The sequence below is a fragment of the Giraffa tippelskirchi genome, chromosome X (assembly GCF_054371585.1).
Source record: "Giraffa tippelskirchi isolate mGirTip1 chromosome X, T2T-mGirTip1v1.2.pri, whole genome shotgun sequence".
NCBI lineage: Eukaryota > Metazoa > Chordata > Mammalia > Artiodactyla > Giraffidae > Giraffa > Giraffa tippelskirchi.
In genome coordinates this window covers 33,129,750-33,201,838 of record NC_137289.1, presented here as the reverse complement: position 1 = coordinate 33,201,838, position 72,089 = coordinate 33,129,750, and the positions used below count along the sequence as shown (strand labels likewise).

General features: G+C 44.2%; 2 protein-coding genes and 1 pseudogene across 3 annotated transcripts; all 3 read right to left on the bottom strand.

Annotated features, from left to right (window-relative positions):
- Positions 1-10,476: 10,476 nt before the first annotated feature.
- Positions 10,477-11,543, bottom strand: LOC145536092 (heterogeneous nuclear ribonucleoprotein A/B-like). 2 transcript variants are annotated; one of them, XM_081564661.1, is made up of 2 exons: positions 11,282-11,543; positions 10,477-11,233 (listed from the first exon to the last, which is right to left on the bottom strand). In XM_081564661.1, the coding sequence occupies exons 1-2, from the start codon at positions 11,355-11,357 to the stop codon at positions 10,500-10,502; spliced, it is 810 nt and encodes a 269-aa protein (XP_081420787.1). In that variant the 5' UTR covers positions 11,358-11,543; the 3' UTR covers positions 10,477-10,499. The 2 variants fall into 2 exon arrangements, with proteins under 2 accessions (XP_081420787.1, XP_081420786.1); XM_081564660.1 differs by having other exon boundaries at positions 10,477-11,543.
- A 28,277-nt stretch (positions 11,544-39,820) lies between these two features.
- On the bottom strand, positions 39,821-60,192 carry LOC145535509 (uncharacterized). Its single transcript, XM_081563957.1, has 4 exons — positions 59,856-60,192; positions 59,187-59,691; positions 43,592-43,637; positions 39,821-40,370 (listed from the first exon to the last, which is right to left on the bottom strand). The coding sequence occupies exons 1-4, from the start codon at positions 59,959-59,961 to the stop codon at positions 39,987-39,989; spliced, it is 1,041 nt and encodes a 346-aa protein (XP_081420083.1). The 5' UTR covers positions 59,962-60,192; the 3' UTR covers positions 39,821-39,986.
- Positions 60,193-69,826: 9,634 nt separating this feature from the next.
- On the bottom strand, positions 69,827-70,158 carry LOC145535511 (guanine nucleotide-binding protein G(I)/G(S)/G(O) subunit gamma-5 pseudogene; annotated as a pseudogene).
- Between the last annotated feature and the right edge of the window lie 1,931 nt (positions 70,159-72,089).

Sequence of the window (72,089 nt, the reverse complement as noted above, 5' to 3'; positions counted from 1 at the left end):
TAGGCCGTTTCGGGGGGTATTTTCAGAAAACATGTGAATTCTCTTGTTTACCTGTTTGTATTTGCCAAATGGGGCTAGTACTGTATGGATAAGAATTGCTGAGGGCTTCCCTGGTGGCCCAGTGGTTAAGAATTGGCCTGCCAATGCAGTGTACATGGGTTCGATCCCTTGTCTGGGAAGATCCCACGTGCCACAGAGTAACAAGTCCCATGTGCTGCAACGACTGAGCCTGAGGGCTGCAACTACTGCAGCCTGCATGCTCTAGAGCCCATGCTCCACAATTAGAAGCCACCATATGAGAAGCCTCCACACCACAACTAGAGAGTAGCCCCTGCTTGCTGCATCTAGAGAAAGCCCATGAGAACTAATGAAGACCAAGCCCAGCCAAAAGTAAATAAATAAAACTGTTGTCAAAAAGAAAAAAAGAATTGGTAAGGAATGTCAACCTGGTCCCTTTTCATGAGGTGACATCCCTGAGTCACTATCACTAGGCCGTCACTTCTCAGACACATGTAGGTGAAAGATGGGGTGGGGAAAGTCTCGAGTGAGAGAACGCTGTGCTGCAAAACGGGGCCGAGCTCCATTCCTGATGAAGAGTTCAGGCACGAGCCTGGACTCTAAAGGAATCTTCCTAGGAAACTACTGTTCATAGGATTTTCTGGGAAGGCAGCATCCTAACATTCCCCTACTTTTGTTCTAGATGCTCCAAATTCTGTTCACTGCTCTTCCTCTATGTGGAGGATAGAGGGGAACAAACCATTCTGGCCCAAAGGAACTGCTGCTTCAAAGGAAACACAGGAGACTCCATCAAGCCCAGAAAGGCTCTTCTCCCTTTTCTCCCCTGCCCCCACCACAGGAGCCATATTATTGTGTCATCTCCGGCTCAGGAGTGACATTCATGCCTTCAAAGGTATTCTGTCTCATTCAGAATCACTGAGAGGACCCCAGTGCCTGACGATTAAACGCTGAAAGGGAACCTTTCCATTCAGTGCTGCGGGAAGCAAGAGGGCGGCCCTGCTTAACAGTCCAGATGAATGGATCATTGAAAAGAAGCAGCGAGACCTCGGCTTTCTTCATGCCGTCTTCCTCATGTGACACTGCCAGGCTACAAACAAAAAGAAAAATGAACTGAGGAGTTACCGTCAAATTTTGGGGCACAGTAATGGTAATAAGTTTATGTTGAAAAAAGAAATGTCTATCTTTTAGAGAAACATAGTGAGTTGTTTATACATGAAATGATACGTGGGTTTTGTTTCACAATAAATGGGGAATGCTGACAACTTCCCGTAAATTGATAATTGTTCAAGTTGGTGATATGTACATGGTAGATCATTACACTATTCTCCATACTTGTATATATATTTGACCTTTTCCATAATAAAACTTAAAGAAAAAAACCTGGTCATCGTGTTTCCTTTTCTTTTGTTGGGCTTTTTTTTTTTTTGCCTTCCTTTTGTATCTTGATCTGAAAATTTAAACACATTACAATTCATAAAACGTTTAGCTCTAAAACGTTAATATCTTTGACCTGATAGATATGCTTTTGCTGCCCAATTTGCTATATCACAGAGATTCTTTCATTCAAACATTTACGTCATGAAACGTGCTAGGCAGTGGAAGCATAGAAATTAAAGTTACACTGGGTATTAGATGATATAAGGGATTATTAACTTATTGGCTGAGTTAATGCTATTGTAGTTATGAAAATGTCATTTTTTAATGAGTTGCATACTGAAATACTTAGTGTATTTTACCTGGAATATCTCAAGGACAAGAAAAAAATCCCTATCTGAAGCAAATGTCAAAATGCTAACAGATGTTATACCTGAGTGAGTGACAAGCACTGTAGATGGCATTAATGACACTACTCCCTTCGCTTTTAGGGATGTTTGAGTATCTTCATGCTGTGTGTGATTGGGGGGATGCTTTCCAGGAGCTCAGTCTAGTGGAGGAGGCAGAGGGAAGGGGGTCAGCAGAATCTGAGTGACAGGGAAGTAGGGAGGGGGGGGGTGCTCCGGGTACAAGAGGAGTCTCACCATCAGGCTGATTTGGGGAGGGTGGGTGAGGAATGGTTGACCATGAAAAGGTGACTCTTAAGCCAGTTCTTTCTAAAGTCAGTTTTATTACAAAAGTAATGCGTGTCCATCCATGCAGTGAGTAGCCAAGCCTTGTGCAAGCAGAGACCGGCACTGTAGGCAGCCGGACTCTGTACCACATGGCAGATAATGTACCGCGTGGCAGATAATGTACCACATGGCAGATAATGCTTTTCTCACAATATATGCTTTTATATATGAATATGCTCACCAAAACGTATCTCTTTCACTTACTAGTAACTTCATTCATTCATCTGTGCCTCAGTTTCCACATCTATAAAATGGGAATGTTGATAACACGTTCTTCATAGTTTTACTTGTTTAACTAAATTAAGCAGAGCATGGAAAACACCCAGGACATTGCTTCATAAATCTAAGTAACATACTTAATTCTGTTTTTTATTTTACACGACACATTGGATATAGACTTTTTTTCCCCCTAGACAATCTAGATAGGCTCTGCCCTTTCCACAAGCTTTACCGATGAAGTGTTCTTGATGAGGTGCTATGAAAAATTTGAATCTGGCAGAAAAACTCATTACTCACTTGTACCAGTGCTGAAATGTTGACAAAATCATTCATTTTACCTCAGAGATTATGCTTGGTTTTGAATATTTGAAATAGTACAGTTGAACCCTCTTATAACCCACCTCCTCATTGCATTAGATATTTTCAGGTCACACTGAGTCCCAATAAGAACTACTCAGAAGATAGAAGTATTGCTTTTAGGAGGCCTAACAACCTCTCTGAAGGATATTTGTGTTAGGAGGACCTGAACTTTACTGGAAGAGACTGTATCTATATATATTCAGATAGATAGATGATAGATAGGTAGGTACCACAGGTATAGGAGAAGTAGCTCTGCTTTTTTTGTTTTTTGTTTTCCTTTGGGAAGTATGTTCTCACTGGTAATGGGCAATTTCTGTAAGCTGGAATTTACTGATCCCATTTACTACCCCCTTAGAGCCCCTATGGGCTTCCCTGGTGGCTCAGCTGATAAAGAAACTGCCTGCAATGCAGGAGACCTGGGTTTGATCCCTGGGTTGGAAAGATCCCCTGTGGAAGGGAATGGCTATCCAGTGTAGCATTCTAGCCTGGAGAATTCCATGGACTCTATAGTCCATGGGGTCGAAGAGAGTGTGACATGACTGAGGGACTTTCACTTTCAGTTTCAGAGCCCCTAAAGTTCCAAATTTATTTTGCAATCATGGAAAAGGCCATAAGAACAAATCAAAGTGAGAGTGTCCAGGACAAAAGTGTCCAAGACGGAAGCAGGTTTTAGGATGGCTGATCTGCTAATTTTTTTTTTTTTCAGGTTTACTCACCTGCACCCTGGCTACAGTCTCATCCATGTGCCTTGCAAGCTCCTTCCTGAGAGAATGAAATTACAAATGTTCATTATTTGGAGATGTCGATGAAGTTAAATATATGGATGTTATTTCATGCTTGTTTTTAAAATTTCTATCCGCTTCATGCCCCCTACCCCAGTACACGTTTCTTTAATACTCAGCTCCAGGCTCGCTTTACAGGCTGGTTTTTCCTCCTGTGCAGAATTTTATTGTGGCATCAAAAAAAAAAAAATCAGTAATCAAGACAAAAATATTTTAATGCAGTATTTAACAAATATCAAAATTAGTGCAAAAATATCCCATGATGAAAATATTACCAAAATTTAAACATAGGTAGAATCTGATCCTGTACTTGCTCCACTGTACCTCATGCACAGTTCCAACAAAACGATATTTACAAACAAGGTCAGTGGCCAAAGTTTCCCAATTCAATGGATTTAAATACTGCACAATGCCCAAGGGTACTGCCTCCACCCCAGAGTCCTGAGGGGAGGGGTCCCTGGTGGCCTCGGCCCGTCAAGCTGGCTTTTTGGTTCTGAAAAGGAGAGAAGGGACTGCGGAAGAGAACCAGAGGCGCCCAGAGAGAACCGAGCTAGGAGAACTAGGCACCTCCAGGGTTAGCAGTGTACATGGGAACCAGGCGATGTATCCAGTGCAGTGTAAAAGGCTCTCCACCCATAGCCTCAAAGGGGTGTGAATATGACGAGATGGAGGCGCCTCTGCAGATCCCATGTTTCCCCCTCGCCTCAGCCCGATTACCTCCAGGACCCAGAGCAGTCAGCTACCTCTGCTACTTCCTCCTGAGCTCCTGGCCGCCTCCTCATCCTCCCCCTGCACCAGTTCCGACCTCACTTCCTCCTCTTCTCCTCCCACTACCATCACTGAAACCACGGGAGGCTTCATATCTGGAAAAGGAGAAAGGCCAAGAGAGAGCCTAGAGGGAGACTGTGCAGCAGCGTCGTCCCGTACACTCGTCTCTCCCAGGGAAAGGGCGTTCCTGGGCTTCACCAAAGCACCTGACCCGGCCCGGGCGCTGATCACGCGGTTCTTACCGGTCCTCCAGGCTGTGGTAGCATCAACCAGGCTGCAACCCCCGCCGCACCCGGCCCCAGTTGAGACTCCAGTCTTGAGCGCTGTGGATGAGTCAGACTCTGCGCCGGGAACTGCGCGGATGCCCTCGTCGGGGATAGACCTGGGGCTAATGGTCGGGGCTGGAGAAGGCAATGGCACCCCACTCCAGTACTCTTGCCTGGAAAATCCCATGGACGGCGGAGCCTGGTAGGCTGCAGTCCATGGGGTCGCTGAGAGTCAGACACGACTGAGCGACTTCACTTTCACTTTTCCCTTTCATGCATTGGAGAAAGAAATGGCAACCCACTCCAGTGTTCTTGCCTGGAGAATCCCAGGGACAGCGGAGCCTGGTGGGCTGCCGTCTGTGGGGTCGCACAGAGTCGGCCACGACTGAAGCGACTTAGCAGCAGCAGCAGCAGCAGCAATGGTCGGGGCAGGTCCTCTTTGGGGGCGCTAGTTCCAGTTATAGCCTGTGTGTCACCTAGCTAACGTGCTGCTGGTTAGGCACCCTCCCTCCCTCGCCCCCCTCTCCGTCCAGCCCTGCCCCTTGACCGAGGTAGGTGGGACCCTCTGGGGGCACTTGAGGCCAGGGCGTGGCCATCAAGTGGATGCCTGCCAACTTGGGGTGGGGAGGGGCAGGGAAATGAGACCTCACTCTCTCCTGGAGCCCAAGCCCAGGAGAAATGTTAGGAGAAAATCCCTCCAGGGGCGCAGGCTCCTAGCCCACAGTTCCCCCCGGATCGAGAGATGCAAATATGGGGCTGGAGAAAGCGGAAGCCCAGCGGTCTCCGTTGTCCTGTTGCCCTGTGGGCTGTGAGCAGCTCTCAACCTCCACCCCCCACACCACACTCCAAGTCGGTATCTAATGGATTGTGCTCTGGTTCTGTTTCATTCACCCCCAAAATCCAAGAATGGGGCTAGTGATTGAGATGAAATGATTGGCTAGGGGGCTGCTTGCTCTGGCTCCTCAGGGTGGTATTTGCAGTGTGCAAATACAGTGTGCTCAGAAGCTGGCTGTAAGAAACCCAACCTGCCCCTTGGAAAGCAACAAGTACTCCAGATTTGTGCTAACCCATGTCAGAGTGCACGTGTAGACCCCGGCCAGTGCTTACTGCTCCCCAGAACGCTGACAGTGCAAGGGGCCCTTCCTTCAACTTTGTACATAAATGTGGAGCTCTGCATACAGGGCTGGACTCAGCTCCCCACCTCTGGCTGCAGGCATCCTACAATGGGGCATATTTGTCCTTAACCTGTGCCAGTGTTGTAGATCAGGAAGAGTTTCCATCTTCCCCACAGCTGCCCTTCTCTCCTGCACCTCATCTCCCCTTCCCTCCCACCTCCTCCCCTCGCCACCCCTCCCCCTCTGTCTCTCCTCTGTCCTCTGACTTCCAGAATTCTGTGTCCCCACTGAGGAGGGACAAATGAAAGCCAGGCCAGCCTGAGGGTTTTGTGGTTGTTCAAGAGGTATTTACAGGCGTCTTGGGGCATGTGAATATCCTGAATATTAAAAATAGCTTCTAACTATGACTCTTGTGTTTGACGTTCTGCTTGATTTATCCTGCTTCTACCTGCTCCTTCGTCATTATCATCATCCCCCTTTTAAAAGAAATCAAACCAAAGTGGAATGGCTCAGTGTCACTAACCGGCAAGCTCTGTGCTGCCCTGATGGTGAAGTGGTTCCACTCACTGCGCTTTCACATGTGGCCCCTCTTCTACCACTGGGTTGGAATAGAGAAGGAGGAGCAGGTAGGCAGAGCCCGGGCTGCTGTATCAGCCAGCCTGCCTTTGAGGGGGACGGGGATTTGGTCAGACAGCCTCTTAGGTACCTCAATCCTGGAGGTCATTAATCATTTTTGTCATTAATTAATTCTGTTGATAAATTCTTTAAACGTCTTTTTTTTTTTTTCCATGCTGCATGGCATGTGGGATCTTAGTTTCCCCCACCAGGGATTGAACCGGTGTTCCCTGCAGTGGAAGCACAGAGCTTAACCACTGGATGCCAAGAAGTCCCTCAACTATTTCATTCTTAATGACACTTTAGTGCAGGTATGGAGGAAAGGAGGTGACATTTGTGTGCGCATCACCAATGCGCTCTTTGGAAGCTTGTCTTTGAGAGAAGTGGTTGCTTACATTGTGGGCAGTAACACTTTGGCAATGAAGATTTCCAATAAAACTTTATTTGTATTTTATGCAGAAGAAAAGAGAAAAAAAAGTAGTCACTCAGAAGAAAGATCCAAAAGGAGTAACAAACAATCAGCTAAAAGAAAACACAAGAAGCATTGTGACGATAGTGACAGCGACTCGGATTCTGACAGACTCCAGTGGTAAGAAAGCCAGTAGCATTCTGCCCGCCTTGCTTTCAAGTTTTACTTCTTGAAAGCTGATATTAGAAGAAGGTTCTTAATAATAGCCAAGAGTTTTTTTTTTAATAGCCAAGGGTTTTGAACACGCACTGACTTTCTGTCAGGGACCCTGCTAGGTGCCTGATATCACCATTGCTGTGTGCTCCACACAGTCACTGTAGGACGCATCTTAGAGTTGGGGAGACAGAGGGCCCGAGCAGGTTATAAGTACCGCCCGAACCCAAGGTCACACAGGTGGGATTCAGAGCTAAGCGGTGTGACTCCAGAGTGGTGGTGTGTAGCTGCACAAGGCCTGTGGCACCCAACCAAGTTGGGGTCAGTCCGTGAGACGTGTGGTGCCAAACCAGGCCATAGGGGGCTGCATCAGCCCAGTGGAGCGGCTCTTTTGAGAGATTCTCACATTCAGTGGGCAGCTTTGTGCGATTTTCAAAGAGGCACAACATAGGGGACCCTTCAGGCCAGCAGCTGATTTCTGGAAGACACTTCCTATGGGGCTGCATCACAACAAAGCCCCCTTTTTGTGCCCTCCCCTGGCTGGCGATCGACAGAGATTGCCTCCTCTGGGGACACATTACAGACAGACCCCCTTCCCCTGATGTTACCTTTCTTCCTTCCTGCTGGAAGACTGAGTTTTCCTGAAGCACAGATCTCAGCATGGCAGTCCCTGCTTAAAATCCTCCCATAGCTCTCCGTGGCCTCAGGGTCAAGTCAGACCCCTGTTGATCGGTGGATCTCTCATCACACGTACACTGTCGCTCTCCTGCATTGTCCAGTGTGGCCTGAGAGTGACTTTCGTCTCCTCATCTTGCACGTCCTTTCTCCTGACTCTGCCATGTGGTACAGAGTCCGGCTGCCTACAGTGCCGGTCTCTGCTTGCACAAGGCTTGGCTACTCACTGCATGGATGGACACGCATTACTTTTGTAATAAAACTGACTTTAGAAAGAACTGGCTTAAGAGTCACCTTTTCATGGTCAACCATTCCTCACCCACCCTCCCCAAATCAGCCTGATGGTGAGACTCCTCTTGTACCCGGAGCACCCCCCCCCTCCCTACTTCCCTGTCACTCAGATTCTGCTGACCCCCTTCCCTCTGCCTCCTCCACTAGACTGAGCTCCTGGAAAGCATCCCCCCAATCACACACAGCATGAAGATACTCAAACATCCCTAAAAGCGAAGGGAGTAGTGTCATTAATGCCATCTACAGTGCTTGTCACTCACTCAGGTATAACATCTGTTAGCATTTTGACATTTGCTTCAGATAGGGATTTTTTTCTTGTCCTTGAGATATTCCAGGTAAAATACACTAAGTATTTCAGTATGCAACTCATTAAAAAATGACATTTTCATAACTACAATAGCATTAACTCAGCCAATAAGTTAATAATCCCTTATATCATCTAATACCCAGTGTAACTTTAATTTCTATGCTTCCACTGCCTAGCACGTTTCATGACGTAAATGTTTGAATGAAAGAATCTCTGTGATATAGCAAATTGGGCAGCAAAAGCATATCTATCAGGTCAAAGATATTAACGTTTTAGAGCTAAACGTTTTATGAATTGTAATGTGTTTAAATTTTCAGATCAAGATACAAAAGGAAGGCAAAAAAAAAAAAAGCCCAACAAAAGAAAAGGAAACACGATGACCAGGTTTTTTTCTTTAAGTTTTATTATGGAAAAGGTCAAATATATATACAAGTATGGAGAATAGTGTAATGATCTACCATGTACATATCACCAACTTGAACAATTATCAATTTACGGGAAGTTGTCAGCATTCCCCATTTATTGTGAAACAAAACCCACGTATCATTTCATGTATAAACAACTCACTATGTTTCTCTAAAAGATAGACATTTCTTTTTTCAACATAAACTTATTACCATTACTGTGCCCCAAAATTTGACGGTAACTCCTCAGTTCATTTTTCTTTTTGTTTGTAGCCTGGCAGTGTCACATGAGGAAGACGGCATGAAGAAAGCCGAGGTCTCGCTGCTTCTTTTCAATGATCCATTCATCTGGACTGTTAAGCAGGGCCGCCCTCTTGCTTCCCGCAGCACTGAATGGAAAGGTTCCCTTTCAGCGTTTAATCGTCAGGCACTGGGGTCCTCTCAGTGATTCTGAATGAGACAGAATACCTTTGAAGGCATGAATGTCACTCCTGAGCCGGAGATGACACAATAATATGGCTCCTGTGGTGGGGGCAGGGGAGAAAAGGGAGAAGAGCCTTTCTGGGCTTGATGGAGTCTCCTGTGTTTCCTTTGAAGCAGCAGTTCCTTTGGGCCAGAATGGTTTGTTCCCCTCTATCCTCCACATAGAGGAAGAGCAGTGAACAGAATTTGGAGCATCTAGAACAAAAGTAGGGGAATGTTAGGATGCTGCCTTCCCAGAAAATCCTATGAACAGTAGTTTCCTAGGAAGATTCCTTTAGAGTCCAGGCTCGTGCCTGAACTCTTCATCAGGAATGGAGCTCGGCCCCGTTTTGCAGCACAGCGTTCTCTCACTCGAGACTTTCCCCACCCCATCTTTCACCTACATGTGTCTGAGAAGTGACGGCCTAGTGATAGTGACTCAGGGATGTCACCTCATGAAAAGGGACCAGGTTGACATTCCTTACCAATTCTTTTTTTCTTTTTGACAACAGTTTTATTTATTTACTTTTGGCTGGGCTTGGTCTTCATTAGTTCTCATGGGCTTTCTCTAGATGCAGCAAGCAGGGGCTACTCTCTAGTTGTGGTGTGGAGGCTTCTCATATGGTGGCTTCTAATTGTGGAGCATGGGCTCTAGAGCATGCAGGCTGCAGTAGTTGCAGCCCTCAGGCTCAGTCGTTGCAGCACATGGGACTTGTTACTCTGTGGCACGTGGGATCTTCCCAGACAAGGGATCGAACCCATGTACACTGCATTGGCAGGCCAATTCTTAACCACTGGGCCACCAGGGAAGCCCTCAGCAATTCTTATCCATACAGTACTAGCCCCATTTGGCAAATACAAACAGGTAAACAAGAGAATTCACATGTTTTCTGAAAATACCCCCCGAAACGGCCTATAAAAACACAGTGTTCTTTTTTTGTTTGGTTTTTTTTTTTTTTGGTTTCTAAATTTTTATTTCAAAAGCTTGGATAGCTTCAATATCCAGGTCGTGGCAAAATCAGGACACGTGTAAAATACCTTACAATACATTAGATTCCCGAAAGGTACCAAAAAGTACAGTAAAATTAACACTTCCATTATAGGAAATGTATGACACAAATAATATAATACTAAAAGGTGAAAAAAAGGTGACACTGGTTTTCTAAGGTACAATTTACTCTCTACAACCAGGGTCCACAGGTCCAGGCTGCAGAGCGGCAGAAGGAAGCAGACCCTCCAATCTGGTTCTGGGTAACCCGGTAATAAAAATCAGCCCATAATGCCGCTCTGGCCTCTTGAGAAACCACACGCTGCCTAAACAACTAGAGCTCTGGAAATATTAAACAGGAGAGTGATTTCCAGGGGGGAAATTTTAAATAAGATGCACATGGGATAGAAAGTTTGCCAAGTTAAATTTGGTGTATAATTGTGTTCACTCGCTACCGCAACAAAGCATGTGTGGTCAGTCAGGCACTCCTGCTGAAGCCTCAGTATGGCTTGTAGTTATTCTGATGGCCACCGCGTCGCTGGCTCTTCCCGTAATTTGTACTACCCTGACCTCCACTTCCGCCGTCGCCACCACTGCCTCGGTTCCCTCGATTGCGATTCCCACGACCCCCAGAGCCATACTGCTGCTGTTGATAAACCTCTTTGGGCTGAGCCACCTTGATTTCACACTTACTTCCACTGATGGTGTGCAACTTTTTCTCCAGAACTTTCTTCACAGGTTCTTCTTCTTTAAAGGTGATGAAAACAAAGTCTCGTCTTTTGTTCGACTTTGGATCCATTGGAAGCTCAATGGCTTCAATCTCCCCAAACTCGCCGAAGTACTCCCTTATCTTCTCCTCAGTGGCTTCAGGATTCAGACCCCCTACAACAATTTTCTTTACTGGGTCTTTCTTGATGGCCATGGCTTTTTTGGGGTCAATGACACGGCCATCCAGCCTGTGCTCCTTCTGGTCTAGAACCTTCTCCACACTGGCTGCGCCTTTGAAGAGGATAAATCCAAACCCTCTTGACCAGCCAGTGTTGGGATCCATTTTTATTGTACAGCCAACAACCTCTCCAAATTTGGTAAAACAATCTTTTAGATCCTTTTTGCTGGTATCCCAGCTCAGGCCACCAACGAACATTTTCCCCGCGTCCTCCTCATTCTTGCTGGCGTTGATCTGGTCGCCCTCGGCACCGTTCTGGTTGCCGGCCTGGGGCGCCGCGCTCCCGCCTCCAGCGCCCGCCGCGACGCCGGTCCCGGTCCCGGCCGGCGACTCGCCTTCAGGGGCAGCCTCATGTCCGTTCTCGGTGGCTCCCGTCGTCTCCATGGGCTGCTCTTCACCTGCTTCCGACATGCTAGGCCGAGGCGCGTGGCTCCTCGCCGCCAATGACGCCGCGGGGCCCGCTCGTCCCCACCCGCCGAGAAGGCACCGCGGGCTCGGCCGCGCTCACGCTCGCGCTGCCGGGCCTCTCCCCCGTCTACGGACGGAGCCGCTGCGACCTCGCGCTCTCCTATTCCGCCTCCGCAGCGACAGGAACCCACCGACTCTACAGCTCGCCCCGGCCGCGCGGTGCCGCCGCCTCCAGTGTTCTGTTTTCATTTATTCAGTTCATCCATCAGGCATTTGATGAAGTGTTCTTGAGGTGTTATGAAAAACTTGAATCTGGCAGAGAAACACTTTAGAAAAACTGTCATAGAAAACAGGTCTTTCAAGAAAGGGGCTACAAAATGAATGCTGTAGACATGGGCCCTTGCCAGGCTAAACCAACCTAACACAAAGGAAGGCACAGGTGGAGGAGGCAAGGATGGCATGGGGGGCCTGGGTGTTTGGGGCTGCAGTGGCAGCAGAGGCACCCAGTTCCAGTTGGACCCGAAAACAATGTGGCCCTATGGGGTCCATCCAGGATTAGGACGAGAGGGTGACCCATGGCCACAGGGGACATATGTCTGAGAATTACAGCCCTCTGATATCACCAACACTTGGCCCTCCCATTCGTAAGCCTTGAGCAGTTAAGAGAAAAACGCAACATGCAAATCTATATGCTGGTGATGAAATGGAAGAAACTATTTTATTGCTAAAACCTCATAGGAAGGTTAATGCTGCATCCCTCCCTCCAGCCCATCCTTCGTGTTGGTAGACTGTACGTGCCAAGCTCCGGTCTAGGCTTACTCTTTGCTCTTGTCCTCTCAGTTTTAGTTGTCTTGGATTATTTTCCGGGTCCTACATGTAAGCCCGCTGGCGAACAGTACCGTGTCCTTGCTGTCAATGCTTTGCCTGGTAACAGGGTAAAGAAATGTTAGTGCTCTAACAGCAGTCCAGCCGTTCTCTCCCTCCTGGCTATGGACAGTGTTACCCTGGGCTTTGGGGGGAGCTGAGCATGATAAAAACTCAACCCCTTTCAAAGTCATAATGAGGGAAACAGCACCTATTTTAAAAGCCCATCTTCAGTCTGAGCTAAATAAATAATAGGAAGGAACATGTTGGCTTTATAGACAGAACGATGACTGAGGGAATCTTTTATCCATCTAACCTCTTGAGAGTTAGAAAGGTGGTCTGGCAAGGGGGTTCAGGGGGCTTGTGACTTGTCTTACTGGGACATGAGAGTTGCTGAAGCTCTGGATACTGCCTTAATATTTTAGTCTTGAATGCTAAGGAAAGTTCACCTAACTAGGTTCAACTCCATTCCAACTCAGTTTCTTCCCAGCCAATAATTTGGAGGGAAAGAGGCAGACCACCGTCATTTCTGCATACACCAACCTGTCTCCACCCTCCAGCTTTTGTGGGCTCAGGACACTGTCAGCTGATTCGGTTCTACCCTCAGGTTCAGGATTCTAGATGGATGGTGATGTTGCCTGGAGTGGTGAAACACCATAAGTCCTACCAGCCCTTCTCCTCACCTAGGAGATCCCAACATCATCAAGTGTTCTAAGGCAGGAGAGTGGAACTAGGCGTTTTAGAACAAGGTCAACCACAGTGTGGCACCCCCGTGCTCACTGCAGCATTACTTGCAATAGCCAGATAAGGAAACAACCTCACTGTCTATCCACGGATGCATGGACAAAGAACATGTGTATACAGGCACGGCTCGGAGATACTGTGAGTTTGGTTCCAGACCACAGCAGTGAAGCAAATAGCACTACAAAGTCATCCACACGAATTTCTTGTTTTCCCAATACATATAAATGTCATTTTTACACTGTATTTGTAGTCTATTAATTGTGCAAAATCATTATGTCTTAGAAAACAGCATAAATACCCTAATTTAAAACTACTGCTAAAAAACGTTAACCATCATCTGCGCCTTCAGCAAGGTGGAATATTTTTGCAGTAGTAAGAGATCACTGATCATAGATCACCATAACAAATATAACAATGATGAAAAAGCTTGAAATATTGCCAAAATTGCCAAAATGTGACAGAGGCAAGAAGTGAGCAAATGCTCTTGGACAAATGGCACCAGTACACGTGCTAGATACAAGGTGGCCACAAACCTCAATGTGTAAAAAAGAAACACATTATCTGCAAAGTGCAGTAAAGTCAAGCACAATAAGTGAAATATGCCTGTATATGCAGTGGAATACATCCAGCCACAAAAAAGAAATCTTGAATATGCTACAACATAGATGAACCTTGAGGGCATTATGCTAAGTGAAATAAGTCATAAAGATAGATACTGTATGACCTCACTATTACATGGACAACTATGAAAACAATCCGCCAAAAAAAATTTAAAAGAAAAAACTCACACAAAAGAACAGATTGGTGGTTGCCGGAGGTGGGAGAAATGGTCAAGGGGTTCAAAGGTACAAACTTGAGTCACAGGGGGAATGTGTAATGTACAGTGTGGTAACTACAGTTAATAATATTTGTATTTTCTATTTGAAAGTTGTTAAGCGAGTAGCTATTAAAAGTTCTCATTATAAGAAAAATTTTGGTGTGGTGACGATGTTAACTAGACTTATTGTGATCATTTCAGAGTATATAAGATAACTGAATCACTGTGTCATACACCTGAAGCTAATGTATGTCAGTTCCATTCATTACAGTCACTCAGGCGTGACCGACTTTTGTGACCCATGGACTGCAGCATGCCAGGCTTCCCTGTCTATCACCAACTCCCGAAGCTTCCTCAAACTCAGTCCATTGAGTCGGTGATGCCATCCAACCATTTCATCCTCTGTCGTCTACTTCTCCTCCCTTCAAGCTTTCCCATCATCAGGGTCTTTTCCAGTGAGTCAGGTCTTCCCTTCAGGGGGCCAAAGTATTGGAGCTTCAGCTTCAACATCAGACCTTCCAATGAATATTCAGTACTGATTTCCTTAGGATTGACTGGCTTGATCTCCTTTCACCCCAAGGGACTCTCAAGAGTCTTCCCCAACACCACAGTTCAAAAGGATTAATTCTTCTGCGCTCTGCTGTCTTTATGGTCCAACTCTCACATCCATCCTTGACCACTGGAAAAACCATAGCTTTGACTAGACGGATCTGTGTTGGCAAAGTAATGACTCTGCTTTTTAATATGCTGTCTAGGTTGGTCTTAGCTTTTCTTCCAAGGAGCAAGTGTCTTTTCATTTCATGGCTGCAGTCACCATCTGCAGTGATTTTGGAACCCTAGAAAATAATGTATGTCAATTGTACCTCAATAAAAAAAAATTTATTACAACTGTGGAGGTGGGGGTCACACGAAAGCCTTTTCCCAGGATGTCTGGCAACTATTACCAAAACCATGTCAATTAAAGCACACCATCCACTCAGCATCTTAGTTACTGGTGTTTACATTGCATTTAATCATTTTGGAAGTTTCCAGACTATAAATCGTGACAGTATAGCCTCCTCTGCTTTCCTGACTCCTCATTTTTGCTCTGTAATTTTAGGATTTAGGATCCTTCCTCTACATGAGTACATAAAGAAGACCAGTGTAATAGAGCTCGTTTTGAAACAAAGTGTTAGTCGCTCAGTCGTGTCCAAATCTTTGCAATGTCGTGGACTGTAGCCCACCAGGGTCCTCCGTCCATGGAAATTTTTAGGCAAGAATAGTGGAGTGGGGTGCCATTTCCTCCTCCAGGGCATCTTCCCAACCCAGGGATTGAACCCAGGACTCCTGCATTGCACGAAGATTTCTTTAGCTTCTGATCCAACAGGAAAGCCCAATTGAGCTCATTTTCAGTTCAGTTCATTCGCTCAGTTGTGTCCGACTCCTTGCGACCCCATGGACTGCAGCACACCAGGTTGGGAGAATTCAAACGGACCAGTGTACCTCCCTAACAACAAAATGTACCTCCCTAAACAACCAGAGCCCACAGTGGGCTATTGGGCCAGCATTAGGTCTCTATTCCCAGTAGTGGTTACAGAAAGAGCAAGTCTACTATATTTGCAAAAGAGAAAGGGAAAAGCACATATTAAGTGTTTCTTCTTGGGAGTTCCCTGGTGGTCTAGTGGCTAGGATTCTGATCTTTCACTGCCATGACCCAATTTCAATACCTGGTCAGGGAACTGAGATCATGAAAAGCACGAAGTGTAGACCAAAAAAACCCCAAAAACCAACAGAAACAAAAAATCAATTTCTTCTCATCAGTAGAAATAATCATCTGTAACTATGTGGTGATGGACGTTAACTACACTTGTGGTAATCATTTTGTAATGTATGCAAATAACAAATATTATGTTATACACCTGAAACTAATGTATGTCAGTTATACCTCAATTAAAAAAAAAAAAAAACAGAGAAAAGGAGGTTCTTGGTTATTCATGCTGTAGCTTGGAAATAGATGAGAACATTTTCTCATTTCCCTTGTTTCTTGTGGCTCTTTCGCCCTTCAGAAGTCCACTAACAGACCACTATGTAAACCAGGTGAAGCAAGTCACCAAAACGTCAGGTTTTCTTTCCCTGTGAGCTTCCTTTGCCCGTGTGACAGAGCAGAGGCCTGGGCTTCCCAAGCCCTGGCCAGACCTGACTGTGAGCCCAGCCTCCGGCCTTAGGCTCCCAGCCCTGCTTTCTAGACCCTTCACCTCAGCCCCAACCAGGTCTGCAGCCCAGGTCCATCACAACCCTCACACAGAGTTTCTGCAGCAAAGGTAATGAAAAACCTTTCCTGATTTTTCCTCCTATCAATGCTTCTTTGATACAACTTAAGGTTTTCTATGGTCTCAGGTATTCACCTCTTGATCCCATGACCTAGAAATAAGTCATCACTGCTGCTGCTGCTGCTGCTGCTAAGTCGCTTTAGTCGTGGCCGACTCTGTGCGACCCCGCAGATGGAAGCCCACCAGGCTCCCCCGTCCCTGGGATTCTCCAGGCAAGAACACTGGAGTGGGTTGCCATTTCCTTCTCCAATGCGTGAAAGTCAAAAGTGAAAGTGAGGTCGCTCAGTCATGTCCGACTCTCAGCGACCCCATGGACTGCAGCCTACCAGGCTCCGCCGTCCATGGGATTTTCCAGGCAAGAGTACTGGAGTGGGGTGCCATTGCCTTCTCTGAAGTCATCACTAGAGGAAATGAAAAAGTACTTCAGATTAACACAGGTCCAAATCTACCCTGAATTGACAGCTACTCCACCATCACCAGACAAATTCCACAAAACCCACTTGTTCCTAAATTGTATGAAATGCAAAAGTACTTCAGATTAACACAGGTCCAAATCTACCCTGCATTGAGAGCTACCCCACCATCACCAAACAAATTCCACAAAACCCACTTGTTCCTAAATTGTACCACAAAAAGTGGTTTAAAAAAATCCTTAGATTAGAAATTCCTCAAGAGAATATTCACTTATGCATTTGATAGTTTCATAACATTGAATCTGTGTGATATCTTCAAGGCATATTTTGACTATATATTAAAATTCTTATTTTTTACCCTTTTTCGGTCACTGGAGTTTTGTCCGTAATTGTTCATTTTTGGTTTTGTTTTTATTGACAAGTTTAGGGCTGCCGCTCCCTACCTTGCATTACCACATGCTGAAAAACAACAGCAGGACATGGACTTGAAGCTTTCAACCCCATTCATCTGAGTGCAACTAAGCATGCTAGTTACTCCTATAGTGTGTTCTCTGAACCAATTACTCCCTTGTACCAGCGCTGAAATAGTCACAAAATCACGCATTTTACCTCAGAGATTATGCTTGGTTTTGAATATTTGAAATAGTACAATTGAACCCTCTTATAACCCAGCTCCTCAGTGCATTAAGTACTTTCAGGTCATATTGAGTCCCAATATGAACTCAGAAGATAGAAGTATTGCTTTTAGGAGGGCTAACTTCCTCCCTAAAGGATATTTGTGTGAGGAGGACCTGAACTTTATTGGAAGAGACTGTATCTATATATATATTCAGATAGGTAGGTTACCACAGGTGTAGGAAAAGTGGCTCTATTTTTTTTCCTTTGGGAACTATGTTCTCACTGCTAAAGGGCTATTTCCGTAAGCTTGAATTTACTGATCCCATTTACTACCCCTTAGGGGCTTCCCTGGTGGCTCAGCTGGTAAAGAATCCGCCTGCAAGGCAGGAGACCTGGGTTCGATCCCTGGGTTGGGAAGATCCCCTAGAGAAGGGAACGGCTACCCAGTCCAGTATTCTGGCCTGGAGAATTCTATGGACTGTATAGGCCACGGGGTGTCAAAGAGTCAGACAGGACTGAGTGACTGTCACCTTCACTTTCAGAGTCCGGAAAGTTCCAGTCTTATTTTCCAATCATGGAAATCGCCATAAGCACACATCAACGTGAGAATGTCCAGGACAAAAGTGTCCACGCCCGGAAGCAGGTTTTAGGATGGCTGATCTGAGAAATTTTTTTCAGGTCTACTCACGTGCACCCTGACTGCAGTCTCATCCATGTGCCTTGCAGGCTCCTTCCTTAGAGAATGAAATCAAAATGTTCAGTATTTGGAGATGTGGATGAAATTAAATGTATGGATGTTATTTCCTGCTTGATTTTAAAATTTCCAAGAGAGTGCCAGAAAAACATCTACTTCTGCTTCATTGACTTTGCCAAAGCCTTTGACTGTGTGGATCACAATAAACTGGAAAATTCTGAAAGAGATAGGAATACCAGACCACCTGACCTGCCTCTTGAGAAACCTGTATGCAGGTCAGGAAGCAACAGTTAGAACTGGACGTGGAACAACAGACTGGCTCTAAATAGGAAAAGAAGTAGGTCAAGGCTGTATATTGTCACCCTGCTTATTTAACTTATATGCAGAGGACATCATGAGAAACGCTGGGCTGGAGGAAGCACCAGCTGGAATCAAGATTGCCAGGAGAAATATCAATAACCTCAGAAATGCAGATGACAGCACCCTTATGGCAGAAAGCGAAGAAGAACTAAAGAGCCTCTTGAAGAAAGTGAAAGAGAAGAGTGAAAAAGTTGGCTTAAAGCTCAGCATTCAGAAAACTAAGATCATCCGGTCCCATCACTTCATGGCAGATAGATGGGGAAACAGTGAAAACAGTGGCTGACTTTATTTTTCTGGGCTCCAAAATCTCTGCAGATGGTGACTGCAGCCCTGAAATTAAAAGACGCTTACTCCTTGGAAGGAAAGTTATGACCAACCTAAATAGCATATTAAAAAGCAGAGACATTACTTTGCCAACAAAGGTCCGTCTAGTCAAGGCTATGGTTTTTCCAGTGGTCATGGATGGATGTGAGAGCTGGACTATAAAGAAAGCTGAGCGCCAAAGAATTGATGCTTTTCAACTGTGGTGTTGGAGAAGACTCTTGAGAGTCCCTTGGACTGCAAGGAGATCCAACCAGTGCATCCTAAAGGAGATCAGTCCTGGGTGTTCATTGGAAGGACTGATGTTGAAGCTGAAACTCCAATACTTTGGCCACCTGATGCAAAGAGCTGACTCATTGGAAAAGACCCTGATGCTGGGAAAGATTGAGGGCAGGAGAAGAAGGGGACGACAGAGGATGAGATGGTTGGATGGCATCATCGACTCAATGGACATGGGTTTGGGTGGATGTAGGGAGTTGGTGATGGAGAGGGAGGCCTGGCGTGCTGCAGTTCATGGGGTCGCAAAGAGTTGGACACGACTGAGCGACTGAACTGAACTGATCCCCTTCATGCCCCCTACCCTAGTACACATTTCTGCAATACACAGCTCTAGGCTTGCTTTAGGGGGTGGTATTCCCTCCTGTACAAAATGTTATTGTGGCATCAAAAAAAATCAGTAATCAAGACAAAAATATTTTAATGTAGTATTTAACAAATATCAAAATTAGTGCAAAAATAGCACATGATGAAAATATTATTAAAATTTAAACATAGGTAATTGTGACCCTGCACTTGCTCCACTGTACCTCATGCCCAGTTCCAACAAAACACTATTAACAAACCAGGTCAGTGGCCAAAGTTTCCCTACTTGATGGATTTAAATACCGCAGGATGCCCAGCAGGTACCGCCTCCACCACAGAGTCCTGAGGGAGGTGTCCCTGTTAGCCTTGGGCCATCCAGGTGGATTTTGTCTCTGAAGAGGGACTGCAGAAGAGAACCAGAGGAACCCAGAGCCAACCGAGCCCCCTGGAGAACTAGGCAGCTCCAGGGTTAGCCGTGTACTTGGGAACCAGGTGAGGTATCTGGTGCCCTGGAAAAGGCTCTCCATCCGTGGGCTCAAAGGGTGAATGTGATGCGGTGGAGGCGCCTCTGCAGGTTCCTGTGTTTCCCCACCCCCACCCCCTCATCTCTGGGCCCCAGGTGGTCAGCTCCAGCTGCTGCTGCTGCTTCTGCCTGGGCTCCTGGCCGCCTCCTCGTCCTCCCCCAGCCCCACTTCAGACTGCACTTAGCCCTCTTCTCCTCCTCCTACCATCGCTGAGACCACGGGAGGCTTCATATCTGGAAAAGGAGAAAGGCCGAGAGAGAGGCTATAGGGAGACGGAGGGCCGTGACTGTGCAGCAGCTGAGTCCGGCCCACCGGCCTCTCCCAGGGAAAGGGCGTTTCCTGGGCTTCGCCAAAGCACCTGACCCGGCCCGGGCTCTGACCATGCGGTTCTTCGCCATCTTCCAGGCTGCAATAGCATCACCCAGGCTGCGCCCCCCCACCCCACCTGCCCCCAGCGGAGGCTCCAGTCTTGAGTGCTGTGAATGAATCGGCCTCTGTGCCGGGATCTGTGCAGATGTCCCAGTCTGGGATAGATCAGAGGCTAACCGCCGGGTCCGTGCCTCTTTCGGGCACCTGGTCCGGGTTAAAGCTTGTGTTGCTGGTCCAATGTGTACCTGCTCCTGCTTAGGTGTCCTCCCTCCTCGACCCCCCTCCCTCCCTCGACCCTCCTCCCTCCCGCCCTGCGCCTTGACAGAGGTAGGTGGGACCCTCTGGGGGCACTTGAGGCCAGGGCATGGCCATAAGCTGGAGGCCTGCCAACTTGGGGTGGGGAGGGGCAGGGAAACGAGCCCTCACTGGCCCCTGGAGCCAGAGCCCTGGAGAAACGTTAGGAGAACATCTCTCCAGGGATGCAGGCTCCTAGCCCACAGTTCCTCCAGAGCGAGAGATGCAAAGATGGGGCTGGAAAAACCCACAGCCCAGTGGTCCCCCTTGTCCTGTGGGCTCTGAGTATGTCTCCACCCCCTACGCCCCTCCACCACGCCAACTCTGTAACTAATGGATGGGGCTCTGGTTCTGTTTCATTCACCCCCAAAGTCCATGAATGGGGCTAGTGATTCAGATGCAATGATTAGCTAGGGGGCTGCTTGCTCTGGCCCTCGGGGGCTCTATCTGCAGGGCACACAGTGTACTCAGAAGCCGGCTGTACGAAACCCAACCCGCCCCAGGCGAAAGCAACAAGTACTACAGATTTGCGCTAACCCACGTCAGAGTGCACGCGGAGACCCCGGCCAGTGCTTGGTGCTCTCCTGAAAGCTTACGGTGAAAGTGGACCTTCCTTCAGGGCCCTTCCTTCAACTTAGCAGGTAACTTGGAGCTCTGCATACAGGGCTGGACTCAGCTCCCCACCGCTGGCTGCAGGCACCCTACAACACTTGCGCCTGTGTTCTAGACCAGGAAGACTTTGTTTCCATCTTCCCCATTGCTGCCCTTCTCTCCTGCACTTCTGTTCCTTCCTTCCCCTCCCCCTCCACCCCTCACCAACCCACCCTTCCCCTCCCCTCCCTCTCTGTCTCTCCTCTAACTTCCAGAATTCAGTTTCTGCAGTGAGAAGAGCCAAATGAAAGCCAGGCCAGGCTGAGGGTTTTATGCTTGTTCAAGACATGTTTACAGGTGTCTTGGGGCATGGGAATATCCTGAATATTAAGAATAGCTTCTAACCATGAGTCCCATGCTTGACGGCATACTTGATTTATCCTGTTTCTTCATCATAATCATCATCCCCCTTTTAAAAGAAATCAAACCAGAGTGTAATTGTTCAGTGTCACTCACCGACAGGCTCTGTGCTGCCCTGAACCACTCACTGCATTTTCACACGTGGCCACTCTTCTACCACTGGGTTGGAATAGAGAAGGAGGAGCAGGGAGACAGAGGTGGGGCTGCTCTATTAGCCAACCTGCCTTTGAGGGGCACGGGCATTTGAACAGACAGCTACTTAGGTACCTTCATCCTGGAGGACATTAAACACTTTTATCATTAATTAATTGTGTTGATAAATTCTTTAAACCTTTCTTTCTCTCTTTTATTCCCACGCCCCATGGCATGAGGGATTTTGGTTTCCGCCACCAGGGATTGAACCGGTGTCCCCTGCAGTGGAAGCACAGAGTCTTAACAACTGGACTGCCAAGGAAGTCCCTCAAGAATCTCACTCTTAATGACACTTTAATGCAGGTGTGGAGAAGAGGAGGTGACATGTGTGTGCCCATCACTAATGTGCTCTTTGGAAGCTTGTATTTAGGAGGAGTAGTTCCTTACATCATGGGCAGTAACACTTTGGCATTGAAGATTTCCAATAAAACTTTACAGATGACCACATCACACTGCTTTATATTCACCACTTCAGTCACTTTCTCTTTATTCATTTATTCATGAGGGTCTGTGAGAAGGGAGATGTTTATCCTCTGATGATTCCCAATGAGGACAGGATGGTTTCCTGTGAAAATGACATCTGTCCTGCACGTTTTTGAACCTGTGAGCACCAGTAAGCCTATGTTGGCTCTGGTATACAGGCCCTGTGCTGGGCGGTGTGGGAATGTCACAATACGCAACCCAGCCATTGTGCTGTGGGTTCTCAGCGTCTCCAGAGGCAGATCAGCGCCCACCAGAGAAAGAAGCCACTGATTACGGAGGCGCGTTGCAGAGCCCCACCATCTCCTCACTCTGTGACCCTGGGCAAGTTGGCTGACCTCTCTCTGTGCCTCAACTGTCAGGTCTATAGAATGGATCTAACGATGGCACCTGCCTTTCGGTATTGTGAGGTGTAAATGGAGTAAAAAAGATAAGGCCCGTGGTGAGCGCTCAACCAGCATCAGCTGATGCTGGAGTCAAGGGATGAAGAGTGTGGTCAGTCTGTATCCTCGTCCACACTGACACTGAAGATGTCAGGTGAGGAGTTATTGGCAAGAACAGAAGAATTTATATGTTGAAACCACATAGAACAGTGTCTGGCACAGTAGATAAGGGCTTGATCCATGTGAGTTATTGGTATCATTTGTATTGCTATTGCTATTATTTATATTGTTACTTTCATGTTATTGATGAAAAGTACTTCTAATTCAGAGACTCTGACCTAAGTCATTAGCTGGGCGTGAGAACTGAACCTGGAAAGAGGGGATGGTTAGGAATCCAATAGAGTACAGAGTTCAAGCAGAAAAGACGTGCGCCAAGGGCCTAGGCTAGGAGCATGCAGGTATGTCCAGGAGACAGAGGAATGTCAGGGATCCATAGACAGTGCATGTTGGAAGGGAATCTGGGGCATCATAGGACATTATTTTGAAAGGGAGGAAATCAAGATGTGGCAAAAACTGTGCAAAACTGTTTTTATTCTATATGTAAGGGGGAACTAGGCTTCTGAGGTGGCTCCATGGTAAAGAATCGGCCTGCCAAGCAGGAGCCATGAGTCTGAACCCTGGGTTGGGAAGATCCCCTAGGGAAGGAAATGGCAACCCATTCTAGTCTTCTTGCCTGGAGAATCCCATGAACAGAGGAGCCTGGCAGGCTATGGTCCACGGGAACGCAAAGAGTCAGACATGACTGAGCAACTGAACAACAGGGTGGAACCAGGAGCTATTTCCAGCAAACAAGTTACATAAGCCCATTAATATTTTGAGAAAGTAACACAAGCTGCAGGAAGTAGGAAAGGAGAGATGGAGAAGCTACAGTTAGGCATCAAGTATGAGTTTGTGGTTAAAGTAAGCCAGATGAGGGCCTGGGGATGGGAATGGGAAAAGGGAAGAATCAGAGAACTCAGGGATTTGGAGATAATTTGGGGGAAGAGTGTTGAATGGCTCTGAAGTTTTGAGCAAGATGACCGGAGGGTGGTGATGTCATTATGCAATTTAGGGAACACTGCCTGTGGTGGTAAACCAACAGTGAGCGTTACACACCTAGAATCTGAGATTCATGGGCAACTCAATGAACTTTTAGAAACAATCCTGGCATTCAGGATAGACAGCAGAGATAAAGGCATAGATACGTATGGACAAATCATGACAGTGAAGGGACGATGGTGGAATCCACAAGGGTAGAGGAGATCATAAAGGGAAAAGTGAGAATTCAAGAGTGCTAAGGACTGGGCTTTGGGTGACAACTGAACCTTGAAGAGTGGGGAGAAGAAAAGTCAGCAAACAAGGCAGACAAGGAGCAGCTGGAGAAAGACGCTAAAACGCCAAAGAGAGCAGCTCACGGAAACCAAGAGAGGAGAGAAGTTCAAGAAAGAGAAAGTAGCCAACTGTGGAGAGACATACGCAGAAATAAAGGAGGCTGAGACCTGAATGTGCTGTTTGGTAAGTCCTCACTGAACTAAAAAAGCCTTTTGTAAGGCAGGAGTCCTCTTCAAGGGATTGTAGAGAAAATGAGAGGAAGAAAAATAAGTTGGCACTAAAAGTAGAGTACAGTTTAGAAGAGTTTGACATAAAAAAGAAAGGAGGCTTCCCTGGCGGTTCCGGGGTTAAGAATCTGCCTTGCAGGGCTTCCCAGGTGGCTCAGTGGTAAGGAATCCACCTTCCAGTGCAGGAGACACAGGTTGGATCCCTGGTACAGGAAGTTCCCACGTGCCATGGAGCAGATAATCTCGTGTGCCACAACTATTGAGCTTGTGCTCTAAATCCTAGGAAGCACAACTGCTGAGCCCACGAGCTGCAACTATTGAAGTGCAAACACCCTAGAGCCCGTGCTCACAGCAAGAGAAGCCACTGCAATGAGAAGCCCATGCAGTACAACTAGAGAGTAGCCCCCACTCACCACAACCAGAGAAAGCTCACACGTAGCAACAAAGACCCAGCACAGTCAAAAATTAATAAATAAATATTTTTTTTAAAAAGAAAGCAAGGGTGGGACTTCTCTGATGGTGCAATGGCTAAGACTCTGTACTCTCACTACACGGGACCTGGGTTCAATCCCTGGTCAGGGAGCTAAGATCCCACATGCCACAACAAAGACCCAGTACAGCCAAATAAAGAAATAAAATATTAAAAAAGAAATAATCAACAATTAACACTAAAAAAAGAAAGCAAGGGTAATAGAGCCTAGTTAATTGTCATGTACAAATCTTTTTCTTTTTTGACAAATCAAAAATTCTTTCATCAGCCGCAGTAGTCAAACCACCATGGTATTGGTACAGAAACAGACATATAGATCAAAGGAACAGAATAGAGACCCCCAAAATCAACCCACGCTCCTACTGTCAATTAATCCGTGACAAAAGGGGCAAAACTATACGATGGATAAGACGGTCTCTTCAGCAAGCAGTGTTGGGAAAACTGGATGCTACACGTGAAAGAGTGAAATTAGCACATTTCTTCACACCATACACAAAAATAAACTCAAAATGGTTTAAAAACTTAAATGTAAAACAAGACACTGTTCAACTCTTAGAAAAAACGTAGGTGAAACATTCTGTGACATAAATCATAGTAACATTTTCTTTGATCAATCACCCAAGGCAAAAGAAAGATCAATCAAAGCAAAAGTAAACAAGTGGGACCTAATCAAACTGAAAAGCTTATTATGCACAGCAAAGGAAACCATCAACAAAACTAAAAGAAAACCTACTGAATAGGAGAAAATATTTTCAAAGGATGCAACTGACAAGGGGTTAATATCCAAACTATAGAGAATTGCCTGGCAGTACAGTGGTTAGCACTCCTCACTCACTGCTGAGGGCCCGAGTTCCTTTTTTTTTTTTTTTTAATTTTTCTTTTGTATTGTAGTATAGTTGGTTAACGATGTTGTATTTGTCTCAGGTGTACAGCAAAGTGATTCAGTTATACATACACATGTATCTGTTTCTTTTTTCCAAAAATTTTCCCATTTAGATTATTACAGAATATTCAGCAAGACTTTTCTGGTGGCTCAGTGGTAAAGAATCTGCCTGCAATGCAGGAGATGCAGGCTCGATCTCTAGGTCAGGAAGATCCCCTCGAGAAGTGCATGGCAACCTACTCCAGTATTCTTGCCTGGAGAATCCCATGGACAGAGGGGCTTGGTGGGCTACAGTCCATAGGGTTGCAGAGTCCAACACAACTGAAGTGACTGAGCATGCACTCACATTGAGCAGAGTTCTCTGTGCTATACAGTAGGTCCTTGCTGGGTATCTATTTTATTTTATTTTTAATTAATTTATTTATTTTAATTGGAGGCTAATTACTTTACAATACTGTAGTGGTTTTTGCCATACATTGACATGAATCAGCCATGGGTGCACATGTGTTCCCCATCCTGAACCCCCCTCCCATCTCCCTCCCCCTCCCATCCCTCAGGGTCATCTTAGTGTACCAGCCCCGAGCACCCTGTCTCATGCATCATTCCTGGACTGGCGATCTGTTTCACATATGATAATATACATGTTTCAATGCTATTCTCTCAAATCACCCCACCCCCGCCTTGTCCCACAGAGAGCCCAGGTTCTATCCCTAATGCGGAACTAAGATCCCACAAGCCATGCAGCATGGCCCCAAAAACACTGCAGAAAAAATTAAAGATTAAATTTAAAAAGTAAACCTAAGAAATCTAAAATACACAACCAGCTCATACAACTCAATGCAGGAAAGATAAACAACCTAATCAAAAAATGGGCAGAAGACCTAAACAGATATTCTCTAAAGCAGACATACAGAGAGCCAAGAGGCACAAGAAAAGATGACCAACATGACTAATCATCAGATAAATGCAAATCAAAACCACAGTGAGGTAACAGCTCACGCAGGTCAGAATCAGTTCAGTTCAGTCGCTCAGTCGTGTCCGACTCTTTGCGACCCCATGAATCGCAGCACGCCAGGCCTCTCTGTCCATCACCAACTCCCGGAGTCTACCCAAACCCATGTCCATCGAGTCAGTGATGCCATCCAACCATCTCATCCTCTGTCGTCCCCTTCTCCTCCTGCCCCCAATCCTACCCAGCATTAGGGTCTTTTCCACTGAGTCAACACTTCGCATGAGGTGGCCAAAGCATTGGAGTTTCAGCTTCAACATCAGTCCTTCCAATGAACACCCAGGATTGATCTCCTTCAGGACGGATTGATTGGATCTCCTTGCAGTCCAAGGGACTCTCAAGAGTCTTCTCCAACACCACAGTTCAAAAGCATCAATTCTGCGGCACTCAGCTTTCTTCACCGTCCAACTGTCACATTCATACATGACCACTGGAAAAACCATAGCCTTGACTACACGGACTAATGTTGGCAAAATAATGTCTCTGTTTTTAAATATGCTATCTTGGTTGGCCATAACCTTCCTTCCAAGGAGTAAGCGTCTTTTAATTTCACGGCTGCAATCACCATCAGCAGTGATTTTGGAGCCCAAAAAAATAAAGTCTGACACTGTCTCCACTGTTTCCCTATCTATTTCCCATGAAGTCATGGGACCAGATGCCATGATCTTAGTTTTCTGAACGTTGAGCTTTAAGCCAACTTTTTCACTCTCCTCTTTCACTTTCATCAAGAGGCTCTTTAGTTCTTCTTCGCTTTCTGCCATAAGGGTGGTGTCATGGCTATCATCAAAAAGTCTACAAACAAATGTTAGACAGGGTGCGCAGAAAAGGAAACCCTCCTATACTGTTGGTGGGAATGTAAATTGGTGCAGGCACTGTGGAAAATGGTATGGAGGTTCTTCAAATAATTAAAAATAGAATTACTATTTGATCCAGCAATTCCATTCCTGTATCCAGAAAAAAAAATGAAAACTCTAATTTTCAAAGACATATTCACCTTAATGTTTATAGCAGCCAAGTGCTCATCAGCAGAAGATTGGCTGAAAATAATCTGAGATACACACACACACACACACACACACACACACACACACAGTCGGCTTCCCTGGTGGCTCAGTGATAAAAAATCCACCTGCCAAACAGGAGACTCGGGTTCAATCCCTGGGTCAGGAAGATCCCCTGGAGAAGGAATTGGCAACCCACTCCAGTACTCTTGAGTGGAGAATTCCATGGACAGAGGAGCCTGGAGGTCTATAGTCCATGGGATGGCAAAGAGTTGAAAATGACTTAGCGATTAAACAACAAAACAAAACACGGTTGTCGGGTTTGATCAGAGAAGCAGAGTGAAAGTCCACGAGGGATATATTATAGAGATTAGATCTCATGCACTGGTGGGAGCGGAGATGAAGTCTATGAAAGGCTATCGCCTTCACAAATGATGGTGGCCTGAAGTCACTGAAGACAGTCAAGGCCAACAGCTGGGCAGACAGGTGCATATGAAGTGGGGGAGAGCAAAGACCAAGTGGAAGCTGCAAGGATTCCCTTGAACCCACAAGGACAAAGTAAAACCCGTGAAGACATAAAATCCTGTACATCTGCCTCTTACTGTCTCCAATCGAGAGAAGGAACTGGCATCCTGTGCCACAGAGCTGCTCGTGAACACGGCCCAGGTCCTGGAGCTGTTGCAGGAGATCACCGTGCGGGCTGGAGTTGCTGCGGGCCCCTCTGCTGGCCCACGCCCACAAGGGGTGCCGGGGAGTCGGTGCCAATGCATACAAGTGGCAATCGCACCTGCTCTTACACCAAACTTCGGAACATGATGGCCGTGGCCTCACTCCCACCTGCCAAACCTTGCCCCAGCTTTTCTTCCGGCCAATCTTCACTCAGGACAGGGAAGGCAATCCCAGGAAACAAAGCTCGAGCCTAGCTCAGTTGACAACGCCACGACAACAAGCGGAGACAGACACCACGGTAGAGTGGACCTGGTCATTTCTGGAGGGAAGGATGACACACCATGGCAAAAGACACACAGGGGGTCATTCCGGGCCTCAGTTACAGACAAGGATGTCCCAGCATTCGGTGCTCAGATTCCACAAAAGCTGTGTCCGCGAAGGACTCACGTAACCACCACGTTTATGCCGCCCATCCTGTTGAGTGTCTCTGTCCACAATGCTCGGTGGAACAGAAGAGGAAGCTACCGTAAGTGAGCATGGAGCTGCTGGCAGCATTTCAGAAAACTGGTCACCATGACATCTGGTCACTGACCGCGGACTTCTGAGCTAGGCCACCAACCTCCGGACGTTCCACCCAGCTTCTCAAAGAGGGTGAGTGTTCCTAGGGAGATACCCGAAAAAATGAAAAGACGAATTTGGAAAGATACATGCACCACAGCATTCACTGCAGTACTATTCACAATACCCAAGATACGCAAGCTGCCCAAGCGCCCATCAGCAGAGGGATGTGGAAAGAAGATGAGGTGTGTATATACAGACACACAGTGGAATATACTCAGCCGTAAAACGAAGGAGATCCAGCCATTTGCAACAACATGCACGGACGTGGAGAGTATTATGCTTAGTGAAGTAAGTCAGAGAAAGACAAACACTGTATGATATCACTTGTATGTGGAACCTAAAAAATAAAACAAGCTAGTGACTATGACCCTAAAAAAGAAACTAAACTCACTGATATAGAGAACAAACTAGTGATTCCCAGTGGGGAGACCAAGTGGGGAAGGACAAGATAGGAGTAAGGGATTGATGGGTACAAACTACTTTGTATAAAATAAATCAGCTACAAGGACATATTGTACAGCACAGGGAATATAGCAATATTTCATAATAACTATAAATGGGGTGTAACCTTTAGAAATTGTGAATCACTATGTTGTACACCTGAAACTTACATAATATTGTACATCAACTATAACTCAATTAAAAACGTGTAAATACAAACAAAATCAACCAATAAAACAGAGTGAGTGTTTCCTTATTTTTCATGATCCTTGGACAAATAAGGGTGACACTATATAGGATTTGGTAAGAAGAGTGACTAGTTTCCAAAGTTTTAGGTGGGAATATGAAGCTGAAATCTGTTCCGGTCTGACTCTTGGATATCTTCCAAGATTAAAAAGCAAAGTTTGAGAGGCAGCAACTTCTGATTCTGTGCTCTCTCCCACATCTATTAGGAATAAGAAACAGTGGGCCCGTGGATACAAGAGAAAATCACAGGAGAACAGCTTGAAGATACGGGGAAGTTGCAAAGTTGATAGCGCAGATATTCTGCTGATTTTATGGGATAAGATGGGCTTGGAGCATTTTCCAAATGAGGAAGAATCAGAAGTGGCTTTATTCATCACAAAATAGTTGATTTTTACATAGAACATCCAACGAAAAGCTCTGCTTTCCTGGTTTGACTGGCAGAAAGCTATATAAGCAGAGTATGGTAAATAGCTCCATAGCCCACACTTCATTACTTCATTTAAACTTATTACTTATCCTCTGGATAAACAAAGTTAGAAATAGAAAATATTAATTCAGCTTCTAAAGTTGTACACCTAAGAACTTCGTCAGGAAATTCTGATTACTCTCTTTTAAAGAGTAATAGAAACTATGGGAGTTATTTTGAAGAATCAGTTTTCTTCAGGGGTCATGGTGCTATTAACAACAATAGTAACAACAATAATGGCTACACTGATTTAGGACTTGCTATGTGCCAGGCACTGACCAATTATTTTACATGTATTATCTCATTTAATCCTCCCCCATACCTGTAAACAATCAGTAGCCTGATTGCTTCCACTTAAAGATGAGGAAATTGGAGCCTAGAAAGGTTGTGATTTGTGTAAAGACACACAGCAAGCTCCAGAGCCAGAGTCCAAACCCAGTTGCCCTATGTTCCTACAAAAATTCACACTGGGGACTTTCCTGGTGGTCCAGTGGCTAAGATTCCGAGTTGGCAGTGCAGGGGTCCCGGGTTCAATCCCTGGTCAGGGAACTAGATCCCACATGCCACACCTAAGAGTTCACATGCAGCAACTAAGACCCAGCACAGCCAAATTAATTAATTAAAATAGTCTTTAAACTTGACATTTAAAAAAAAATTCACACTGATCAAGGGGTAGGCATTACTTTGGCAAAAGATGTATAAACAGGAATGTTGAGTGCAGCATCTTTTAAAAGAGTTTAACAGTTGAAAAAAGCTTGTTTATCATAAGGAACTGATTAAATTAATGAAGGTCCCTCCATCCAACAGGTTTATGCATCTGGTAGGAAGTATATGGCAAAGAATTATGGATAATATGATGCAATTTTATTTGAGACAGCATTTTACCAGTATTTACATATACAAAAACATCTGGAAAGTTATACGTAAGAATATGCCGATCATTGTGAAGTGGTAGGATCCAAGGTAAATGAAAACATGAACTTCCAACTTTTCCTACAACAATTACCTAATAAAGAATAGAACAAAATCTTTAAACATCACACTACTCCCTTTCCCTGAGAGATACTGCTTCCAGCTTGAGCTCCAGACTGGAAACTGACTGCAGTCACATGCTCTGTCACTATCCTCTCTGGGCCTCCTGTTCCACGTATGTACTAAAAAGAAGGTGGTGTAATTTCAAAACTTCCTTCCCGCTCTAACATTCTTTGACTTGGTCCAGTTCATTCCTAGAGAAGATCTTTACAAAAAAAAACAAAAATACAAAAAGGGCTTGTGGGGATTTAATGTCCCAAAAAGGTCTCCTCACACCTTCCCTGCTGTCCTGGGCATATGAAGCTGTTGTTTCCATTATTCCCTTCCCGTCAGTCCTTGGTAAAGGGAATGGTAATGCATTTCCCCAGAAATGTGTTCAATCACTCTAGAAAAATAAGTCTTTTCCCAGAAAACCCATTTTTAATTTATTTTTTATTGGCATACAGTTGATTTACAATATTGTGCTAGTTTCAGGTGTACAGCAAAGTGAATCAGTTAGACACATACATATATCCACTCTTCTTTATTTTTTAAAAAAATGTTCCGCAAAGACTTTTAAAATACTTATTTTATTCCAGATAATGTATTTTTTAAATTTTCTCTTGTTGACTTAATTTTTTTTTTATTTTGTATTAGAGTACAGCCAATTAACAATGTCGTGATAATTTCAGGTGAACAGCTGAAGGGCCTCAGCCATACATACACATGTGTCCATTCTTCCCCAAATTGCCCTCCCATCCAGGCTGCCACATAACATTGAGCAGTATCCACTCTTTTTATAAGATTCTTTCCCCAATACAGCATATTGAGTTCCCTGTGCTACACAGTAGGTCCTTCTTTGTTATCTATTTTATATCTATTAGTGTGTGTATGTCAACCCCAATCTCCCGAGAAAGACGATTCTTAACCTACACGTTAACAGACAAACAAAAAACACTGGATGCTGAAACAACACACCCAGCAACCCAAGCCAAAAAAGCAACAAAAGCAAACTGGCCAAACACAATCCCCGGTCCCGTTCTCAGTCCATAGACTCTTGGTTTCTTTCTTAAGATCACCTGTTACCTATACATCAGATCCATGATAATAATAATGATAAAACTAACCTTTATTTCTCACTATCCATAGGGCCATTTAGGGCCGCCCAGGTAGCTCAGCGGTAAAGAAGCTGCCTGCCAGTGCTGGAGACAGAACAGACACGGGTTCCATCCCCGGGCGGGAAAGATCCCCTGAGGTAGGAAATGGCAACCCACTGCAGTATTCTTGCCTGGAAAATTCCGTGCTCAGAGAAGCCTGGCGGGGTACAGTCCATGCACTCGCCAAGAGTCCCCTAACCCTAACCCTAACCCTAGGACACGACTCAGCGACTGAGCACACAGGCATAGGCGAACTCACTGCGGGGCAAAGGAGGTCCAGAGTCTGTTTCTTAGAAAGGCGGGGGCTGGCGGTGGCGGCCTTGACTCTCCCGCGCCCTCTGCCGGGGACTTGGCTCCACGCTGACTCTCCGCACCTGCGCCTTCGCTACAAGCTTCTCGCCCTTCGTGCGGTGATGTGAGACTGCTAGCTGACAAGGGGGTGAGCTGGAGATTACGAGGGGCTGCAGTGGGGACGTGTGGAGTCTGAGAAGTGAGGTGCAGACTGAGGGCGGTGTGGGAGTCTGTGGGGCGGAGAGCGATGTGCAGCCTGCGGGATGCAGGGTCACCAAGATCTACTTTCCGCTATGCGAGTGTGGTCCTGGCACCACCGGGGACGTCTCCCGCGCCCCGCAGCCCTGTGCTCTGCTTAGGAAAATGGTAGAAAGCGGGGCGAGGGGCAGTTTCCATGGAGCCTTTTAAGCCTGCCTCCTTCCCATAAACTGCAAAACCTGTCCTTACAGGGAAAGCGCTGTGTTTTCCATTAGCCTTCAAGCAGGACCGTTTATCAGCAATCCGTATTATGAAAACTGAGGACGTTTTTCAACAATTGTAAATCCTGAAACTACGTCTTGCAGGTCCTCCGCCGGGGGCCATTTCCCTGAGTCAATGGTCTGGAATCTTCCAAACTGACTTGCTCCACACCCCACTTCTCCCCCACCCCTACTTTCCATCCCCTTAGCAAATACTTTCCTAGATGCGTATTCACCTAAGAACTGTAATTCTGAGATCTCACGCATTTATGTCCACTTGCTTGTTGTGTTGCAGCAGGTACGTCACTACTCTGAGATAACAGCATCAACCTCTACAGAATGGATGAATGCTGCTGCTGCGGCTGCTACTAAGTCGCTTCAGTCGTGTCTGACTCTGTGCGACCCCATAGACGGCAGCCCACCAGGCTCCTCCGTTCCTGGGATTCTCCAGGCAAGAGTACTGGAGTGGGGTGCCATTGCCTTCTCCAGAATGGATGAATAAACTTCCTTTATTCACTCATTCCACCTGTGTCAACTGAGCACCTACTCCATTTGGGCCCTGGGCTAGGTGCTGGGAAGAACTCAGGGAGAAAGACAGATGATTTCCTTCCTGTCATGAAATCTGCCTCCCAACTAGGGACCCAGGCAGTAAACCAATAAATACACAAATGGTGATGTGTCCATGTAAGGAACGTGGTACAAGGAGAGAGAATACATGGATTCTGACTTGGGTTGTGAGGTCAAGGAAGGCCACTCCAGGAAGGGACACAAAAGCTTAACCTGAAGGATACCTAAGCTGGATGAAAGTTGTTGGGCAAAAATCCTGAATTGGGAAGGTTTCATATGTCCTAGGAAAGGCCCAGGAGTGGCTAGATATCAGGAGTGAGGAGGAGAGAGGCTCCAAAGGAGTTTGGAGAAGTAACCAGGGGACCGTTGGTGTTGTATGTTCTATGGATGTGGACAAATGAATTAATGACATGTATCCATCATTATAGTATCAAACAGAGTATTTTCACCACCCCCCAAATCCTCTGTGTTGTTCCTACTCCTCTCTCCTCCCTCCTCCTGGCAACCAGTGATCTTTTTTCTGTTTTTTGTCTGTCTCCGTAAAGTGAAGAAGAACTAAAGAGCCTCTTGATGAAAGTGAAAGAGTAGAGTGACAAAGTTGGCTTAAAACTCAACATTCAGAAAACTAAGATCATGTCATCTGGTCCCATCACTTCATGGCAAATAGATGGGGAAACAGTGGCTGACTTTATTTTTCTGGGCTCCAAAATCTCTGCAGATGGTGACTGCAGCCATGAAATTAAAAGACGCTTACTCCTTGGAAGGAAAGTTATGACCAACCTAGACAGCATATTGAAAAGCGGAGACATTACTTGGCCAACAAAGGACCGTCTAGTCAAGGCTATGATTTTTCCAGTGGTCATGTATGGATGTGAGAGCTGGACTATAAAGAAAGCTGAGCGCCAAAGAATTGATGCTTTTGAACTGCGGTGTTGGAGAAGGCTCTTGAGAGTCCCTTGGACTGCAAGAAGATCCAACCAGTCCATCCTAAAGGAGATCAGTCCTGGGTGTTCATTGGAAGGACTGATACTGAAGCTGAAACTCCAATAGTTTGGCCACCTCATGCTAAGAGCTGACTCATTGGAAAAGACCCTGATGCTGGGAAAGATTGAGGGCAGGAGGAGAAGGGGACGACAGAGGATGAGATAGTTAGATGGCATCATCGACTCGATGGACATGGGTTTGGTGGACTCCGGGAGTTGGTGATGGACAGGGAGGCCTGGCATGCTGCGGTTCATGGGGTCACAAAGAGTCAGACACGACTGAGCGACTGAACTGAACTCAACTGACTGATACTTCTGCCTTTTCCACAATGGCATATAAATGGACTCATACAACATGTAGCCTTTTGAAACTGGCTTCTTTCACTTACTAATAATGCATTTAAGGTTCTTCCATGTCTTTTAGTGTACTTTTTTTCAGATATTTTAATGTATCCAAGTGTGGAGAAGCGCAAGTCGCTCAGTCGTGTCCAATTCTTTGTGACCCCATGGACTATAGAGTCCATGGAATTCTCCAGGCCAGAATACTGGAGTGGGTAGCCTTTTCCTTCTCCAGGGGATCTTCCCAACCCAGGGATCAAACCCAGGTCTCCTGCATTGCAAGTAGATTCTTTACCGCTGAGCCACAAGGGAAGCCCTAATGTATCCAAAGAGCTAAACAAAAGAATGTCTAAAATCTAAAGGAAAGATTCCACTCCAGTAAGAGTTTGCAAGTCATCATTCCCACCCTCACAAGAAAAAAACATGAACAGATTAAAAATCAATGACTATTCTTGGCTCCATCACAGAATTGAAGTCATGGGACCAATTGTAATCCCCAAACTGGAGAAAGAGGTGCTTCTCGAGATTACAGATTATAATGAACACAGATCAGCACACCTGAGGCAGAAAATGCTGAAATCTAAAAAACCGGAACTTGAAAGGTAGCTTCAATGAATTGCTGGTGACTGAGTGTGGACTAACTTGAGAATTAAAAATTCCTAGGGACCTAATCGAAGCAACCCACAATCATAGCGTTTACCCCTAGGATCCTCAACAGGTTTTCTTGGTAAAGATCAGAGAAAAATTGCCTCCTGTTTGACCAAGAAAAAGGGGAGAAGTAACCATTTGAAAACAAGCCAAGAGCATTCTTCGTAACAATGGCCTATGCAGCAAGGGAGAAGACTTCACCGGAGCCTTCTTGGACTTGGGGTGAGGGAAATTACCAAACTTCAAACCCCCTGGACGTTCACCCTCACAGAAGAGAAGAAAAAAGCTGAGAAGTACTTGTGAAGGTCATAGTCCAGGGGGTCAGGGACACTAAACAACTGAGCCCAAACCATCAGATTATAGAACGTGTCTCCTCAACCCAGACGTGACCAAACATCAGAAAGGGCTCATAATACAGTGGGTCACAGCTGAAAGAACGGAAGGCTCAGACTCTATTTAAGAAGCAGTTTCTATGGGAAACGAAAGACGCCAGCAGACAAACACAAAACACACGTGGAAATTGACTCCTGTGATACTACAGATGCAGACAACAGTAAACACAGCATATCTCTTGGCCAGATAAAAACAAGATGTCATACAGAGGCCTGTGTGCTTCCAAATACCTGAACATTACTGGCTTTCAACAAAAAAAATCACATAGCATGATAAAAGGAAAGAAGAAATAGTCTGAAGAGACAAAGCAAGTGTCAGAAGTGGATTCAGGTATAGCAGAAATTATCAGACTGAGAATTTGAAATAAATATGATCGATATGCTAAGGGCTCTAGTGGAAAAGGTGGGCAAACAACTTGCAAGAACAGATGGATAATGGAAACAGAGAGACAGAAACCCTTAGAAAGAATATACAGGCAATAGTAGAATCAATACCTGTAAAGAAATTAAGAATACATTTAATGGACCCATCAGATGATTGCAAAGGGCTGGGATTAGAATCAGAGAGTTTGACGACATATCAATACCCCCTCCAAACTGAAATGTAAAGACAAAAAGATTAATAAAACATGGAATAGAATATCTTCCAATCATTGTGGGACAGTTACAAAAGGTACAGCGTGTATAATGGGACCGCTCAAAGCAGAAGACAGAAAAGGGACAGAGGAAATATTTGAAGTAATGAGAGCTGGGGTTTTTCTAAAATTAATGACAGGTCGACACATCTAGGAAATTCAGAGAATACCAAGCAATATAAATGTCAAAAGGAAAAAAAAAAACACCTGGGCATATCATATTCAAATTGCAGAAGACCAAACAGAGAAAATCTTGAACAAAGGAGAGAATAAAAACACCTTACCTAGAGAGGAACACAAGCGGTCCCCACAGGGAGTCTTGCTCTATATGCCAGTCTGAGTCTTGGCCAGAAGCCTGACCGAATGGCAAGGCCATTAGCCACATCCACGGTTCAGTGAAGATACAGCAAACCTTCTTGTTGAAGTGACCCGGACAGACATCCACACTGCATGAGGCTCTGCCCATTGCAATGAGCATCCCTCGCCACACTCAGTAAGGGAAAGGGCCACCTCAGATTCGATGGCAGCTGTGCCCCATTCCTGCTTGTTAGTAGTAGTTGACCGGAGGAGCCATCAGGTGTGCTGATCAGGCCCATTTATGGTCCAGGACCGGGGTCCCCAACCTCCGGGATCTAATGCCTGATGATCTAAGTGGAGTTGATGTCATGATAATAAAAACAAAGTGCACAATAAATGTAACATGCTTGAATCGTCCTGAAACCACCACGACCCCCACCCCATCCATGGAAAAATTGTCTTCCACAAAACTGGTTCCAGGTGCTAAAAAGATTGGGGATTGGTGATCCAGGAGGTCTTTGTACCTAGACCCTCACAGGGCCAGTGGAAGCAGTGGCTCTTTGGGCAACATGCCAGGGAGCCAAACACCCCCTGAGAACCTTTCAGGGAGTTGTGAGACCCCACCTGTTCTGCATTTTGCTCATTCCTGTATGTACCATTTCTATGGAAGATTCCTGAACCACCTCCACCGGGTGAGTTGAGACATCTGCTTGGATCATGCCACAGTTGGAATTTATGGTCTTAAGATTACAATAGGGGCTTCTCTGGTGGTCCGGTGGTTAAGAATCCACCTTCCAAAGCAGGGGATGCAGGTTTGATCTCTGGTCAGGGAACTAAGATCCTACATGGCTCGGAGCTACTTAGCCACTCGCACCCACAACTACAGAGCCCATGTGCCTTAATGAATTATCCCACATGAAGCAACGGAGATCCCACGTGCCGCAACTAAGACCTGACATAGCCAAATAAATAAATAAATATTTTTTAAAAAATTACTTCACAGCCATGAATCATGTGCACAGTATCAACCAAGGGCCAATTAGAGGCTAATAACAGTGTCCTGAGCTGACCGAAGACACTGGGGCTCCCTGATTCATCTCCAGATTCACCAACAAAGGCGAAATCCAGGGCCGTCACCATGCAGACTCTAGTGGGACTCCGTGTCAGGTTCCTCATAATCTGGTCCTGGCCCCAGATTAGAGTTCCTTAGCGGGGATAGCCCATGAATTTCCCTTGAGGCCCCAGGATTGCATGAGTAGACCCAGAGATGTCTTTGGGAGAACCCTTGCTCAGATTGTCCAGAAGAGGGCACCTGAATACCATTTTTACATTATTCTTTCCGTTGGTCTGTGCTGTGCTCAGTCCCTCAGTCCGGCCCTTTGCGAGCCTGCCCGACTCCTCTGTCCATGGGGATTCTCCAGACAAGAATACAGGAGTGGGTTGCCATGCCTTGCTCCAGGGGATCTTCCTGAGCCAGGGATGGAAACCGAGTCTCTTGTGTCTCTGGGAGTGTTCTTTACCCCTAGTGCCACCTGGGAAAGGCCCTTAGGAGAGAGGGTCAAGAATGATCTGTCTCAGTCATATGTGAGAAAAAAATCCCAGCATTTTCCTTCTCATATTGGAGCCTGGGCTCCATGAGGGAGTTCTAAATAAGACCTTTCCATAAATAAACACCCTGCCTCATTGGCTTGGCCTTAGACATCTTGGATTTGGCTCCAAGTCAATTCATCAAAAGCCATCGTTTTACCAAAAGTCAAGACACAGAATGACCCAGTGAACAAGTAGGTCATTCTTTGAAGGATTAAGTTACTATATGACTAATGTGCCAGAGCTTACCAAACTTACCAACTTACCAAAACCTTTACTGTGGTTTTATGTATTTATTTCAGCTTGTTGTTACTTAACATACAAAAATGCACATATTTAATATATACATTTTGATGCGTTTGGACATATATACAAAACCATGAAACCATCACAATGTTGTTATTTGTTTTAAGAGAAGAAATAATCTGGTTTTTCTAAAGATTCTATTTATTTATTTGTCTGCACTGGGTCTTTGTTGCGGCAGGGCAGATCTTCCATCTTCATTGCAGTATGTGGGCTCTTTAGTTGCAGCATGTGAACTCTTAGCTGCTGTGTGTGGCATCCAGCTCCTTGACCAGGGTTCCAACCCGGGCCCCCAGCATTGGGAGTGCAGAGTCCCAGCCACTGAACCACCAGAGAAGTCCCAATGCTGGTATTTTTAAATCCAGAGTTTACTGCGGTTTTCTTTGGGCACAGTGGCATGGCCAAGGGCTGGGGAGAGCCAGTTCCATAAGGTTCTGTGCCTGGATGCTCCCCCTCCCCATTCTTCAGTCAGTCCCTCCTTCCTCTGGGATAGGCAACTGGAGAAGACTCTCTTCCTCTGCCAGCAAATGACCCCCTCCTCCACCCCAACCCCCAGCTACAAGGGGAACTTGGCTGAGGGCCTTCTCCTTCTCCTCACAAACCCTTTCCTGGGTGGTTTCTACCTGGGAATTCCATTTGAAGAAGAAAGGCAAGGTCTTCCTGCTTCTTTTAAATAATGTGATTATCCTGCATCAGTGCTCAGGGACCACTCCTCCTGGCTTCAGGCAGCACTCAACCAAGAGCCTTCTTTGCAGTAGTAAATTAGCTGGAACCCAGGTTCTCTCCAGGATGTTGAAGGTGACAGGATATATCTGAAGGCCACATGATCAGCTCTGAGCTGGGGAGGGAGGGCTATGGTTTCCACCTCTGGGAGAGGGGAGGGAGAGGGAAGAGTCTTACACTGGCCTAGACAGAGTCTCTTGCATTTCCTCTACAGAGCCAGGAACTCCCCCTCCCACTAGAGTGGTTTCTATCTGCGCCGCCCCCAACCCCACATACCCTCCACAAAAGGGAAAGCGGGGAACAGAACTATGAGAGAATCAGGTTAACACCCAGCTCCCTCTTCTCCATAAAGCCCTATGAGCTGCCCCTGTAGAAGTGGCCCTTGGGGTCCTTGCCTCTGACCTCATCACCATGAATGTGGCTCAGGCCTGCCTGGGAACACACTCTCCTCCCTTGGAGACTCACGCCACCCGTCTTGCACATCTCGGTGGTCCCAGTGGGGCAGAGAGGGGGGAGGATGGGTGTTGGAGATGAGGGTGGAAGAGAACGGATGCGTCTGTGTACACTCCTCCTGAGCACCTGGGAAACGTCGGAGATGTGCGTGGCCTACTGATGGTGACTGTGGCTCAGCAGTTTCCATCAGATGCACTAACCCATGTGACACACAGAACAAATATGCAGAGAATTCACAACTTTATTGAAAATACAGAAAACGTGCCCTAAAATAGTGGGACAATGTCTTGCCACTTGTATTTAACACACTGGCAGGCACTGGGGGAAGTGTGCTTGTTGGTGAGGTATCAGAACTTCAATCTAGCTCAAGGGCACTTTGGAAAAAGCTGTCACGGAGACCGTTCAAGAGGAACCAGGGCTCCAGAAAGGCCATCGGTGGTAGGGGACCAGGCCAGGCCACGTGAGCACAGACAGAGTGAATGAAGGGTAGAAGAACCCAGGGCAGAGGAGGCAGAAACAGAGGGGGACGAGCGGCATGGCAACAACCGCAGCTTTTTCGTCAGCTCCAGGGGAATCAGCATCAGGGGCATCGGCTCCAGGGGCATCAGCTCCAGAAGGACCCAGACCCAATTCGGCTCCTGAATGAGGATGGTGATGCAGGGTCCACCCCAGTTGCTGACCACAGGGTGGGCCGGGAGGAGAGGGGACACATCTCTGAACCTCAGTGCTCTCTGGCATTTCCTCCACTTGGCCCTTCTAGGCTTAAACCACACCTCCAATCAGAGGAAAAAAGGGGCTGCATTAGTACATGGAGCAGTTAATGTCAGACAGGAAAAAACGGAGCAGGGAACTCTCGGTGCCTTGAAGATGGGAAACTGCACCAGGAGAAGAAGCTATTTCCTTCTGGTTAAAAGTTTTTAGGACATTTACTTAAAGGCCCTGCCATCAGTCCCCCACCCCACCCCCAGCAAGTGAGCACCGACGATGTGCCTGGCTCTGGACTGGCTTATGGCCTCGTCTGTCCCCCCACCTATTACTATTCCTGCCCCTAACCCCACTCACTAGGCAGGTGCGCCTTCGTGATGGGGGAAGTTGAGCACAGGATAAAGTGGGTGCCTTTTAAAATCATACTGAGAGGAACGGGACCCATTTTGAATGACCCATCTTTGGTGCACAGTAAATAATCAATAGGCGCGGGCTGGATTTGTAAATAAAAGCTGTCCTCGGGGACCGATGCGATGGTCATAGAGACAGAGCTGGTGTTGCCAGGGAGGTTTGGTCGTGGGGGCCCAGGCACTCTGTGGCTCGTCTGCTGACACCAGTGGAGCTGAAGCCCTGGACACCGCCTTAGTACTAGACTGCAGATCAGAGAGGTTTAGACTGCTGCTGCTGCTGCTGCTGCTTAGTGGCTTCAGTCCTGTCCGACTCTGGGCGACCCCATGGACTGCAGCCTGCCAGCCTCCTCTGTCCATGGAACAAACTTCGCCCAAATTGACCGACATTCTTAAATCTTGGCCAGCCAAGAGATGGGGGCGGGGGGAGGAGGCAACCACTGTTGTCTTTCTCAGTTCTGCACTCTCCAGCCCGTCCCAACCTCCAAACCTGCCTGCGCTCAGGACCCAGTCAGCTCCCTCTGCTCTGGGTGTGGCTGCAAGGCCTTGGACCAGAGTCTCTGGTTCCCAGCATGGCCCTGCTCTCTAGGCACTGCCACTCAACCAGCAGGGCCCCATCGTCCCCTCATGCTTAAGGCAAGAGGGTGCAACCTGCATATTAGGAAGATAATCGACAACCACCCGGGTCAGGATTCACAAAATGGCTCCTTCTGAAATATGAGCCAACTCTTAACAACTGAAAGAAAAACCTGTGCTGTGGGTGCCACTGCTCCCTCAGCATCCCACTTATTGGAATTACATCATATTTAATAGTTTTGCATGTTTTCACACCGCAAATTTTACATGAAACCAAGGGCCTCCTGCTCTCTACCGCCTCATTTTTCCTCTCCCATCCTTAGTATCTGGGCTCTTCTGATGCATGAATATGTAGTCTTAAGGAGCCAGATTAATAGAGCTCCTTTTGAAGGGGGAGATAAGAGTGTACCAGGGATCAAATCTGCATAAAGATAAGCAAAATGCAAAACTGGCTAACTGAAGTTCTGGCGGCTACTACTTCCATATTCCCAGTACTGCTTTCATAGAGTAACTCTTGCTGTGTGTGAAAACAAGGGGAGATGTCTATTAAATATTTCTTTGGGAAATTCGTGCCATAGAATTTGGAAATAGGTGGGAACATTCTCTCTTTTCCCTTAGTTGTTTCCTGTGGGTCCTTTTCCCTTCAGAGCTCCACTAAGAGACCACTATGTAAACCCAGGAGAAGCATGTCACCAAAACTTCAGGTTTTCTTTCCCAGTGAGCTTGCTTTGCCTGCATGAAAGAGCAGAGGCCCGGGCCTCCCAAGCCCTGGCCAGACCTGACTGTGATCCTAGTCCCTGGTCTTAGGCTCCCAGCCTTGCTTTCCAGACCTCCCCACCCCAACCAGGTCTGCAGCCCGCATCCATCACCACCCTCACACAAGGGCTCTGCAGCAAAGTGAATAATAATACCTTCCTGATTTTTCTTCCTTCCTTCCTTAATTTTCTACTTTAAAAAAATATTCCCTTGATACAACTTACTCTGTTCTAAAAACAACTATTCAGTTTCTGTGCCTTGAGGTACCGAGTAGTCGTTACCATCTAAGTAAATGGGCAAGTACTTCGAATTAACACAAGGAAGCTACTGGCTTGGAGCCATGGACCATGGGCCATCAGAGAGAGATTCTTCAAAACCAATCCCTGAAAATAGTACGAAAAGGGCAGAAAAAAATCCTTAGCCATTAGAAATTGCTCAAAATAATATTCACTGATACATCTGGCAGTTTCATAATGTTGCATATATGCAGTATCTCCAATAAATATATTGATAGTGTCCAATTTTTTCAAACTCACCTTTCTAGGTCAGTGGAAATTTATTCAACTTATTTTAAGATATATTTTAGACAAATTCCTAAGGGTTGCACATCTTTCCTCCATCTCCATCATAATGCACAACCGACTATGTTAGCAAAGTTTTCAGACTGCACATCAAACAATTTCAGAAAATTAAAATTTACAGCTGAAACTCTACACTGCTCTGAGTGAGTGTGAGTATGTGTCTGCTCAGTTGTGTCTGCCTCTTTGCGACCCCAGAGAGCCTGCCAGGCTCCTCTGTCCATGGTATTTTCCAGGCAAGAATACTAAAGCAGGTTGCCATTTCCTTCTCCAGGAGGTCTTCCTAAAACAGGGATGGAACCCCCGTCTCTTGTGTCTCCTGCGTTGCTCTACCAAACACACAAAAACAACAGCAGGAGGATCGGGCACTTGGAATTGTAAATTATCCCCCTCCCCATCAGTCTCAGCTAAACTAAACGTACATTTGTTGCTCATATGTTGCGTCCTGAGGTGAATTATTCCCTTACCCAAATGCCTGAATACTTGAAAATTCACTCCTTGCAGAAAGAGCTGATGCCTGGCTTACGTATTTTAGATAATTTAGTATACTTGGACCCCCTTTGTGTGCTGAGTCACTCAGTCGTGTCCAACTCTTTGTGACCTCGTGGACTGTAGCCCACCAGGCTCCTCTGTCCATGGGGATTCTCCGGGCAAGAATACTGGAGTGAGTTGCCACTCAAGGGGTGGACCCCCTTATAACCCAGCTATTTGGTGCATTAATTTGAATAATTCCTAAGTCAGACTCAGTCCCAACATGAATCCACAGAGAATTGCCCCTAAAGGATATCAGTGTTAGAAGGAGTTTACTTTACTGAAGTTCCCAAAGCCCCAGAAGTTCCAATCTTACTTCCCAAACATAGTGAAGGCTACAAAAACAAACCAACGTGAGAATGTCCAGGACAAGGTATCCAGTTCCTGAAGTGGGTTTTAGAAGAGCTGTTACGCCAAAGTGCTTTTTCCCAGTTTATTCACCTGCATTCTATCTTCAGTCACTCCCATGCGTCTTGCAAGGTCCTGTCTGAGGGGGAATAATTACAAACATTCAGCATTTGACATTATGCATGAAATGAAATGTATGTTGTACATTTCTCACTATTTAAAATATTTATTCAGAGTAGCCAAGATAACAGCATAGGAAAACTCTGAGCTCACTTCCTCCCTTGGGCACACCAAAATTACAACTATATACAGAGAAGCTCTTGATGAGAATGACCTGAAAGGTGAGCAGACAAGATCTTCCACAACTACAGCTATAAAGAAGGAAACACGATAAGATGGACAGGAAGGGTGGAGAAGGGGTATAGTCAAGACTCACACCCACAGGTCGGAAACCCATATGTGCAGTGCTTAGTCGCTCACCGGTGTCCCACTCTTTGCGATGCCATGGACTGTAGCCCACCAGGCTCCTCTGCCATGGGGATTCTCCAGGCAAGAAAACTGGAGTGGATTGCCAAGCCCTCTTCCAGGGGATCTTCCCAACCCAGGAGTCGAACCCAGGTCTCCCGCATTGCAGGGGGACTCTTAACCATCTGAGCCACCAGGCAACCCATATACAGGAAGATAATTATAATTGAAGAGATTTACCACAAGAAGCAAGGGGTCTGAGCACACTAGATTTCCTAGCCTGGGGTCCTGAGCCGGGAAGATAAGCTCTCGGAACATTTGGCTTTGAAGGCCAGCAGGGCTTCCTTTCAGGAGACCCGGGGGCTGTGAGAAATTGAGACTCCACTCGGAAAGGATGAACCCAAAATCTCACATGCTCCAGGACCCAGGGCAGAAGCAGTGATTTGAAAGGAGCCTCGGTCAGACCTGCCTGTGGATCCGGAGAATCTCCTGAAGAGGCAGGAAACAACTACCGCTCACCCTGGGGACAAAGACGCTGGCAGCAGCCAGTTTAAGGTGCTCGTTGGACCGTGAGGACTCTGCTGCTGGCAAGGGCCATTTTGAAATCTTCCCTCTAGACTATTAGTACTGTGACCCAGCCCTCCCACCAGTCTATTGGCACTAATCCCGACACACCCCAAACCAAGCAGCTAGCCAGGCAGGGACACAGCCTCACTCACCAACAAGTCAGTTGCCATAGGACCTCCTGAGTCCCCAGTCACCCAAGAACCAGACTTGCCCGCCAGAGGTCCCAGGACCCAGCCCCAAACACCAGTGGGGCCAGCAGCCTCTGCACTAGGCAACGCCTGGTAACCAACAGACCTGGGGTCCACCCATGGTAGTCAGCCCACCACAACAGAAGGGCTCATGCAGCCCATACAGAAAGCACCCCTGGAGCATATAGCTCTCTCTGACGACCGGAGGAAGTGACACAGTATATTTAATGTGATCAAAGGAAAAAATCTACAACAAAGAATACTCTACCTGGAAAAGCTATCATTCAGAGTTCAAGAAGAGATAAAGACTTTTAGAGACAAGCAAAAGCAAAGTGTTCGACACCACAAAACATGCTTTAAAAGAAATGTTAAAGGAACTTCTCTAAGCAAAAAAGAAAAAGGCTATTAATACAAATAAGAAAAGAGTAAAAAGTAAAGTTATAAGCTTTTACACAGCAAAGGAAGCCATAAAGAAAACGAAAGTCCATAGGGTTTACGAAATAGTAGAAAATATTTGTGAATGATGCAATCGACATGAGCTTAACTTTCAAACACTTCATACAACTCAATAACAGCAACAAAAAACAACCCAATCAAAAAATGAGAAGACTAAATAGACATTTCTCCAAAGAAGACATGTATGTGTGTGTGTGCACACATGTGCTCTACTGTGTCCAACTCATTGTGAATGTGTGGGACTGGAGCCTGTCAGGCTTCTCTGTCCATGGAATTTCCAAGCCAAGAATCCATGGGGTCACAAAGAGTTGGACACAACTGCGCGCGCGTGTGCCCGCACACACACACACACACGCACACACACACACACGCGTCTTCTTTGGAGAAATCTCTCCTTTGGTCTTCTGCCCATTTTTTGATTGGGTTGGGTTTTTGTTGTTGTTTTTATTAAGTTGTATGAGCTATTTCTGTATTTTGGAAATTAAGCCCGCCCAGACATTTCTTCAAAGAAGACATATAGATGGCCATCAGGCACGTGAAAAGATTCTCAACACTGCTCATCCCACATCTGGGCATATATCTAGAAAAGAGAAAAACTCTAATTAGAAAAGATACACACACACCGATGTTCATAGTGGCACTGTTGACAACAGCTAAAACATGGAAGCACCCTAAGTGTTCATCAACAGATGAATGGATAAAGATGTGGTATGTATATGCAATGGAATATTACTCAGCCATAAAAAGAATGAAATTCTGCCTTTTGTAACCATGTGGATGGACCTGGATAGTATTAGGCTAAGTGAATTAATTCCAACAAAGACAAACACCGTAAGATATCACTTACATGCAGAATTCAAAAAAAACAGTACACATGAACTTTTTTACAAACAGAAACAGATTCACAGACGTAGAAAACATATTTCTGGTAACCGAGGAGGGGGAATGAATTGGGAGTATGAGATTAACAGATGCACACTACCATATATAAAATAGATAAACAACAAGGATTTACTGTATAGCACAGGGAAGGTTATTCACTATCTTATGATAAACTGTAAAGGAAAAGAATCTGAAAAAGAATACATATACACAACATGTATACGTAAGTATAACCAAAAACACTATCTATATAAACCTCATGGTAGCCACAAACCAAAAATCTATAATGGACACACATACAACAAAAGAGAAAGCAATCCAAACATAACACTAAAGAAAGCCGTCAAATCACAAAGGAAGAGCGCAAAGAAGAAGAAAAGAACAAAAAGAAAAGAATTAACAAAATGGCAGTAAATATATACTTACCAATAATTACTTTAAATATAAATGGAATAAACGCTTCAATTAAAAGACACAGAGTGGCTGACTGGACACAGAAACAAAACCCACGTACATGCTGCCTACAGGAGTCTCCCTTCAGATCTAAAGACTCAGACAAAAAGAGAGAGGATGGAAAAAGGTATTCATGCAAATGTCAATCAAAAGAAAGCTGGGGTAGCAACACTTGTATCAGATAAACTTGTCTTTCAAACAGAGACCATTACAAGAGACAAAGAAAGACTACATAATGAACATGCAATCAGCTCAAGAAGATGTAACAACTGTAAATATATAGGCAGCCAACATAAGAGCACCTAAAATACATACAGTACATACAAACAAACATAAAGGAGAAACTGACAGTAAGCATCACATTCAGGACTTTGCCACCCCACTTACATCAACGGACAGATCATCCAACAGAAAATCCATAAGGAAACACTGACCTCAAGTGACATATTAGACTTAATGGACTCATAGAGCATCCCATCCAAAAGCAGCAGAATACACGTTCACATTTTAGGAATGTCGACATTTTAGGAATCAGTGAACTAAGGTGGACTGGAATGGGTGAATTTAGCTTGGATGGCCATTATATATACTACTGTGGGCAGGAATCCCTTAGAAGAAATGGAGTGGCCATCATAGTCAACAAAGGAGTCCAAAATGAAGTACTTGGATGCAATCTCAAAACCGACAGAATGATCTCTGTTCATTTCCAAGGCAAACCATTCACCATCACAGTAATCCAAGTCTACGCCCCGACCAGTAACGCTGAAGAAGCTGAAGTTGAACGGTTCTATGAAGACCTATAAGACCTTCTAGAACTAACACCCCCCAAAAGATGTCCTTTTCATTATAGGGGACTGCAATGCAAGAGTAGAAAGTCAAGAGATATCTGGAGTAACAGGCAAATTTGGCCTTGGAGTACAGAATGAAGCAGGGCAAAGACTAATAGAGTTTTGCCAAGAGAACGCACTGGTCATAGCAAACACCCTCTTCCAACAACACAAGAGAAGACTCTACACATGGACATCACCAGATGGTCAACACCGAAATCAGATTGGTTATATTCTTTGCAGCCAAAGATGGAGAAGCTCTATACAGTCCGCAAAAACAAGACCAGGAGCGGACTGTGGCTCAGATCATGAACTCCTTATTGCCAAATTCAGACTTAAATTGAAGAAAGTAGGGAAAACTACTACACCATTCAGATATGACCTAAATTAAATCCCTTAGGATTATACAGTGGAAGTGACAAATAGATTGAAGGGATTAGGTCTGATAGACAGAGTACCTGATGAACTATGGACAGAGGTTCAATGACATTGTACAAGAGGCAAGGATCAAGATCATCCCCAAGGAAAAGAAATGCAAAAAGGCAAAATGGCTGTCTGAGGAGGCCTTAGAAACAGCTATGAAGAGAAGAGAAGCGAAAGGCAAAAGAGAAAAGGAAAGATATACCCATTTGAATGCAGAGTTCCAGAGAATAGCAAGGAGAGATAAGAAAGACATCCTCAGCAATGAATGCAAAGAAATAGAGGAAAACAGCAGAATGGGAAAGACTAGCGATCTCTTCAAGAAAATTAGAGCCCGGCGGCCTCTAGGTTGCGGCGGGGAGGGGCCGCGGCGGCGGGCGGAGCCCTCGGAGCCAGCCTCCAGGGCGCGGGTGTCCGCGCCGCCGCCTGGCCCGCCGCCTGGCCCGCCGCCCGGGTCGGGTGAGGTGGGGGCCGTGCACGGCTCTGGTCCCCCCCGGCCCGTCCCCCTCCGGACCGGGGCGCGCCGCCCGGTGGCTCTCCGTCCGCTCCTCGCTCCTCACGCAGCCCCTCCGCACGACCCCGAGCGGAGGCGCCGAGAGAAAGTGAGGAAGAGCAGGCTGCGGGAGGGCCTGGATTTGCTAGTGGAACTAGGTTTTTCCCGAAAGAGGTGACAGAATAACTGAGAAGAATCTGCTGGACTGTGGAGTCCAGTCCTGAGCTCAGTAGGGAAATAGCAAGCTCATCTATAACCAGATCTACAGCATATACTTTTTTTAAGAATCAACATTGAGCAATTTTCTGAAAGTAAACCATGAAAGCCCTCTTGGAGGCCGCACACCTGTCTGCGAACTTGAACCTGAGAAATGGACGTTTTTTCCATCAGGGTGATCTCCTTCTTCAGCTGAATCATCAGAAGTGGTGAGAAGAAGAGACCCCCTACCCAACCAAACTGCTTCAGACAAATTCAATCAGTCTATCAAGGAATGGAGCTGTGCAGCGTGGCCAGATCACCATCTGCCTGCACCACCACTGAGCTGTCTCTCTAGGACTGCCACCTACATGTAGGCTGCACCCAGTGCAGGGCATCTGGCTGAGGCAGGGGTTGGGAGTGAAATCCTGCTCCATTCACCAAGCCAAGTTTATTGGTGCCTGGCCAAATGATGTGGCTTCTTTTTCTGATTTGCAGCAGTGCACCCTGTACGGTCTAGTGGCATGTCTGACCATCCCCATCCCATACCCCAGTCCTATCTGAGATTCTCTTCCTTACCTCAGATGGATTCAAGATTTTCATGAACAAATTAGGTGTCTTGCAAAAGATGAAACGTTTGACCCCAATTGAAATTAATTTCATAGGTGAAGCTCAAAATATTACCATATGTAGGAATTATGTATATATTTATACATGTATGCATATACAGTTAAGTAGATACCATTGTCTATGTATCAGAAGTTAGCACAGTTTAAATGGGTAAATGTTTAAAATAAAACTATTTGGGGTATTTGAAAAAAAAAAAAAGAAAGAAAATTAGAGATACCAAGGGAACATTTCATGCAAAGATGGGCTCGATAAAGGACAGAAATGGTATGGACCTAACAGAAGCAGAAGATATTAAGAAGAGGTGGCAAGACTACACAGAAGAGCTATACAAAAAAGTTCTTCATGACCCAGATAACCACGATGGTGTGGATCACTCACCTACAGCCAGACATCCCGGAATTCGAAGTCAAATGGGCCTTAGGAAGCATCACTACAAACAAAGCTAGGGGAGGTGATGGAATTCCAGTTGAGCTATTTCAAATCTTAACAGATGATGCTGTGAAAGTGCTGCACTCAATATGCCAGTAAATTTGGAAAACTCAGCAGTGGCCACAGGACTGGAAAAGGTCAGTTTTTATTCCAATCCCAACGAAAGGGAATGACAAAGAATGCTCAAACTACCACACAATTGCACTCCCCTCTCACGCTAGGAAAGTAATACTCATAATTCTCCAAGCCAGGCTTCAACAGTACGTCAACAATGAACTTCCAGATGTTCAAGCTGGATTCAGAAAAGGCAGAGGAACCAGAGATCAAATAGCGAACATCCGTTGTATCATCGAAAAAGCAAGAGAGGTCCAGAAAAACATCTATTTCTGCTTTAATGACTATGCCAAAGCCTTTGACTGTGTGGACCACAGCAACTCTGGAAAATTCTTAAAAAGATGGGAATACCAGACCACCTGACCTGCTTCCTGAGAAATCTGTATGCACGTCAGGAAGCAACAGTTAGAACTGGACATGGAACAACAGACTGGTTCCAAATCGGGAAAGGAGTAAGTCAAGGCTGTTTACTGTCACCCTGCTTATTTAACTTATATGCAGAGTACATCATGAGAAACGCTGGGCTGGAGGAAGCACACGCTGGAATCAAGATTGCCGGGAGAAATATCAATAACCTCAGATATGCAGATGACACCACCTTTATGGCAGAAAGTGAAGAAGAAATAAAGAGCCTCCTGATGAAAGTGAAAGAGTAGAGTGAAAAAGTTGGCTTAAAGCTCAGCGTTCAGAAAACTGAGTTCATGGCATCTGGTCCCATCACTTCATGGCAAATAGATGGGGAAACAGTGGAAACGGTGGCAGACTTTATTTTTGGGGGCTCCAAAATCACTGCAGATGGTGACTGCAGCCATGAAATTAAAAGATGCTTGCTCCTTGGAAGAAAACTTATGACCAACCTAGACAGCATATTAAAAAGCAGAGACATTACTTTGCCAACAAAGGTCCGTCTAGTCAAAGCTATGGTTTTTCCAGTAGTCACGTATGGATGTGAGAGTTGGACTATAAAGAAAGCTGAGCGCTGAAGAATTGATGCTTTTGAACTGTGGTGCTGGAGAAGACTCTTGAGAGTCCCTTGGACTGCAAGGAGATCCAACCAGTCCATCCTAAAGGAAATCGGTCCTGAATGTTCATTGGAAGGACTGATGCTGAAGCTGAAACTCCAATACTTTGGCCACCTGATGGGAAGAACTGACTCATTGGAAAAGACCCTGTTGCTGGGAAAGATTGAAGGCAGGAGGAGAAGGGGATGAAAGAGGATGAAATGGGTGGATGGCATCGCTGACTCATTGGACATAAGTTTGAGTAAACTCCGGGCTTTGGCGCTGGACAGGGAGGCCTGGCATACTGCAGTCCACGGGATCACAAAGAGTCAGACACGACTGAGCAATTGAACTGAACTGAACTGAACGCGTTCTCAAGTGTACATGGAACATTCTCCACAAAACAAGTCTCAATAAATTTACGAAAATTTAAATGGTATCAAACATCTTTTCCAACTACAGTGCTGTGAGACTAGAAATCAACTACAAGGAAAAAAACTTCAAAAAAAACACAAACACATGGAGGCTAAACAAAATGCTACCGAACAATGAATAAGTCATAGAAGAAATCAAAGATGAAATAAAGAAAAAATCCAGCAACAAATGAAAATGAAAACACAATAATCCAAAGTCTATGGGATACACTAAAAGCAGTTTTCAGAGGGAGGTTTGTAGTAATTCAAGCTTACTTCAGGAAATAAGAAAAATCTCACATAAGCAACCTAACCGCACACCTAAAGGAACTAGAAAAAGGAGAACCAGCAAAACCCAAAGTTAGTACAAGGGAGAAATCATAAAGATCAGAGAAGAAATAAATGAAATAGATTTTAAAATATATAAAATAGCAATGCAAATAAGAGTTGATTCTTTGAAAAGGTAAATAAAATTAATAAATGTTTAGCCAGACTCATCAAGAAAAAAGAGGGTCCAAATCGATAAAATCAGAAATGAAAAAGAAGTTACAATCAACACCACAGAAATACAAAAGATCATAAGAGACTACTATGATCAATTATTTAGACATCAATAAAATGGATAACCTAGAAGAAATTAACAAATTCCTAGACATGTACAGTCTCCCAAGGCTGAAGCAAGAAGAAATAGAAAATTTGAACAGATCAATTACTAGTAATGAAACTGAATTGGAAAATTAAAAAGGATGTATTTATTTTACAGCAGCAGGGATATAGCCAATATCTTATAATAACTTCAAATGAAGGATAATCTATAAACATTTTCAGTCAGTATGTTGCACATCTGAAACTCATAGAATATTTGAAATCAACTACACCTCAATGAAACAGACATCAGTAATCACGAGAGCAATGCAAACCCAAACTACAATGAGATGTCACCTCACACAGGTCAGAATGGCTCTCAAGAAGAAGACTCCAAATACCACATGTTGGAGAGCACGCGGGGAAAGAGAGCGCTTGCGCACTGTTGGCGGGAGTGTAAACCGGTGCAGCCACCGCGGGGAACAGTATGAGGTTCCTCACAAAATTAAAACCAGAACCACCGCATGACCCAGAAATTTCAATCCTGCGCATATATCTGGAAACAAAACAAAACACTACCTCAGAAAGCTACACGCACCCGTGTTCATGCAGCATTATTCACAACAGCCAAGATATGGAGGAAACGTAAGTGTCCATCATCATGCTGCTGCTGCTGCTGCTAAGTCGCTTCAGTCGTGTCTGACTCTGTGCGACCCCATAGACGGCAGCCCACCAGGCTCCGCCATCCCTGGGAGTCTCCAGGCAAGAACACTGGAGTGGGTTGCCATTTCCTTCTCCAGTGCATGAAAGGGAAAAGTGAAAGTGAAGTCGCTCAGTCGTGTCCGACTCTTAGCGACCCCACAGCCGGCGGCAGCCCGCCAGGCTCCTCCATCCATGGGATTTTCCAGGCAACAGTACTGGAGTGGGCTGCCATTGCCTTCGAAACGGATTAAGAAGATAAGGTATAGACATACAATAGAATACTACTCAACGTGACAAAGAATGAAATTTTGCCATCTGCAACAACATAGATGGACTGGGAGGGTATTATGCTTAATGAAATAAATAAGTAGGACAGAGAAAGGCAAATAGTGTATGATATCACTTATATGTGAAATCTAAAAATGAAAACAGACTATTGAATATAACAAAAAAGAAACAAGTCTCATAGAATAAACTAGTGGTTACCAGTGAGGAGAGACAGGAGAGAGGGACAAGTTAGGGGTAGTGGATTAATAAGTACAAACTGCCATCTATAAAATAAATAAGCTACAAGGATATATGGCACAATCCAGGGAATATAGCCAATATTTCATAAGAACTATAGTGGAGTACAACCTTTAAAAATTGTGACCTCGCCTTCTCCCACGGAGTCCAGGAGTCTGTTCTTTATGTCTGTGTCTCTTTTGCTGTGTCAGAGAAATCGTGACATCTTTAATCTACCACAGATCCCAATATTCGATGTGTATAATCCTAATCATTGTAACATGTTTTTTTTTAAAGCAGAAAAAATTGGAAATAACCTGAACATCCATCACTGGAATTAAATAAGTTTAAATTATCTTAGTAAGTTAGTTTAAATTTATAAAATTAAATACTATGCACCCATTAAAAACAATGGGGATATTTTTAATAAAATATTATAAAAATATTACCATGAGATATTTTGAGTAAAAAAAGCACAGGTTAGTATGTGTGTAGTATGGTACCATCTGTGTGAAAGGAGGAAAATAAAATGCATTTGTATTTACTTGTATTTGCACGAAACAGCTATGGAATATGCATTCTTGTTGGGGGTGATATCACCACTGAAGGGGTAAAAATTGGTTCTTGTGTGGGAGGAATCTGAATATTTTTATGTAAGGAGCACAGTTATATGTAGAGTACAAAAACAGATACACAGTATACCTGTGTATTCAAATTAAAGGAGGAGCCAATAATCAGGAAGAAATGTCTTCAAAGCCTCCTCAGGAGAGTGACGATGCAAAAAGGTTTGCGGAAAAAAAAGGATGAGAGACATCCTTTTCTAGAAGGATGTAAAGAAATGAGTCCAGATGGCTGTCTGAGAGAGCAGAAATGAGTTACTGGGAAAAGGAAGGGACAAGAGAATAAGGATGTTCAGTGTGTTCTCGTTCATATTTTTAGTGTTGGAATCATGCGACAATAGCATCTATCTAACTTTAAAAAACTGTTGTGTGAAAATTGTATAAATCTTAATTATGCTGAATTGGGTAAAAAAAAGATACAAGCTTTTGGTTATAAGAAGAATAAGTACTAGTGATGTAGTATACACATGATGACTATAGTTAATACTCCCCTATGATGTATATGAAAATTAAGAGAATAAATCCTAAGAGTTCTCATTACAAGGAAGAAAATACTTTTTGATATCTATGTGAGATGATGAATGTTCACTACATTTATTGTGAACATGTAATCATTTCATGATGTATATAAGTGAAAGCATTATGCTGTGTACCTTAAACCTGTACAGTGATATATGTCAATTTTATCCTAATATATCTGGAAGAAAAAAATTGAAAAAATAAAATAAAATAAAATAAACAGTAACTCTTTCATGAAATTGTAAGAGATATTAAATTACAAGATATAACATATAGTATAATGGTGCTAGATTCATATGACAACTATGTAATATAAATTATATCTGATTACAATGATCATAATCTGGTTACAATCATTGATTATATCTGGCTTTGTTATCAATGTTATTTTCACATGCTATGTGAGTACCATATTTCTGAGAGTTTCTCTAAATTATCTCTTTTGCCTTTCCATTAATATCCAGTACAATATTATCACCTAAATCTTAAATAATTCTCAAATATGTCCTCTCCTCCATATCAGAGTTGCTGCTGCCTTTGTGTAGGCTATAATCTTCCAATGGTATTATAAAAATAAGCTCCTAATTCTATTTTGCAATTATCTAAACTTGATATAGAGTTTTATGTCTTCATATCTTTGCCCTAGAAGCATCTTTAGACAACATCATCAACTCTGTTGTATGGTTATATATTGATTCTGCCCAATATGTAGCAGTAAATATAAAAACAGAAATGATAGTTTAACTGGCTTGTATATAAAACTGTTCATTTTTTTAATGCAGAAATTTTCTTCACAAAGATAAATATATTATTGTGATATTCTGATACTATTGTTTTTATTAAAAAACACAATTCTAAATAAATACTTTGAAATCAAAAAAAATTGTGAATCACTATGTTGTACGCCTAAAACTTACATAATATTGTATATCAACTATTCTTCAATTTTTTAAAAAAGGTAACTTTCAAGTCTCCACCAAAAGTCTATTAGAACTAATAAATGAATTCAGTAAAGTTTCAGGATTCAAGATTAATATATAGAAATGTGTTGCTTTTCTATACACTTAATAATAAGCTATCAGAGAAAGCAAGAAAACAATCCCATTTAAAATAGCATTAAAAAGAATAAAATACCGAAGAATAATCGTAACCAAGGAGGTTTGGTTTCACCAAAGGAAGCGCAATACACTTTCACCAAGTGAAAGACCTATACTCTGAAAACCATCAAACCCTGCTGAAGGCATTTAAAAATTATACCAAGAAATGCAAAGATAATCTATGTTCTTGGACTGGAAGAACTAATATCGCTAAAATGTCCATAAAACCCAAAGCAATCTACAGATTTAATGCAATTCCTATCAAAATACATGGCAGGGAAGGAAATCAAAAAAAAGAGGGGCTGTGTATATGTATAGCTCACTCATTTTGCTATACTGCAGAAACTAATACAACATTGTAAAGCAACTATACTCCAATGAAAATTAACTAAAAAACAAAAAGAACCTACAAAAAAGTGGAATATATGACATTGTTCACCCTACAATAAATTCACCCAAAAAAGAAATAACCCTGAAATTTATATGAAACCCTCAAAAGACCCCCAAATGGCCAAAGTAATCTTGAGAAAAAAGAACAAAGCTAGAGGTCTCACACTCCCTGGCTTCAGACTATACCACAAAGCTATAGTCATCAATGCACTTCCCTGGCAGTCCAGTGGTTAAGACACCTGACACCGCCCTTTCACTACAGGGGGCTTGGGTTCCATCCCTGGACAGAGAAGATTCTGAATGCCATGGGGTGCGGCCAAAAAAAACCCCAAAAAACACCTCAGTACGGTACTGGCATTAAAAAAACACATACACTAGAACAGACTAGAGAGTCCAGAAATAAACCCAAGTGCTGCTGCTACTGCTGCTAAGTCGCTTCAGTCGTACTTATCGTCAATTACTCTATGACAAAGCAGGGAAGAACATACAATAAGGAAAAGAGTCACTTTAATAAGTGGTGCTAAGAATACTGGACAGCTGCGTGTAAAAGAAATTAGAACATTTTCTCACAGAACATTAAAAAATAAACTCAAAATGGATTAATGACCTAAAGGTAAGACCAGATACTATAAAACTCCTAGAGGAAAACATAGGCAGAACACTCTTTGACATAAATCACAGCGATAATTTTTGGGATCTGTCTCCTAAGGCAAAAGAAATAAAAGCAAAAACAAACAAATGAGACCTAATTAAACTTAAAAGCTTCTGCATAGCAAAGGAAACCATATACAAAGCAAAAGGACAACCTACTGGACGGGAGAAAATTTTTGCAAAGGATATTACTGACAAGGGGTTAATATCCAATATTTATAAAAACAGGTCGGGCTTCCCTCATAGCTCAGTTGGTAAAGAATCCACCTGCAATGCAGGAGACCCTGGTTCTATTCCTGGGTCGGGAAGATCTGCTGGAAAAGGGATAAGCTACCCACTTCAGTATTCTTAGGCTTCCCTTGTGTGGCTCAGCTGGTAAAGAATCCGCCTGCAATGCAGAAGACCTGGATTCGAGCCCTGGATTGGGAAGATCCCCTGGAGGAGGCAAAGGCTACCCACTCCAGTATTCTGGCCTGGAGAATTCCATGGACTGTAGAGTCCATGGGGTCACAGAGTCGGACACAACTGGGTGACTTTCACGCCACTTCATACAACTCAGTATCAAAAAACAAAGAACCTAATGCAAAAATGGGCAAAGACCTGAATAGACATTTTGCCAAAGAAGATACACAGATGGCCAACGGACATATGAAAAAAAAATGCTCAACACTGTTAATCGTCAGAGAAACGCAAATCAAAACCACAATGAGATCACCTCATACCTGTCAAATGGCTATCATCAAAAGGATAACAAATGTTGGCAAGGATGTGGAGAAAAGGGAATCCTACACTGTGGGAATGTAAACTGGTGCAGCCACTATGGAAAACAGTATGGAGGTTTCTCAGGAAAACTCAAATTAGAACTACCATACGATCCAGCGATTCCACTCTTGGGTAAATATCAAAGAAAACGAAAACAGTAATTCAAAATGATATCTGCACCTCAATGTTCATAGCAGCATTATTTACAATAGCCAAAAGATGAAAGCAACCTAAGTGCCCAGTAACAGATAAATGGATAAAGAAGATGTGATATATATATATATATATATATATATATATATATATATATATATACAATGGAATACTTCTCAGTCATAAAAATGAATGAAATTCTGCTATTTGTAACAATGTGGATGGACCTAGAGAGTACTATATTTAGTGAAATAAATCAGAGGCAGAAAGACAAACACTGTATGATTTCACTTGCATGTGGAATCTAATATGTGAAACAAATGAAAAAACGTAGCTAAACAGAGACAAAATTATAGATACAGAGAAAAAAAAAGGTGGTTGTCTGAAAGGAGGGGTGGGGGGAGGAGAGAAATAGGGGAAGGGGATTAAGAGGTAAAAACTTCCAGTTACAAAATCAATAACTGTTATGAAATGTACAGTGTGGGGAATATAGTCAATAATTATATAATATCTTTTATGGTGACAGACTTATGGTGATCATTTTTAAATGTATAGAAATAATGGTACACCCATGGCGGATTCATGCCAATGTATGGCAAAACCAATACAATATTGTAAAGTAAAAAAATAGATAAATAAATAAATTTAGAAATAATGAATCACTATGTTGTATAACAGGAACTAACATATTGTTGTAGGTCAGTTACACTTCAAAAGTAATCAAACTGAAAAAAAGAGAGATTAGATTGGCGGTTACCAGAGGGAGTCAGGTGGGGGAACAGGGTGAAGGCAGTCAAAAGGTATAAATGAGATATAGGCAGTTCTGGACACCCAAATCAAGGGGCATCTTGAGTTTGACACTTGAGAAAGGGAGAAATTGGGCTGATTCTTAGAATCAGCAAAAGCCAATCACACAGCAAAAGCCAACTGAACTTGGAGTAATCAAACTGAACAGAAAATACTGAGCCAAAGTTGATGCTATTTACCATCCTTTCTCATTAACTCATCTCCTACCACCATGGAGGTTTCCATGAAACGGTTTGCCTACAGCCTCTCCAATCAGTCCTCCTCTGTCTCTTGCAAGCTTCTGTCACTCTTTCAATATTCCCTAGCTCATTGAGTATTCCACCAGCCATTCAGTTGGGCAAATCAGAAATTCAGATATTTTTCTTAATCATTTCCTTTTACTCCTATGTCCAAATTACCATGAATTGCTATCAATTTTACCTGCTAAATACCTCTTTAATCTGTTCACTTCTATCCATTACCACACCATCACCTCTGGCCTTGCCTACTGAACAGCATCCTAGGATCAAATTTCAGCCACATTCCAGCTGTGTGGATCTTGGGCAAGTCTTTTCACATCTCGGGCAAGTCTCTTCCCGTCTCTGGGCTTCAGTTTTTTTAACAGATTAAGCGGGGATAAAAAACAATAGCTGCCACATTTACATAGGGGTGTGAAGATTCAATGACAATCTGTAGAAAACCCTTTAGGGCAAATGCTTAACACAATAAGTGCAATGAAAAAGATAGCTTTTAAAATCTTATCTGCATTCACAGATACTCAGCAATCCATTCATTCTCCACTCTGTGGCTTGCTTTAGGGACAATTCTACCTCAGGCACAAAATTTAAGGGTAACAAAAAATTCAGGAGTTAAGACAAAGGATGTTCTAACGTAGTATTTGGGCTTCCCTGGGGCTCAGCAGGTAAAGCTTCCTCTTGCAATGCCGGAGACCTGGGTTCGATCCCTGGGTTGGGAAGATCCCCTCGAGAAGCAAACTGCTATCCACTCCAGTATTCTGGCCCGGAGAATTCCATGGACTATACAGTCCGTGGGGTCTCAAAGAGTCTGACACGACTGAGAGACTTTCATTTTCACATTCAATGTAGTATTTACATTAACGCAAATATAATCCATGAATAACTGATGACCAATATTTTAAATCAAAGTAGAATCCAACCGCGCACATGCTCCACCATACCTCCACCGACTCATTTGTTAACTATGGGCCGACAGTTTCCCGACATGACTTATTCAAACTCCCCACCTTAATACTGACTCGATTCCCACCGGGCAGAGCCCTCGCCCCAGGCCCTGGGGTTTTCAACTCCAGAGCTGAGGACAGGGACCCGCTCGCCTCAGCCCGCGCCCCCGGAGCCGCCCGCTTACCGCATGGCCACGCTGAGATACGGAGTGTGGTGGAAAATTCTCTCCAGCTCCTGCAGCTGCTCCAGCGTGAAGGTGGGCCGGGAGACTCGGTGGCGCCTGCCTGCCCCCCTCCGAAACTCGATGGCGGCTCCCCGGCGCTGCTCCTCCCCGCCCTTCTCTCCGCCCTCGCCGCCGCCAGCGCCCGCCTCAGCCTCTAGCTTAGCCTTGGCGTAGCGGCTTTCCCCTTCTGGGGGGCCCGCACCTCCCGCGCCCACATTGCCGCCTTCCTTTTCTTCTCCTTCTTCGTATCCCGCCTCTTTCCCCTCCGCGGCTGCTCCCTGCTCAGGTTCGGACTGAGCCTTCGCCTCCTCTCCGCCTTTTCCAGGAAGCGAGATGTGCTCAGGTTCGGACTGAGCCTTCGCCTCCTCTCCGCCTTTTCCAGGAAGCGAGCTCTGCTCAGGTTCGGAGTGAGCCTTCGTCTCCTCTCCCCCTTCTCCAGGAAGCGAGATCTTCGCGGGCTCAGCCTCTGCAAGAGAAGAAACCCGAAGCCAAAGGTCAGGCCGTCGAGCGAGCCCGCTGAGGAAGAGGAGGGAACCCGCCGCGTCTGAGGAGGAATCCTCCTGCTCGCCCCTCCCTAGGGAAATTCGTTTCCCGGTATCCTCTGAACCGAGTGCCCAGCCTGCCACTGACCGTGCACTTCTTCCCGATTCTCCTTGACCCCCAGCCTGAGGAAGCCCGCAACGACCGCGTCGGTGTCGCTATGGGCATTGTGGCCACGCTGCGGCTGAGGCTTCATGTTCCGACCGCTGTCCAGGAGGCTGTGCCTTCAGCGGAGGCTGTCCTGGGTCTCCCGAGATCCCGGCTCTAGACTCAGGGCTAGAAGCGGCGGCCCGCGATTCGGCACCGTTAGGGCTACACTGGCGTCGGGTCAGGACTAGAGTCCGGATAGACGCCCTCCGGGGGTTTATCGTCGGCTGCTGGGGGTTGGGTCGGCTGAAGTGCGCATGCGGCAGGAGCTTGGTGGTCCTGGCGGCAGGGGGAGGGAGGGAGGAGGAGGTATGGGGGGCAATTCTAGGTGCGCACCACAGGGGGCGCTGGTAGGGAGCATGAGTGAGAGCAGAACTCAGGCCCCCAAGTTGCAACTTAGCTGACCAAGTACTGCGCACTTGGTCCGGCGTCTTCCCAGACCGAGGGCCTGTGCCTGATTTGTGGATGGGAAGAACGGGCCCTCACCCTCGCTCCGTAGATCTTGGAGAAACGTTTGGGGACTAGCTCCTGGCTCAGCCCGCCATATCCAGCAGCCAGTACTAAGCAAGGAGAAGCAATCAAACTAATATGTTCACCCCTTGGTGTCGCCGGGGATTGGTTCTGGGACCCGCCGAGGATACCAAAATCTGCGGATGCTCGAGTCCCATAGCGGGCCCTCCGCATCTGCAGATGTGAAACCCACGGATATGGAGGGCCGTCTGTGTGTCTACAGAAAAAAACCCGTGTATAAGTGGACCAGCTAGGCCTTTGCTTGCTCTGAGTTTTTGCAGTGAGGCTGAAGTCCGAGTCTGCCATACTCCAGCGGTCTCCAGGAGCAGGAGTTCAGGGCTGTGTTTTCTGAGCAGGTGGGGTGCTCAGGTGCGCTATGAAAACAAAACAAAACCCCAGCCCACTCCCTTAAGAAAGGCCCTTAGCCTATTTTAGTAACGAATCCACATCAAATATCAAGTGTGGAAACCTGCACAGTGTTTAGAACACTCAAGGGGTACAGAGAGCACCCCTTCCTTTTGTTTTTGCCTTTGTTGCAACTATGGATTGTGCTACATCTTTATAAACAGCCCCTATTGCTTCTGGCTGTAAATCCTCTAGAGGTATACATGTACCCTGGGGTGGACTCCTGTGGACGTGGCTAAATTACCTGCTTTCTTGCAGCTGCCTCCCCCACCCCCTTATCTCGCCTCATCATGTTTTCTAGAAACCTTCCTGAGCCCTTTCTGAGGAATAAATAAATTTTATTCATTGTCAAATAAAAGAGAGCCAGGCTAGATTGCAGGCTCTATGATTTTTCCTTGAAGAAGTGTTTTATGGATGCCCCAAGGCTTGTTAATATCCTAAATACTGAAAATAACTCCTAACAATGGGCCCTATACTTGACAATGTACTTATCTTGTGTTTTCTTACACAACTGTTTTTGTCAACCCCATTTGAGATCAGAAACTAAATCATTTTTGTGGGCTCCTGAATGTATCATGGGACCAGGTCATCTCACCTACAGTGCCTAACGCATAATACCTTTTGCTTCATGTTTCTGGAGAGTGGCTAAGAAATTAACTAAAAAAGGGGTTGGTGACCAATTCTTTTTCAAAAAGATGGTAAGAGATGGCAATCTGATACCTCTTCCTGATTTTAACCAAGACGTTTCCTCCTCATGTTGGCCCTGGTTGAGTTCAGCAAGCCTCTGCCTCTCTTGGCTGGATATCCTATGCACAATTTTGTCTTAATATTAGTTATCTCATGAGAGACCTATTAGAGTTTTCATCATGATTTGCATTAGACTAGCTAAGAATTCTATGAGAGCTCAGGAAGTGTGTCCCTTTACAGCTCAGATTTCCACAGTGAATTTGTGTTTTCCCAACTGTAGTAACCCATGTGACCCTTGACAAACGTTGCCTTACTTTGGCATCAGTCATGATAGTGTTTTTCTTTAAATTTTACTTAACTTCACACTTTTAAAACCTTAAATACTGAATGGAGCCTCAAGTAATAACCACGAATCATGGTTTGATGTATTAGATTGATGGGAGTGAAGGGCCCTGGAGCCAGATTGTTGGCCTATAAATCCTGGCTGTGCTAACCACTTGCTAGCTAGCTAAATTGTTAGGTTACTCATTCTCACTTAATCTTGGTCTCTACATCTGTGAAACGAGGATAGCAATAGTAACTACCTCACCAGTTTATTGTGAGAATTAACTGAGGTGATAAAAACAAAGTGCTACCAATAGCCATCCTATGCTGCCTTACATTTCTTTTTTTTTTTTTTAATATTTATTTATTATTTATTTTGGCTGCACCAGGTCTTAGTTGCAGCACATAGGATCTTCAGTCTTCATTGCAGCATGTAAACCCTTAGTTGCAGTATGCAAGATCTTTAGTTGCAGCATATGGGATCTAGTTCCCTGACCAGGGATTGAACCCGGGCCCCCTACATAGGGAACACAAAGTCTTAGCCACTGGACCACCAGGGAAGTCCCTGTCTTACACTTCTGACTTTAGTCAATTGTATGGTTTATTTATTTATTCACAAAGGTCCATGAGAGAAGAGAGATGATGGTTATTCTCTGGCAGTTGGCAATGAGGACAGAGAGTTTTCTTGAGAACGTGTCGCTGCCATGTTTTTTGTCCCTATGTATGCTTCAGTCAGTAATCCTTTGTTGGCTGCTGTGTTTACAAGGCCCTACCTCAGGCAGTGTGGAGAATGTCATGATTCCAGACACAGCTATTGTGCCATGGGTTCTCACAGTCTGGAGAGAGAGAGATCAGTCCATGTGAGAGAAAGAAGCTGAAAATTCTGGAGACAGAGTGTCCAGCCCTACCATCACTAACTTGCTGTGTGGCTAGAGGTAAATTAACTGACCTCTCTGTGCCTCAGATACCACCTTTGTAGGGGGAGGATCATGATGGTAGCTGCTGGACAGTGTTGTGACATTTACATGAAGGAATACAAGAAAGGTCCATGGTGAGGGCTCAGATAACTTCCGCTGATGCTGAGTTAAGGGGTCGGGACTGACTGGGGGCCTGCACCACGACTGAAGATGCTGGACATGGAGTATCACCCCTGCTCCTGAATGGATATGAGAGTTGGTAAGAATGCCACATGGCCATGCTTGTTCATGCTGGTGACACCGTATGGGAGCTCACTGTGCACCCGGGCCTGACTAATCGATCTTATTGGCCCGAGGAGGGGGCCATCATTCTCTTTAGTTCCTAACCAAGGTAATGGAGGCTCTGAGAGGTTCAGTGACTTTCCCAGGGTTGCACAGCCCAAAGGTAGGGCCAAGATTCACACCTTTGAAAAGACTATTCTTAGCAGCCCGTGGTAGAAGCGGGTTTGGTGTTTGTGGGAAGGGTGTTGTTTGTACCCCACGGGATGGATCAGATACTGGCAGATGCTGAGCAGGTTGTGCTGAGAATCCCAGGGAAAACAGATAGCATGAAAAATAAAATAAAATAATAAAACAGGGAGCTTGATGTTGTAAATCAACTACACTTAAAAAAAAAAAAAAAGGTAGCACGAGCAGCCCCAGGAGGCATGAGTGCAAGCTTGTCTCAGGGAACCCCAACACAGCCAGATGTGGCCAGGTGAGTACAGATAAAGGGTGACTTTTTTTTTAAATTGGCTGTGCTGGGTCTTCAGTGCTGCACGGGCTTTTCTCTAGTTACAGTGCATGGACTTCTCATTGTGGTGGCTTCTCTTGTTGGGAAGCACGGGCTCTAGGGCGAACAGGCTTCAGCAGGTGTGGCACGTAGGGTTCAGTAGCTGCAGCTCCCGGGTTCTAGAGCACAAGCTCAATATTTGTGGCGCACGGGTTTAGTTGCTCCGAAGCATGTGGGATCTTCCTAGACCAGGGATTGAACCCATGTCTCCTGCATCGGCAGGCGGATTCTTTACACTGAGCCACCAGGGAAGACCGAAAGTGTGGCTTTGAGAGGGAGTCAGAAGGAGAGCCTGAAGGTAACACTACCGTGGGTGAGAAATAAAGTTTAAAAGGTAGATTGAGGTCAGAATTATGAAAGGAGTCAGAATGCCAGCATCTGGACACGGATCAGTGTAGTGGTTTTGGTCAGGGGCAGTGATAATGAAATCAGGGTCTTAGGATGTGGAGGAGAGGGGGAGAGTCTCTAACTTGGCTCCCAGCTCAGCTCACTGCATTTATTGCGCTCAGCCACAAGGATGGACACAGCTTCCTGACTTGGAGGCCATGGTTGGCCATCAGGGAAATCATGGGCCTTCTTGAACTTGAATGTAAATTGTTTAATGATATATTTTTCCTTTTTAAAAGATTTTTTAAAGTAAAATTTTCTGGCGTACGTATTTTTTTAATATGTATTTATTTAGTTTTATTTGGCTGTGCCAGGTCTTAGTTGCAGCACACGGGATTTTTAGTTGCAGCACGTGAACTCTTAGTTGCAGTATGTGGGATCTAGTTCCCTGACCAGGGATCGAACCCAGAGCCCCCTGCATTGGGCACATGAATTCTTAGCCACTGGACCACCAGGGAAGTCCCTGAACTTGAATGTAAATTTTAAGAGTGTGTGCACCTTTCATCAGATAAGTAAGGGGGTGCATGATGACACTAACTATCCCCTCCCCAAACACAGACCAGAGTTTTGAGTAAAGATGCCAGGCTTTAGAGTTAGAACACTTGAATCTGGTTTCAGCACACAGCATTGTTCTTTAGTTGCCTTCACACAACCAGAACTTTGGCCCCCAGTTCTTGTCACATGACACTGAGCACGCCTTGTATCTCTCTGAGAGTCGTGTAAAATAGGGTGACTATTGTTATGACTACTACTAGCTAAAATAAAAATCAATCACCTTACAGAATGCTTTTTCTTTTTTCTTTTAATTTTTTAGTTTCTCTCTGTCTGTATTTCACTTAGCATAATGTCCTCTAGATTCATCCATGTTGTGGCAAATGGCAAGATTTCCATCTCTCTCATGACTGAATAATACCCCACTGTATATGTATACCACATCTTTATCCACTCAACCATCAATGCATGCTTAGGTTGTTTGTATGTCTTGCTATTTTCAGAATTCTTGTGATGCGAGATGAAGTATGGAAAGATACTTTATTAATTTTAACTGACTAAAAATGTAAAGAGTGATTTCTATTACTGTCGTTTGTCTTAAGCAATTTGACTTTTTATTTTTTTAAATAACTTTTATCATGAAATTTTCAAACATACACAAAGGTAGAAAGAATACAGTAATTCAATAATGAACCCTCATAGAAATCATCGTCCAGATTCAATATTTATCAGGATTTTGCTAAACGTGCTTCATCTATCCTGTTTTTTCTTCCCTCTTCTTTGTTCCCTCCCTTCTTCTTTCTGTCCTTTTCTCCTCCTCCCCTCCCCACTCACTCTCCTCTTCTGGCGGTGCTAATTTGAGAGGAACTCAAGACATGTATTTTCATCCTTATATCTTTATGTGTACTTTCTTTAAAAATACAGGCTTTTTCCTACATAACCACAGAGCCATCCGGGCACCTCAATGGTACTAATAATCTCTTGGTGTCATCACCCAGTCGCTTGTATTCAGAATTACCTGATTGCCTCAAAAGTGACTTTTTATGGTTGGTTTTTAAAAAGATATTATTTTTTTTTTTACTTTGCTGGGTCTTAGTTGCCGCACGTGGGATCTAGTTCCCTGACCAGGGATAGAACTCAGGCTTCTGCATTGGGAACACAAAGCCAGGGAAGCCCCTATGGTTGGTTTTTATAGGATATAAGTTTTTCTGTATCTACACTGATACAGTAAGAGGAAAACTCCAGGGGAGGGGGTTTTTGTATATCTAATTCCTGCCTTAGAAAGGGGAAGAAGAAATAAAGACAGACTTGGATATCTACTACTACTGGTGGTTTTATGTGGCAATAAAAGTGATTCTGTTTTTGCATTCACTGCCCTATCTCAGGACACCATGGGCCCTTCGGGTTTGTTCCGAGTCACTGTGGCCGAGTCATCCCAGTCCAGACGGTGGGATAGAGCATCTCTTTGCTCTAACCAGGCCTTAAGCGTAAAATTTCATGATTTTTCTTTAAATTCTGCCTGACCTATTAGGCCATTATGACAAGCAAGCTTGATGAAGCAGGAACCAGGCACCTCACTAAGGATATATTACCCTAAGACAGCCTGGGCTCAAGCCTCAAAGGATTGCTCTCTACAGCCGCATTCTCTGCGAGCATCCTTCAGGGGGAAACCTCAAATGACATTTTTGGTCCTTGCCAGGAGTAGGAAAAACTATTTGCTTTTAGTCTACTCGATGGAAAGAAATGCAATTTGCCAATCCCATTGACTTTCAGATGTTTCAGGTTCTAGGTCAATCTCTATCTCTTGGAAGAAGCCTTCCCAGCTCACAGTACTCTTGTCTTCTGAGCTTTTACTGCTCTTAAAATGGGACCAATTCATCGGATCCCAATCACACATTACTTCCAGTGCAAGTCACTGTTAAATATATGGAAGTAAGATGGTGGGACACATGTACACCAATGGCTGATTCATGTCGATGTATGGCAAAAACCACCACAATATTGTAAAGTAATTAGCCTCCAATTAAAATAAAAAAATTATATATATATATATGTATATATATGAAAGGATGACCAGTGTGTGTGTGTGTGTATGCGTGTACATGGGTGAATGTGGTATGTGTGTAGGTATATGTGTATTTTGTGATTTCTCAATTAGATGGTAAACTCCTTACATTTTACACACTTCTTAGTATTTCCCATGTAGTTCCCCAGAGCAGTGCTGAGGGATTTGGGAGTGAAGCGAAGGTGGAAGAGTTGCTCTGGCTGAGCCCTGAGACACACCGCTGGCTAGGCCACACCAAATTCCAGGAAAGCAAGAAAGAAGGTAGAGAGATGACCTTTTCATCGTCGTTTTTAAGTTTCTGATCCAAACAATCAGTACTGAGAGGAAATCTTTAGCAATAAAGGCTTCGAGGTCATGGAAGGAAAATTCAACTAATGTCCCCCCCCCCAAAAAATAAAATAGGAGCCTTAGCTGATAGCCAGTGAGAAGAGGAAACATTACAAAAAGAGACTTGTCGATTGGTTGGTGAATACAAAAGAAGACCGGATGGCTTTGATCAAGGCTACTGAGCCTGGAGACTTTTATTAGCTGAGCTTGTCCAGTGTTGGCTCCATCCTCTTATTTTCCTTCCAGCCCGTTTGGCAGACTCTGAGGTAGCAAAGATCTTCCCAGAAGGGGTCTAGCACTTACTTAGTGGTCTTCCATGTGGGTGGAGAAATGGGTGAGCAACATGATCTCCTCTCCGTCTGAAACACTGTGTGCAGAGCCACCCTGGGAGTCTCATCTGAACTACAAAGGCTCTTCTTTCCTGTTACGTTCTCTTTCTTCATAGTTGTCATCCTTTTCCTCCCTGTCATTTGTGTGTGCGCGTGTGCATAATTGTTTAATTCCGTGTCCATGTACTGTAAACAAGGGCCAACGGCATAAGTAAGTCATGGAGTAACAGAAAATACATGAGTTAAAGTCAAATGTAATCTGGAACAAGGAACTGAATAGCCACAAGCAGAAAATAAAATTAAACCCTTATCTTATACCATATACAAAAATCTCAACTCAAAATGCACCAAAAATTTATAGACGGTTCCCTTATCGACAAAGTTTATTAAGTATAGATAAGTATGCTCACCAGTACATCATCTTTCACTTACTAATAACTTTCTTAATGTCTCTGTGCCTCAGTTTCCTCATATATAAAATGGGAAAGTTGATAACACCCTCCTCCTAGATTTTCTTTTTGATTAAATGAAGAAGAGCGTGTAAAACAACCAGGACATTTCTTAGAAGATCTAAGCAACACACTTTCTTTTTTTAATAGAGAGAATTGAAATTGGGTTTTTTCCCCCAACAATCTAGCCAGAGAATGCCCTTTCCCACAAAGTTTTCTAAATAGATAAGTATGCTCACCAAAAAGCATGTATTTCCCCAACTTACTAGTAACGCCATTAATGTCTCTGGGTCTCAGTTTCCTCATCTATAAAATGCCAATGGTGATAACACCTTCCTCGTACATTTTATTTGTAATTAAATGAACCAGAGCATGTAAAACACTGAGGACAAGCTTAGTAGAATTAAGTAACATACTTAATTTTGTTTATTTTTAATAGAATTGAAATCAAGCTTTTTTCCCCAAACATTCTAGATCGACGATGCCCTTTCCCACAACGTTTACTAAGTATAGATAAATACGGTTAGCAAAAGCATCTCTTTCACTTACTAGCAACTTCATTAATGCCTCAGTTTCCTGAAGTATAAATGGGAATATTGATAACAATTTCCTCGTAGATTTTCTTTTCAATTAAATGAAGCAGACCCTGTAAAACACCGAGAACATTGCTTAGTAGTCCAAGTAACATGCTTAATTTTGTTTTTTCTTTTTAATAGAGAGAACTGAAATTGATTTTTCCCCCCGCAACATTCTAGATAGACAGTGCACTTTCCACAAAGTTTACTGAGTGTAGATAAATAGGCTCTCAAAAAAAAAAAGGATCTCTTTCACTCACTAGTAACTTCATTGATGCCTCTGTACCTCAGTTTCCTCATCTATAAAATGGGAATGTTGATAACATATTCCTCATAGATTTTCTTTTTAAGTAAATGAAGAAGAGCATGTAAAATACCCAGGACATTGGTTAGTAGATCTAAGTAACATACTTAATTTTGTGTTTTTTAATAGAGAGAATTGAAATCTAGATTTATTTCCTCACAATCTAGATAGTCAAAGCCCATTCTCATGAATTTTGCAAATGTCAATAAATACCTCACCAAAACACATCTCTTTCATTCACTAATAACTTCGTTAATGCCTCTAGCCTGTTTCCCTGTCTGTAAAATGGGAATGTTGCTAACACCTTCCTTGTAGATTTTCTTTTTAAGTAAATGAAGCAGAGCATGTAAAACACCCAGGACATTGCTTAGTAGATCTAAGTAACATACTTAATTCTGTTTACTTTTTTAGTAGATGGAATTGAAAACAAGTATTTTCCCCCAACATTCTGGATAGTCTTTTCCCAAAAAGTTTACTAAGTATAGATAAATATGCTCACCAAAAAGCATCTCTTTCACTTACTAGTAACTTCATTAATACCTCTGGGCTTCAGTGTCCTCATGTATAAAATGGGAATGTTGATAACACCTTCCTTGTAGATTTTTTAAAGTAAAATAAGCAGCGCATGGAAAACACCCAGGAAATTGATTCATAGATGTAAGTAGTATACTTAATTCTGTTTTTTTTAATAGACAGATTGGAAATCAAGTTTTTTCCTGACAATCTAGACAGACTTTGACCTTTCCACAAACTTTACTAAGTATACATAAACAATGCTGACCAAAAAGAATCTCTTTCACTTATTATTAACTTTTTAATCCCTCTGTGCCTCAGGTTCCTCATCTATAAAATGGGAATGTTGATAACACATTCCTCGTAGATTTTGGTTTTAATTAGATGGAGTTAATCATGTAAAACACCAAGGACATTGCATAGTAGATCTAAGCAACACACTTAATTCAGGTTTTTTTTTGATAGAATTGAAATTGAGTTTTATTTGCCAACGATCTAGATAGCCAGTGACCTTTTGTGAAATTTAACTCAATGTCCATAAGTACGTTCACCAAATAGCATCTCTTCCACTTACTAGTTATATCATTAATGCCCCTTTGCCTCAGTTTCCTCATCTATAAATTGGGAATGTTGATAACACCGTCCTAGCTGATTTTTTTTTATACTAAGTATTTTATTGTATGCTGCCATCAGTGTATATAAAAATAATTACCCTTGTGAAACAGAAAATTATGAATATTCAGAGAGGTAGACATTAAGGACTGACAAAAGTAGAAGCTTGTATAGTATGGCACGTTACAGAGAGGCTTTTGTACAGGCTTCAAATTTAGCTTTCCTTTGAATATTCACTGGTTTATGAAAAGTGGTTTGGAAAACCTTGTCAAGATTCGTCTTACTACAAAAAGGAACAGACTTTCTGGGGCCTGAAGGGATTTGTACTTGAAGATACTCCAGTCAGCAGAGGGTCATGTTGCGCATTCTGCAGACAGAACTGTTTCAAATCGGCAGCTGCCTGGGAAACCTTCACCAGATTGAGCCCGGCCTCCAGCCGGAGCTGCTGAACCACTTTTTTCATAGCCGCGACGCTGGATGAACCCGACATGGCGCGCTCGAAAGGATGGCAGATCCGCGGGCCGTCAGCAGGTCTGCGGTGGGTCTGCTGGGCCAGTCGGCTGAGCTGGGGGTGAGGCTTGGAACTTTGTCTCTTAAGTTTCTGGTCCTTTACCCCCCTAGATGATTTTTTAATTAAGTGAAGCAGAGCATGTAAAACACACAGGACATTGCTTAGTAGATCTAAATAACATATTTAATATTTTAATAGGTAGAGTTGAAAGTGGGTTCTAGATAGAAAAAGCCCTTTTCCATGAAGTTTTCTAATTATAGATAAATACGCTCACCAAAAAGCATCTTTCACCTACTATTACATTCACTAATGGTGCTGTGCCTCAGTTTCCTCATGTTTAAAATGGGAATGTTGAAAACAACTTCCTCGTAGATTTTTTTTTTTAATTAAATGAAGGAGAGCCTGTGAAACAACAAGGACATGCTTAGACATGTAAGTAGCATACTTAATTTTGTTTTTTTTTTTTAGAAGAGAGAGTTGAAATCGAGTTTTTTTCCCTAGTAATCTGGACCGACAATGCACTTTCCCATAAAGTTTAGTGCGTCTAGGTCCATACACTCATGAGAAAGCATCTCTTTCACTTTCTAGTAACTTCATTAATACCTCTGAACCTCAGTTTCCTCATCTATAAAATGGGAACGTTGATAACACCTTCTGTGTCGTTTTTCTTTTTAATTAAATGCAGGGAGGCAGGTAAAACAAGACGGACTTTGCTTAGTAGATCTAAGTATCATACTTAGCTTTGTTTTTTTTCTAGTAGATGGAGTTGACATTGAACTTTTTTCACCAACAATCTAGAGACAATGCCGTTTCTGCAAAATTTACTATCTGTCCATAAATACGCTCACCGTAAAGCATCTCTTTCACTTACTAGTAACTTCATTAATGCCTCTGTGCCTCAGTTTACTCATCTATAAAATGGGAGTGTTGATAACACCTTCCTCTTTGATTTTTTCAATTAAATGAAACAGAGCATATGATACATCCAGGATGTTACTTAGTAGATCTAAGTAAAATACTTACTTTTTTTTATAAAAGAGAGTTGAAATTGAGTTTTTTTCTCCAACAATCTAGACAGACAATGCCCTTTTCCACAAAGTTTACTGAGTGTAGATAAATACGCTCTCAAAGAAATCATCCGTTTCACTTCTTGTAACTTCATTACTGCCTCTGTGCCTCAGTTTCCTGTAAAAACTGTAAAATGGGAATGTTGATAACACCTTCCTTGTAGATTCTCTTTTCAATTTAATGAAGCAGAGCATGTAAAACACCCAGGATATTTCTTAGTAGATCTAAGTAGCATACTTAATTTTTTAAAATAGAATTGAAAGAGTAATTTTCCCACCAAAATCTAGGTAGACCATGCCCTTTCACACAACGTTTACTAAGTATAGATAAATAATGCTCACCAAAATCATTCCTTTCACTTACCAGTAAATTTGATAAAGCCTCTGTACCTCAGTTTCCTCATCTATAAAATGGGAATGTTGATAACACCTTCCTCATACATTTTCTTTTTGATTAAATGAAGAAGAGCATGTAAAACACCCAGAATATATAGCTTAGTAGGTCTAAGTAACACACTTAATTTTTTTGTTTTAATAAAGAGAATTGAAATCGAGCTTTTCCCCCCAACAATCTGGACAGACCTACCCTTTCATATTTAAATACGCTCACTAAAAGCAAGCACTCGTGCCATCTCCTGTTTGACCACTTCCAATGTGTAGACTTTATTTTGGGGGCTCCAAAATAACTGCAGATGGTGACTGCAGCCATGAAATTAAAGGATGCTTACTCCTTGGCAGGAAAGTCATGACCAACCTGGACAGCATATTAGAAAGCAGAGACATTACTTTGCCAACAAAGGTCCGTCTAGTCAAGGCTATGGTTTTTCCAGTAGTCATGTATGGATGTGAGAGTTGGACTATAAAGAAAGCT

Excerpts from the sequence above, each read along its gene's own strand:
- LOC145536092 (XM_081564660.1), bottom strand. The coding sequence starts at position 11,357 with ATGTCGGAAGCAGGTGAAGAGCAGCCCATGGAGACGACGGGAGCCACC.
- LOC145535509 (XM_081563957.1), bottom strand. The coding sequence starts at position 59,961 with ATGAAGCCTCAGCCGCAGCGTGGCCACAATGCCCATAGCGACACCGAC. Across the intron at positions 59,692-59,855 it reads GAATCGGGAAGAAGTGCACG|AGGCTGAGCCCGCGAAGATC; the intron begins GTCAGTGGCAGG and ends CTTCTCTTGCAG. Across the intron at positions 40,371-43,591 it reads TGACTGAAGATAGAATGCAG|GTGTGGTTTAAGCCTAGAAG; the intron begins GTGAATAAACTG and ends CTCTGATTGGAG.